The 65,050-nt window shown below is 39.1% G+C and overlaps 1 long non-coding RNA gene across 1 annotated transcript; it reads left to right on the top strand.

Annotated features, from left to right (window-relative positions):
• The first annotated feature begins 2,704 nt into the window (after positions 1–2,704).
• LOC137041392 (uncharacterized) lies at positions 2,705–48,755 on the top strand. The gene is made up of 3 exons (XR_010898084.1): positions 2,705–2,794; positions 3,413–3,595; positions 48,434–48,755. It is a non-coding gene; the product is annotated as an uncharacterized lncRNA (long non-coding RNA).
• Positions 48,756–65,050: the final 16,295 nt, after the last annotated feature.

Below are 65,050 nucleotides of genomic sequence, written 5' to 3' on the forward strand. Positions count from 1 at the left end.
GGTGGTGGGGCGTATATATGACACGCGCTTGGGTAGGTTTAGGGTGGTGGGGTGTATATATGACACGCGCTTGGGTAGGTTTAGGGTGGTGGGGCGTATATATGACACGCGCTTGGGTAGGTTTAGGGTGGTGGGGCGTATATATGACACTCGCTTGGGTAGGTTTAGGGTGGTGGGGTGGGGGGTTCGTATGTATAATACGCCATAAAATGCGTATCATATGCACGCGAAAAACCGCGTGCCATAGACACGCCAAAATGAGTTTTGGCGTATACATTCCACGACATTGCACACTCGTACTATTTATACGCATTTTTGTGAGAATACCCTGGTTATAAGTAAGTCTGTATATAATAAATAACCAATTCCTGTCTAAAAATGTTCAGTTCAATAAAGTTGCACCTTCTTCAGATAAGTTTATTAAAACATCCATTATCCATTCTCATTTCACTCCTAGGACTTTATTTTGTGTGATTTATTTTTCATAGATTACACAGAACAAAATGAAGCTTTAACAAAACACAAACAAACAAACACACAAACAAACAAACAAACAAACAAACACACAAACAAACACACAAAACAAACCCAAACAAACAAATAAAAACTAAGTCAACCACAAAAACAAAACAAAACCAAGAAAAGCACAGAAAAATAAAACAATACACAACAAAACCAACAAACAAAACAAAGCAAATAAATACAATACAAAACAAAACAGTTCATCATGACGCACGGCTCACCTGCCTTGAGTTCATTGTGTATGTTTAGTGTTAGGGATGCCTTTGTAACATTAAATTGAACAACACTGCATTCAATAGACAAAGTTTGTAATCAATCTTAAAATTTTTGAAAATTAGCTTTTTATACTTTTTGAAATGGGAATTTCAGGGAAAGCAGACTCTTTTGAAACCAGTGGGTTTATAACACTTTGAAGAGGCACCTCAGTGTGTGATGTTTAATGTGCGTGTCAATGTGTGTGTGTGTGTGTGAGTGCTGTATTTGTGGACAGAGGAAGGGGTGAGAATGTAAGGATCTGATGGCAGTGAAGCAGAAAGCAGAGAGGTGTAGAGGTGGTTTTGACCCTCAGTATGCCCTCTCTGTGGCCTGCAGGAGAATCTGGACTCTGCTGCCTTTGGCACATGATGTGACAGAGTGAATACTGCACTCACACACAGAGACAAACACCGAGCAGAGGACTGGCTTGTAATCTGCCATGCTGGGCAACACGTCCACAAGTGTTGACATGAAAGAGTGGTTCAGAGGTATCAGCAGTTATGGAACACCCCATGAGAATGCGACCAATAGGTCAAAGAGAAAGACAGAGGAAAGAGAGAGACGGATGAAGGAGTGGGATGTTTCCAGCGGCTATAGCAAAGGAATGTTAAATATCTCTCTGTTATTACAATGATTTCCTTGGGATATAAATCTCTAGATACGTGATGATTTTATGAATGATTTTGGATGACAGTAAATATCCCTATTACCTGACTAAATGAATGAATAAATGAGTGAAATTCAGTTAAACGGGGACCCAGGGTCAAAAGAGTCACTAAGCAATTGAATCTAAATTGAAATATACTGTAAATAAACTGTTATTACAATGGTTTACAAACTTGATTGCATACAAACATTTTAAAGGGAATATTAAAGAGAATTAATTGAATAAATGACAGATTAAATAAAGATTAAATGACTAAATAATTAAAGTAAAACAAAATCATAAACCACATAAACCACATAAACAGGCTCACACACACACACACACACACACACACACACACACACACACACACACACACACACACACACACACACACACACACACACACACACACACACACACACACACACACACACACACACACACACACACACACACACATATGTTGGTCTATGTGGTTTACAGGGACTCTCCATAGGCGTAATGGTTTTTATACCGTACAAACCGTATTTTCTATCCCCTTACACTGCCCCTACCCCTAAACCTACCCATCACAGGAAACTTTCTGCATTTTTACTTTCTCAAAAAAACATAATTTAGTATGTTTTTAAGGCCATTTGAACATTTGAATTATGAGGACATTTGATATGTCCTCATAAACCACATTTATAGTGTAATACCAGTGTAATACCCATGTAGTTATACAAATTTGTGTCCTCATAAACCACATAAACAGGCTCACACACACACACGCAGGCACGCAGGCACGCACGCACGCACGCACGCACGCACGCACGCACGCACGCACGCACGCACGCACGCACGCACACACACACACACACACACACACACACACACACACACACACACACACACACACACACACACACACACACACACACACACACATATAAATATAAGACAAACATACCACACCCCTAAATGCAATGAAGCAACTGGCAAACCCTTTTGCAATGGTTTTAATGGATTAGATACACCTGTTTAATAGCACACCATGTCTTAAATCTGTAAATAAAAACTGTTTTATTTATTTTTCTACCTTATTTTCTCTACCTGCAATTATTTCCAAAGTTCTGATGCTGTATGTGTGTAACATCATTCATCCTATAGATTAAATCCACTCTATTCCATTAGGATCACAGTAATGCAATAATTATTCAAATATTTATGTGAATTCTGGACAGACGATCCTTGTAAACTATGTTCTTCAGCTAATTTCCTGAACAGAAACCTGGTTCTGGAAGAGTTGCTTGGCATTCGGAATTTGGACCAAGATCAAGAGAAACAAACATCACAACTCAAAACGAAACCACTCAAAAACAGCATCTGGTAAGAATATTTAGCGTAGCTTTACTCTTTCTTTTTCTCTTTCGCTTTTATCTCTCTCTCTTCCTCCATAAATCTGGGTTCCTTCTGCTGTTAACACACATGCAAACAAATCCATCTCTCCATCTTAGCAAAAACAAACATTTCTTTGATCATTCTGGATAAAGATGAATAAATAACAAACACATTCGACTGATCCGGTGATTCGTTTTGCTTCGTTCATGGTTTATTTAGACAAATCTGCCTCTTGGAAAAGGTTGAAATGCAGCATTAATTAACAAATCTCATTTGTGCTTAAAGTAGCATCTTTTTCTCATCTGGATCTCATGGTACTATAAGCAACCGAAAATGACAAAGCGCAGCCTAATTTTATAGAAGATGCCAAACATATTTGGAATGTAAAGTCTTGTCCTTTTACAATCTCTAAGTACTGTACCACCCACAATTGTGTGACAGCAGGATCAGACACAGGATCTTTCCCAATCTTATCAAAAATCCCACCCTAGGAGTTCCTCCCTTTAAATAAACTCAGTTATTAATAATACAACAGAGTTTATATAACCAGAAAAACGTTGGACTGGTCAACTGACGTCAGCCTGTTGGTTTTATAACGTCTGACAGGACATCCTGCAGGTGTGGGTGGCTTACCTGGACTCCCGTCCTCTCCACAGGGGCCTTAGATTCGACACCCACCCCATCCGCTGCATGCCTCAGCCAGGTCAGACCGCTGCCAGCAGTGGGTGGTTCACCATAGACCTCCAGAGCTGGAAGTCTGGATCCAGTCTGGCAATTCAAAGACAACAGGTATAAGCTCAAACTCTTTGAGGTGCTTTTCAACTATTTTGTGTTCAGTAGAAGAAAGAAAATACAATGTGAGTGAATAATGACAGAATATTCATTTTCATGAGTTCAAGTTTTAAACCCACATCCCAGGTAAACAAACATGCTAGGTATCAAGAATGAGTCTGGATTGTCATTTGAGTCTCCAAGCGTCTGAAACAACATAGTTCATATTGCAGCTTACTGAAAAACTTGCTGCAGTATTTCATCCTCTTTAACTGTACCTCCCACCTAAGTTATGGCGCCATTGGGACAGGCTCTTCTTTACTACTCAAGCAGGATTTGAACTCATGCTGTTATGGAATGTGGCACAAGGCAGAACCAAAAACTGTGAGGTCTGTGTAAACTTGTATGCTGGTCACAACAGTCTAAAACAGAATTTACCAACATTACTGCTACTGTAGAAGTGCTATAGTGTCTGGATAAATAATGGTTCTCTCAGCTTTCCTTATTGATGTTACAATTAATTAAAGGGAAAGTTCACCCAAAAATAAAAATTCTGAAAATACTCTCTCATGTAATTCCAAGCCCTTACTGACTTACTTTCTTCTGTGAAACACAAAAGGAGAAATTTAGCAAATTGTACTGGGTGCTCTTTTCCATACATTGAATGAAAGTAGATGCTGTTTAACTCCAAAATAAATGATGAAAATCACCTTAAACCTGCCAAAAGTTGTCCAAACTAATTGTGTGAAATTCTTCGAAAGATTGCATGAAAATAAATAACCTTTATTTTATGAGTGTAAACATCACATTTAATATAATTTTACTGTAAAATACGGTCTAATTATTATTATTTTTTTGCAAATAAAAAATGTATTTAACTCTAGTTGCCTGATAGGGAATTGAGACGTTGGGCCCTATCTTGCACCCAGCGCAATTGACTTTGAAAAAAATATTTAAAAAAAATATTAACACATTGTGGTGTGCCACGAAGATGTGAAAAAATAGGCATACATATAGCTTACAAATTATTCAGGCTAATTGTAGTTATTAAGGATCAGACCTGTTTGCCCAATAGTGGCAAGACATATATGTATATAAGGACATCTGACAAATTGGTTTGTCCGTCAAGAACCAGGAAAAAAAATCGACTGAAAAACTAAAAAACTGTTTAACCGACGCTATTTCGGGTGGGTTTCTCCCATCCCCATACAACACAACTTCTCTGTCTTTCACTCCCTTACGAAAGGAAAATATATTTACCAATATATTACTTGAAATATGTTTTGATATATTGTAAATATATGGAATAATATATTGATGGTATTATAAAATATATGATATATTCATGTAATATATTGCAAAATATACAAATGATTGCCGCTTTCAATATATTGCAACATATTGAAAGATATAAATATTAATTCCCATATATGTGAATATATTGCCTAATGTATTGCATGAAATTTTCCAATATACAGCAATATATTTTTGTTTCGTAAGGGCTGCTCTTACAAGAACGTGCGCCTTGTAAATACGCCATAATAATAGCAATCCATAATGGAACTTGCGCACCTGCTTTTAAAGGGAATGTTGGATGCCGCTCTGATTGGTTTATTCACGTTACGCCCAAACCACACCTATGAATAATGAAGCTACTTCAGATCAACCCATTTTAGATTTGCGCCAGGCGCAAGAGCCATTTATCCCGCCGGGAAAATAGTAACAGCGCCGAGACCCGCCCACAAAGTTACTTGCGCTTCGCGCTTTGACACTTGCGTTTCAGATCGTTAAAATAGGGCCCATTATGTCAAAGACTGACAAATGGGTTCTTACTTGGGAGCCCCGATTACCTTTGAGTTCCAGAAAAATGGCCATTAGTATTGGCAAGTGGAATTTGCATGATAAACCACTTCCCTGTACAAACGTAAGAGGGCGGCACGCATCCACTCATTAGGTTTATGCTGAGCAGCCCAGACAGGGCCCTGGCCATTCAGCAGGGTCATTGAGGGTTGTGGCAGGAGGGACATAATGTCTTAGTTTCTTCCATCAAGGAACGAGGGTTACATCAATAACCAAGATCTGTTAGTCACTATGACATTATGTCGACTAACAAATATGGTCTATGGATAGAGCCACAACCACTGAACTGTGTTAAAAGTGTTGGAGATGCAGATGCTGGCAAGATGTAGCGTGCTCTTTTGGAAACTGCTCTATTTAATTCATAACCTACCCAGTGTCACAGAGTCAACAACGCCCTCAGCTCCAGACCTCACCACTCCACCCACTCGTTCTTGCTCTCCCAAATTCTAATTGCTAAAACCTGCAGCATTCATCAAAGGTCACATGCCTTAATGCTTTGTCTGGTCTCATTGATCTCTCAAGTCAACTATTTACATGGACTTGCAGCATTCATCAAAGGTCACATTCCTTAATGCTTTGTCTGGTCTCATTGATCTATGCAACTATTTACACGGACTCTTTACCTTTTTGTTACTATGTCGATACTGTCTTCAGTCTTCCGTCTTCAGCTTTCGATCTTCAGTAAGCCATTTTCCTTCTGCCCATCCTGGTTCTGCACCATTCAATTAATGGAAGTTAAGAAATCATTTACCTTTCTGCTAAAGTTGTTTCACTATTTTGTTGAATTTATGATACTCACCAGTGCTGTTCCAGTTCATCTCCGATTCCTTTCAATAAACATCCTCTACTGTCATTCATGTGTATTATCTTCTGTTTGCTGACAGAAGCTCAATCAGGAGCCTCCTATAATCCCACTCCTGACCCATTCACTGAGGTTTTGCAGACACTCCATCAGACACTCCAGCCAGAGTTTCTCCGATCCATTCCTCGCCAGAGTTTTACAGCCAGTCCCAAGTCCAAACCAGCACAGGTGCTCATAGACTCCGGATCGGCAGGCAACTTCATTCCCAGGGACCTCCTCCGCAAACTCCACCTCAGGAGGAACCCCAGCCTGCAGGTCCTAAAAATGCGCTGGGCCAATGTGTGATAACCATTGCTCACCTACCATCCCCCTCTGCTTTGGCTGCCTGCAAAAGAAGAAAGATTACATTAATGCTGCTGGAGGAGAAGGCCATGGAGGACTGCATCAAGGAAGCGTTCCATCAAGGGTTTATTCATCCATTTATTCAACTCCCTTTCCGCTTCCAGATTATTCTTTGTGGCCAAGAAGGATAGAGGCTTGCGGTCCTGCATAGATTACCATGTCCTCAATTCACTAACCATCAAGTACAGATATCCCCTTTCTCTGGTACCTGCCACCCTGGAACAGCTGCATGGGGCCTGCATCTTCACCAAACTGGACCTGTGTAGTGTGTATAATCTCATTCATAACACCATCAGGCCACTATGAATATCAGGTAATGGTGTATGGGCTGGCCAACTCATATCCCGTATTCCAGGGCTTCATGAATGAGGTGTTCCAGAAACAACCGGCATACCAATGGAGGGGCAGCGAGGAGAAGCATGAGGCCCAACCTAGAGCCCAAAACGTAATGTCCTGAAGTAGAGGCAGTGACACTTAACTGGCTCCAAGGATCATGTGATGGGCTGGCTAGAGATGCAATGCATCTTTGAACTGTGACATCTTGGCTTGTGGCAAATGTGGATGGGGTGAAAACCTGCAGCCTTTAGAGGAGACTAAAGCATGACTTTGGGCAGTGAAAGGTGCCTTCCATGACTTCTGAAACTCCATGTACACTTCCAGGGTGGGGAAGGTAAAGACAGAGCAAACTCTAGCCTTTAAAATGAAGGAGAGTCAAGGCCGAAGTGTTGCCATTATCATGTTCTCACAATAAGGACATTAACCATCCACGAATGTTGTCTCAGCATGCTTGTGACCCAGACATGGGAGACAGCCACCGTGATCATCAGATGAGGACAGTAAACAATCGTATCCAGAAACACACGTACAGAAAGGCATCTATAAAATGACACTTGCTGCCCAACATGGCCAAAATGTAAAAAAATAACAAATAGTTGGAGGTATGATGGAGTATTTCTGTGCCAAATGGCGGGCGGGTTGTGACATCCGGCGGGAGCGTAGACCACCTTGGTGGTTGATGTACGCTACTGTCGCAGTGTTGTCTGACCAGACCAGTACGTGCCTGTTCTTGAGCAGGGCTGAGAAGCGGTGCAGGGCAAGATGTACGGCCAGAAACTCGAGGCAATTGATATGCCACACACACTGGGGCTCTTTCCAGGCACCAGCGGCAGCATGACCATTAAACATGGCACCCCAGCCCATGGCAGAGGCATCCGTGGATACCACAACATGCCTGGAAACTCGTTCTAAGGGAATTCCCACCAGTAGAAACTGGAGGTTCCTCCACGGGGTGAAGGTTTGGCTGCAGGCCGAGGTCACTTGGGCTGCGTTGCCATGCCCACCTCGGGACTCGGTCGTGAAGCCAGTGCTGAAGCGGTCTCATATGAAGCAACCCAAGTGCCGTTACTGTGGCTGCGGATGACATTTGCCCCAGGAGCCCTTTGAAATAATTTCAGTGGGACCACATTCCTGCGTTCGATCTGGCGAAGGCAGGTCAGCAGTGACTGAGCGCGCTCGCTCATAAATTGCGTGGACATGGCGACCGAGTGGATCTCCTTACCGAGAAAAGAGATCCTCTGTACTGGGCAGAGTTTGCTCTTTTCACAGTTGACCCGAAGGCCCAGACAGGCAAGATGGTGGAGAACCAAGTCCCTGTGTTCGCAAACCTGCTGTCGTGAGTGGCTGAGGATCCGCCAGTCGTCAAGATAGTTCAGGATGCGAACCCTGAGTAAAGGGCCAGCCCGAATGGGAGAACGGCGTACTGGTATGCTCTCCCCTCAAGGGCAAACCGAAGAAATGGTCTGTGTCAAGATGGTTGGAGACATGAAAGTATGCATCCTTCAGGTCGATCGCTGCAAACCAATCGCGTGGACGAACGCATTCGAAAATGCATTTGGCTGTCAACATCTTGAATGGAAGCCTGTGTAGGGTTCGGTTCAAGATGCGCAGGTCCAGGATTGGTCATAACCCACCGCATTTCTTGGGTACAATGGCGGCCACTGAATGATCGCGGAAAGGCAACGGGGACTTCCACGACCTCGACACCTCTTCATGCACCTCCGGGAAAAAAGACACTGACCGCCGGTGGGTGCGCTCGGCGCGGGCAGCCCCCATATACCAATCATCCAGCTTCGAGCGCTCGAGACCTGGTGGAGTATTCCACTCGAGCCCGAGGCTCTCGGCCGCTTGGATTAGCATGGCTGTCAGCTCTAGATCAGACTTGGACAATGCCGACACTCTCGACAATGCCGAGGGAGGCGGCACAGCTGAATCCTCATCTCTGGAGGAATCCAGCTCGCCTTGTGATGCAGCGATTGATATGCCGTTGTCTGCCGGCGCCCCAAATGAAACGTGGGGCTCAGGACGGGAAACACCAGCGCTAACATATGGTAGAGCCACGGGTTGCAGTACCGAAGAGGGGGGTGTGGCCTGAGAAAAACTTGTCAGGTTGGCCCACACCGACACACTCAGATCACCCTAACCACCTCTGGATCTACTCTCGAGAAGACACTATATCGGGACTACTGATTGGGTCTAGATCAAGTAGACAGTAGATCGGTAGAGGGGACTCTCTCTCCAGAACGGAGATAATTGAGTCTTGATCGCAGCACTGCGATGGTCATGTTCCCGCAGTGAGAACATAACGCATCCATGAACACATGCCAAAAAGCGATCATGACCGTCAGATGGACTGACATATTGACCGCACCCAGGAACGGAGCACGGACGAAACATCTTTAAAAAGATGCGCAGCGTGCAGCTCTTTTAGAGAGGAGTTTTACTTAGGCAGTGCGCTGAGACGGACAGGAATGCGGGACTTGCTGGAATGCGCCGTATCACCAACACTCTGGGGAGACAATCTTCTTGAAGAGATACAACGCTTAGGAAGGCAAGTAGAACTCAGCTCCGAAGCAGAAACATAAATGCATGACTGGGTCGTTTTGATGTCATTGGGTCGTTTTGATTGAGATTGAAGGCAGCTGGCTTTCTAAGTGAAACCCCCATTTCATCCATTTTGTCAGTACTGATGTAACTCGTAGTGTAGTGACTGAAAGGGAACACGGCAAGTGACGCGATTGGTCACGAGACACACTAGAGCCAATGGCATTTTACAATCAAAGCTGACGTAATGACGCAATTGGTCACGAGACACATGACAGCCAATGCTGTCAAAGCTGTTTCTTACGGCGGCAATATTTGAAATGTATTATTAATCTTTGGCAGATGGACTCGACGTTCTGATCGCTTTTGGGGATTTTCTTCACACAAATCAATCGTTTGGCCTCGGAACACTTGGGATATTTGTATTTGTTGTGTGTGTGATGGGTAGGTTTAGGGGCTGTGTGTGTGTGATGGGTAGGTTTAGGGACTGTGTGTGTGTGTGATGGGTAGGTTTAGGGGCTGTGTGTGTGTGATGGGTAGGTTTAGGGGTAGGGGTAGTGTAGGGGGATAGAATGAAACGCTGTTGATAAACACGCTAAAAAGCGATTATGCGTCTTGATAGCATGCCAAAATGGCATACGAATTGGCGTGTCATACACCATTTCATAAGATCAGTCTGGGAATGGAGAAAAAATATTACCACTTAGTGCCTCCGGTGGACGTTTCACCCAAAAAGTGCAGGTAAACGTACCTGGAGGTACATAATTTGGGTGTTGCAAAAATGTAGGCAGAGTCACGTATTTCCAAAGAGCCTCGGTTGATTTTATGCGAAGAGACTGATATATTAGAATATAATAGAAATCTGGACAATGTATATGCATCTTTCATGTTCCAATGAAAATAGAAAGTCATACATGTTTTGAACAACACGAGGATAAGAAAATTCTGGAGGAGATAAAACATTATTGAATCGAACATCTTATTTTAGACTATAATTATTTATATGCCATTTTCACCAAATTGTTGGGAAATATTTAAATACATTTATGTATGCTTAGTTTTGATAACGCATCACAGGTAGCTGACATCTGTAGCTATTGCCTCTTATAAACATATTCACACATCCGGCAGAACAATTCTTCTCTCTGAACTCCCCATGTTCCCTGACAATCCAAATACAAAGCTTCTTTACAGGACCAGCCAACTCCTGTCTGATTCACATGACTCAAACTGCATGGATCCAATCAGATCTCAGAGGCTCCGGGAGGATGTTTTGATGATCACTACATCTGTCCCACTTATGCCCTGAATATCAACATTCAGTATCAACATATCAGCATTTATGCAAGAAAGAAAGAAAAACGCTACTATTACATTGTAACATAGTCATTATATAGTCATATTTATGACACCTCTGACAGCATGACAGAACATGACAGCACATGCTCCCAACAGAAGTGGCTAAATCTAAAGAATTACTCTCGTTCTTATCAACTTTTGGCCCTGTTGAGTTTTATCATGGCTCACATGCTCAAGCTCTTCATGCACACTGCTTTCTCCTCTGTAGCCAAGGACAATCTGTAAAAACTCTGAAGGCATAAGTTTTTAGTTGTCATCAATCAAATGGTTTATGTGTATTTTACTGAAACTATAAAAAACCGAATTGAAAATCTTAATTATTATTTATATAGTATACTAAAATAACATTTTATCAGATTTTGTGCAATGGTCTCTAAACACATGCATCTTTTTATGTTGATTTAGAAAAAAGTTTGAAAGTATACTTTCAAATTTTAATGCAGATTGGGTAACACTTTAGATTCTAGAATAATGGTCCATTATTAATAGATAACTATGCAGGAAGTAATGCAGGACTAATAAGTATAACTACATTAACACTTCAGCTACTACTATTAACTAACATAGAAACAAGCTGAACTAATCAGTAAGCAATATTGAATTCAGGACTAAGATAGTTCCTAATTAGGTAATTAATAGTTACTGAATGAGACTGGCATCACTAATGACTAATAGGTAACAAGGAAAAATTATAAAGAATTACTAATTAATTACTAATCACAACATTAACATGTCTGAGATGTGAGAAATTCATCTTTTTTTTACTCTCAATGTGGTCATAAAATGCATCACTAATTACTTAACTGTTATCTAGTCATTATGCAGGAACTTCTAGTGATCTGGACCATTATTTTAAAGTGGAAAACCCTGTTAGATCACTAGTAGTTCTTAAAAATTGTCCTTTGTTACTCTGAATAAAGTAATAAAATGCATAATTACTCAAGTACCCAATAACTCTTCAAGGACTACTGGTGATTCGGACCATTATTTTAAAGTGAAAAAACATATTTTCCACTTTAAAATAATGGTCCTTATCACTAGTAGCTGAAAAAATGACTAGGTAACACTTAAGTAATTAGTGATGCATTTTATGACTTTTATTCAGAGTAAAGAATATTATTAATTACATCTCAGACACAAAATAATGTGATAATTGGCCAGTTAGTTAATAGTTAGAGGCTAATCTCAGTCAGTATTTATTGATTACTTAATAATTAACTATCTCCTAAATTCAATATTACTTACTGATTAGTTCAGCTTGTTTCTAGTTAATAGTAGTAGCTGAAGTGTTAATGTAGTACTTATTAGTCCTGGATTACTTCATGCATAGTTATCTATTAATAACAGACCATTATTATAAAGTGTTACCGCATACTGCATACTGCATACTGCATATTGATTTCAGAAGTTCTGTGAAATTTAGCGCATAAACACTTTCCAAATTCCAAATTGCCCTTGCTTGTATGCAAAGACTGATTAAAAGATGAGTTGGCAGTGCTTTTTATTTGTCTGCAACGTATCGGTTTATATTACAAATGCAATGGTCACATGCATGACACTTCTGAATATGGTTCAAATAATCCAATCACAAAATGTTTTGCACTCAGTTTACACTTGTATTTATAAAATAACTAATACCAGGTGTAAACTGTGCCAATATCATGAAAGCATGCCATGAGGAAGGTTTGCACGCTTCACTCTTCTTCAGCTTCTTACCCAAAATCTTTCCACACCAAAACCCAGTGCTACACATCTGTTAGACCTCCTAAGAATCCCTCTTTGTGTATCTGTGTATTTGACTGCTCATGTGCTTGAAGAGTGTCTGTTTCTAGATAAATGTTTAAATGCGCGTACGTGTTTGTGTGCACGCTCAAACAGCCGTGTTTATGTGTGCGGACGGCTGAAAGATTCTCTGCCAGTCCACGTTACGATCTCAGCTCCCCTGGCCTGTTGATTGACGTGTTTGAGGGGGGTCTGTCCTCTCACACATGGTTTGGGTTAGTGGGGCAGTGAGGATGAACCCTCCCCTCGTATTTACAGGTTATATACCGTGTATGTAAACAGTACAGAACCGTTATCTGACCCTGGCGTTCCTCCCTATCCTCAGGCTGATGTTTGTATTGGTTATTAGCATGAATTGGAGAACGCATGAGGTCCGTTGTGGGGTCAGTGCATGCTGAGGGCACATGCTCAATAAGCAGTGAGCTCTTATGATTGATGTCCAACCATTAGTCATCTAATTACCACACTCGCTTTTATTCAGTGGTTATGCAATATTTTTGGGAGAAAATGAAATGATCTGACTATCATATGTTTGGCCAATAATTAAGTTCTTGACTTCAGTCACATCACATGAATATGTTACATTTTGATGCTTTTTTAAAGCATCAAGGCACAAGTTGTGAGCACTGTTACATAATCCCTTAAATAATATAAAATTAACCTAGCATAAAAAGCAATCTTTGGCCTGTCTTGGCCAGTTTCTGAGTTGACATATGTCGGAACAATTTACCCATTGAACTTTTTTCCTTTTCATTTCTTTCTTTATTTTGGATGAACCGTACCTTTAAGACTCAACAGTATTAGGGTAGTATTACTTTTCTAATTTGTGAAAATGGTGACTTCATGCACGTGCATATTAATTTAATTTTTGTGAATCTGTGTGAACAGGGATCATTTTGACATCTTTGTTGTCCTCACAAACAAATGCAAAGGAAAAACTTTATAGTTCAAGGTCCAGTTCCCTATTAACTAATTGCTTATTAGCATGCATATTACTACACTGTAAAAAGATATTTAGAAAAAAAGTTACCTGGTTTCATTTCATTGAAATTTCAATTTTGAGTTAATACAATGAACATTTGTTGAGATTCGACAACCGTTATTAAAATATTATTAAAAGATTTTGTAAGTATATTGGGTAATTGTGTATGTGTGTTTATTTCTGATGACGCAGTGAAACATGCCAAATAGTGCTATTTTCATGATTTATCACATTTTTTATGTGGTTCAGATACAATACATTTTTTGAGTTTCTATTTATTAAACAAATTTCCTTTTATTGTATCAACTCAAATTTTTTAATTTCAATAAACTCAAAATTTTAAGGCAACCGGGTTACTTACTTTTTTAAGTTAAACCAACAAAAACCAACACTTTTGTTTTACAGTGTAGGATATTGACTGTTTATTAGTACTTATAAAGCACATATTAAAGACTTATTCTGCATGACCTTTATCCTATCCATTACCTAAACGTAACAAATACTTTACTAACTAAGCAGTAATTAGGAATTTATTGAGGCAAAAGTCGGAGTTAATTGTTAGTTAATAGTGAGAATTGGACCCTAAACTAAAGTCTGAACAAAAACTTTTCCATTTTAAGTACACCTTTGTAGAGTAAACATAACCTAAGGCCATACTTTGTACTCTATTTGTGTATGTGCCTCACACACCTCTTATTTTTAATACTGATATCAGTCATACACAAAAACACCAACATTCACACGTACAGGGAATGATCCACGTCCATGCTAAGTGCCGTCAATTCCCTTGGAATAGCAAACAGAGGGTCTGCAGGGCCGTGCTGTGTATGATTTAGAGAGGGCAGTCAAACAGAAAGGCCCTCTAGGGGAAGCACAGCGCTGCCAAGCCATGCTTTAAACTGCTTTATACCCCAGAGCACAACACCGCCACAGCCCACGGCCAAGAACAAGACACACTGCACATGCAGATTTGCAAATGCAGGGAAATAAATTTCAACAAGATTCACTATGCCGCATTTATGAAAAGCAGCTATGATGGTCACTAAGCGTTCTCTTACCCAATGCATCAACGAAACTATCCAGACCTGCGCAGTATGTTGCTGAATAAAACCCACTGATGTAATCTGTGCACCTGTGGGTTACAAATTCTACTACCGGAGAAGTTAATACCACTATATATTTTGAGTGTAAAGATGCCACTGCAAATCCTCATGGTATACCTCTTGTCATAAAAAGGGTTTGCACCTGGGAAATGATAACTGCTCCTGCAGAAAGCGAGAGGGAGAGAGAGAGAGAGAGAGAGAGAGAGAGAGAGAGAGAGAGAGAGAGAGAGAGAGAGAGAGAGAGAGAGAGAGAGAGAGAGAGAGAGAGAGAGAGAGAGAATATTTGGCAGAAGGAATGTAAAGTAAAGTAGGGGAGACTGAGAGCCCTCAGTGCTTTTATAACCCACAGAGAGTCTTTTTCTGCTGGCTGGTTTCCTGGATGACTTGGTGGTCAGATGAAGCTGCCCAAATATCTAATGCTGGATTCAGGTACAAGAGTTTGCGTGTGATAAAAGGACATGCCAATTATATAAGTGTAGTGATGTGGGTCACGTGTTTTGAAACGTCACCTTATTAAATGCGTGTCCAATAAGGTACCGCCTCGTTTTTGTATATAAACCTGTTGTTTATGCCCCCTGGAATGCGTCTTGGTTGAAAGCCCGCCCCTTTTCTCTCACTGTGTTGGATTTTTGGAGGTACGTGTTTTTAGCTATGTAGCTCTGTTATTGTTTCGTATTCTGCAGTGACTGCATGCGTTCCTTATTTTAGTGTGACGTCGCTCCGTTAAGGCTGTGTGTGTGTGGTGTTCTGCTTACCCCCAGGTAAGTTTTAATGCCTTGTTGCGGTTTTGTATAAAGCATAGTTTGAATTGACTAAAGCTATGCATTTTAGTGCGGTGTTTACAGTGCCCACTCGTGCGTCATGGCAGCACAATAGCCAGGTCAGAACATCAGCTGTTAATCAACAGTTTAAAGGAGCTACTATATGACTGTTTGACGCATCCGTGTGTGTGCGCGCGAGTGTCACTTAGTCTAATCATAAGGTGAGTGACTTTTTGTTTTAGTAAATCAACGCATGTCCTAAATCGCAATAATAAATAAATGTATCTGTTTAGGGTTTATTGTTCACTGTGCAGCTCTCTCTCTCGCTCTCCAACCCTCGCTCTGGGCCGCGCTGCTGCTTTGGGCGTCATTCTTCTGGTCCACTGGTCAAATGGGCTTGATGTTTGTATTGTTTTGATTTGTTTCATTTCTGTCGAGTAGTTTTCGTTTGGATTGTATGCTCTTTTTGTTTTGTTCATTGATTTGTTATTGCTGTCACGAACCCTCAGTTTTGTTATCTGACTGTTGAATAACAGTCGCTCTTTATAAGTGTTAATTACCGCTATATGCGGTATTTGTGATCTCGGTCATTTGAAACCTTGAGCCTTGATCAGTACTGAGTTTATGCCATCTTTCTGTGACAGTATATGTTTTGTTATTTTGTTTTATTTTTAATGTATATTTGTTTGTAGAATTGATTATCCTTGTTTCATCTAGTACCTTGACTTTTTGATTTCATTTCTCTTTTTTTTTGCTTTATTTAAATGTTTGTTTTTCTAATGTGAGTTCTCTTTTTTGGTATTTTGCAGGAGCTGGTTGTTTCCGGGAAGTGGGCTGATTCTTGGTTGCACGGGCTTCACTTAGATATGGATTGTCATTATTGCGGTGTCACTATATTTGGTCATTATTTGCAGTGATCTTTTTGTGGATGTGATTCTGATTGGAGGGATTTTCTTCTTTTGTGCACTGTATGCACCATATCAGCCTGCTTCTCATTAAGGAAACATCAGCCCCCTACATTTATTTAATTTCCTCTTTTGATTTGACCAAGACCATTTAATATTGATGTTTCATATCAATTTTAAATTTTGTATTTCAATTTTAACCCCAATAAAATAATTGTTTATACGGAAACTCTCGCCTACAGCCTATTTTTGGTGGAACGTATTTGCGTGTTCTGTGTTTTTGGTTATTTCCCCGTTGTTCCGGGGTGGCGTAGTCGCTACAAATCAGCCACTTGCTACATGTGGCGCAGTCGGCAGGGTCCACAAAATATCTGGCAGAGGCGAGAGACCGTATATATATATTTTGTTTTTGTGTAAGTTGCTGTTTTTTTGTTTGTTGTTGTTTGTCTTTTTCTTTTTGTGTTTTTGTAGGAACAAAGCAGCAGCGTGTGCCCAGGAGATTGCAGTTTCTGATTCAACTATTGGGTGCTGTTTATTGTTGGTGTGAGTACTGCAAAATTTAGGTACGTGGTCTAATAATGGAAGGAGAATTACAAGAACTTAAGGAGCTTGTGGCTCAACTTAGAGCTGACAACGAGAGATTGCGTCAGGAAAGGGCGTCTGAATCCCCAGGGGTTAGTGTCGCAGGACCAAGTACTTCTGTCCCAGCCCCCATACTTCCATCACTGACTGGTACTAATACTCCAGTAACTGACAGGTATGTGTTTGTACCTAGAGATAGGAGGTGCCCAAAATTTAGTGGGAAGTCTGGGGTGGATATTAATGAATGGGTTGAAGAAGCTATGGCATGTATGAGAACCCGTTATTTGTCCCCTGCAGACCAGGCCTTCTTCCTTTTTGATCACTTAGAGGGGGAGGCGCGAGAAGAGATACGTTATCGTTCAGAGGAGGAGCGTGGGGATCCCGCTAAAGTTATCAGCGCGCTGCGTGAGTTGTATGGATGTTCACTGTCATATGTAGCTCTACAGGAAGCTTTCTTCTCCCGGAGACAGCAAGAGGGGGAAACACTCTTGGAGTTTTCCCTCGCCTTGATGAGTCTCTTGGAGAAGGTTAAGCAACAGTCTCCGAATGCTATGTTAAACACTGAAATCGTGTTACGTGATCAATTTGTTGAATATGTTAATAATAGCACTTTGAGACGGGAGCTTAAGCAGCTGGTGCGCCAACAGCCAAATTCCACTTTGTTAGACGTGCGGAGCGAAGCTCTTCGATGGGAGCAAGAAGGGATGCCCGGGGGTGCGAGGTCCCGAAGTTTATCTGTCCCATTGGCACACGGAATTCAGTATGGCGTTCATGGAAATGCGGGGGCTCGTAGTTCACCTCAAACATCTGAATTAGGGGAGTTAAGGGAAATGTTAAAAGTACAGCAAGAACAGTTAAATCGGCTTGCGCAAAATTTTGCCCGACTGCAAGGTTCAGAAATGCGTAACAGAGTCCCTCGTAATGGGCCCATAATTTGTAGGCGGTGCCAAAGGCCAGGCCACTTTGCTCGAGAGTGCGATGGGGAGCGGGTACCTCAGCGCACTTCACATTCCGGTGAACCTTTCACTGGGGGTAAGCAGCCTTCTCATGCGCATTCGGAAAACTAATGCCCACCGGGCTGCAGAGCCACAGCTCGGTTGGGGATTATATTGGTTCTGGTTTGTCGAAAGGTCATAGTTCAACGTCTCGTTTAATGTCGTCTTGTCCCCATCTTGTTGCTTCTGTAGGTGGAGTGCCAGTGCCCTGTTTGATTGACACAGGTTCTATGGTCTCCACTATTACAGAAAGCTGTTTTCTGCAACATTTTGAACCTTGGGGTCAGGAGCGACTCAGGTCCTGTCAATGGTTACAGCTCCGTGCCGCCAACGGTCTTTCCATTCCTTATCTTGGTTATATGGAATTGGATATTTCGCTCTGTGGCCAAATGATTTCAAATTGTGGGGTGCTTGTTGTCAAAGATCCTCCTGGTGGCTTGTGTGATAAGGTTCCGGGAGTTCTCGGAATGAATGTTCTTAAACGATGTTACCAGGAGCTCTTTGGACAGCATGGCCCTGCCCTTTTCAATTTACCGGATGTGTCAAAAGCACCGCACTTCGTATCTCAGGCATTACAACATTGCTCAGACGTTAACACTATGACTAGTGTAAGTCGCATTGGTAAGGTTAGAGTTCGGGGCCGTAGACCCTGTCGCATTCCAGGGGGCATGCTCAAGTTTGTCCCTGCAACGTGCTCCTCCGAATATTCCAGTGGTGTGGTACTTTTTGAGCCTCCTGAGTTTGGTTTGCCTGTTGGATTGTTGTCTTCACCGGCAGTAGTTCAGGTTAGCCAAGGAACAGCTTATATCCCAGTGGTTAATGTTGGTGTGACTGATGTCATGCTTTATCCTCGTTCTCTGCTTGGCACTTTAAGTAGTGTTTATGTGGTGAGTTTGCCCACAGGTGTGACCGAGGTTCAGCCAGTCATAGCTGTTGTTGGTTCTCAGAATGCAGAAGTGGGACTTGCTGTACAGGAGCAGGTCGAAGCAGTTGACTTGTCAAGTTTTTCTGAGGTAGAGCAGAAGCAGGTAAGGGCTTTGCTCTATAAGTTTCAGTCAGTGTTTTCTGCCCAGGAGGGAGACTTGGGTTGTACCAATTTAATTTCTCATGATATCCCTTTGGTAGATGAGACTCCCATACGACAGCGGTTTAGGCGGATACCCCCGTCCGAGTATGAGGTTGTAAAGTCTCACATAAATCAGTTACTTGAGGCAAAGATCATCCGGGAAAGCTGTAGTCCGTATGCCTCTCCCATTGTGCTGGTTAAAAAGAAAGATGGTAGTCTACGCATGTGCGTTGATTACCGTCAACTTAATGCCAGAACTAGGAAAGATGCGTTCCCTCTGCCTCGAATTGATGAGTCCCTGGATTCCCTGAGTGGTGCCTGTTGGTTTTCAACACTTGATCTAGCCAGTGGGTATAATCAGGTTCCAGTCACTGAGAAAGATCGGTTTAAGACTGCTTTCTGTACACCTTTCGGACTCTTTGAGTGGAACCGTATGCCCTTTGGCCTATGCAATGCCCCAGGCACCTTTCAGAGGTTAATGGAGCGGCTGTTTGGGGATCAACAGTGCCAATCCTTGCTTTTATACCTGGATGATGTGATAGTATATTCTGCCTCTGTAGGTCAACATTTGGAGCGCTTGGAAGTTGTCCTGAGCCGGTTAGAACAGGAAGGACTTAAAGTAAAGTTAAGCAAGTGTGCATTTTTCCAAAGAGAGGTAAAGTATTTGGGTCATGTCATATCAGCTCAGGGGGTATCGACTGACCCTGCAAAGATTGAAGCGGTGGCTAATTGGCGGCGTCCATCTAATGTGGCTGAGTTGCGTTCATTTCTGGGTTTCGCCAGTTATTATCGCCGCTTTGTGGAGGGGTTTGCCAAGTTGGCGGCACCCCTACATAAGCTGGTTGCAGTGTGTGCTGGTTCGGGACCCAGAAAACGAGCAGATGAGGTATTTTTGGATGCTTGGACAGAGCAGTGTCAGGTGAGCTTTGAGGGATTGAAGAATAGGCTCTCTTCCACCCCAGTGTTGGCATATGCAGACTTCTCCCGGCCCTTTATATTAGAGGTGGACGCTAGCCATAGTGGGTTGGGCGCAGTACTCTCACAGGACCAGGGAAATAAGGTGCGTCCTATTGCTTATGCTAGTCGTGGTCTTAGGCCCACTGAGCGCAACATGACCAACTATAGTTCCATGAAGTTGGAATTTGTTGCGCTCAAGTGGGCCATGACCGAGAAATTTAGAGAATACCTTTTGGGTCAGAAGTGCATTGTTTATACTGATAACAACCCCCTTAGCCACCTGACATCGGCTAAATTAGGAGCTACTGAACAACGCTGGGCAGCCCAATTGGCCTCCTTCGACTTTGAGGTTCGTTATCGCTCTGGGAGATGCAACCGGAACGCTGATGCCCTTTCTAGACAGAATCAGTTTTGTCAGGAAGTACGGGAGAGTTTCTTACCAGGTACTATCATTCCAGCAGTAGTAAGACAGGCAGTAGAGGTAGAACCAGCAGTACAAGTAAGCCAAGCAGTTGTCACAGCATTCCCCAGTTTCTCCTTGGAGGATTTGAGTTCTCTACAGGAGGCAGATCCTGATATTGGGAGGGTTTTGGCCTTTTGGGAGCAGGGGATATTTCCCAGTTTTGTGGAGCGGCAGCAGCTTCCCAAGCCTGTTCTCACATTGCTTCGGCAATGGGACCGTCTGTTGAAAAAGGATGGTGTCCTTTATCGCCGCGTGTCACGCTCTGATGGAGGTGAGGAAGTGTTACAGTTGATTTTGCCCGTGTCTTTAAAGCATGACGTGGTGACTCAGCTGCACCAACACCATGGACACCAGGGTGTTGAGCGCACTACTGAATTGATACGTCAGCGTTGTTATTGGCCAGGGATGTCCGCAGAGGTGGCACAATGGGTTAGGGAATGTGAGAGATGTCAACTGGCTAAAGACACCCAACCGTTGGCCCGGGGCTTTATGGGTCATGTCCTGGCTTCCAAACCAAATGAGATACTAGCTGTTGATTTTACGATGCTTGAGCCGTCTAGTTCTGGACATGAGACTGTTTTAGTTTTGACAGATGTGTTCACTAAATATACTCTAGCTGTTCCAACTCGAGACCAGCGGGCTGAGACAGTAGTACAGGTCTTGGTTACGGAGTGGTTCTTTAGGTTTGGGGTCCCAGGTCGTATCCACTCTGACCAGGGTCGGAATTTCGAGTCAGCCCTTATGAAGCAACTCTGTAGATTTTATGGGATTGAAAAATCTCGTACAACACCTTATCACCCAGCTGGCAACGGCCAGTGCGAGCGGTTTAATCGAACCCTTCATAACCTTCTGCGCACATTGCCAGTTTCCAGAAAAAGGGATTGGGCCACTTGCCTTCCACAGATCTTGTTCTGTTATAACACCACTCCTCACCAGGCAACAGGTGAGTCCCCGTATTTCCTGATGTTTGGCCAGGAACCCAGACTTCCTGTTGATTTCTTGTTAGGTAGGGTCCAGGAACCTGGTGAGGGTGGGGTTCATGAGTGGATTGCAGAGCATCAAGCTAGGATGCACGTTGCCTTTGAGGGGGCACGGGAACGTTTGAAGGCAGCTGCTGAACGCCGTAAGAAACAGCATGATCAGCAGGTCCGTGATCCACCACTGAGGGAGGGTCAGCTGGTTTATCTCCGGGATCATAGCGTGAGAGGCCGTCATAAAATCCAGGACCTGTGGAGCTCGGTGGTGTTTCAGGTTATGCGTGCACCAAAAGATGGCGGTTCGGTGTACGCTGTTGCACCTGTGGATGATTTGGGTAAGATTCGGCATGTACACCGCTCTCTGATGAAGACCCGAATACAACAAGTCTCATCAAGTGTTGTTTATCCTGAGAGCCCCCTAGCTAGATCGCCATCTTCACCAGGAGATCAAGAAGAGCTAGATCTTTGGGTTGCCATCCCAGATAGTTCTCAGCTCAGGTTAGGTCAAACTAGGGCATTACAGCCTGTGGTTTCAGCTGAGTATCGGTCACCAGAGTCTTTTGTGATGCGCGAAGAATTGATCCCTCCTTTGGAGGTGGCAGGACCTTCTTCTGTGGTACCCATGCCTTCTGTAAATGGCGAGTTGGTGTGTGATGTTGACCAGGGCCTTATGGGTGAGTCTGTTTTTCTTCCCCCTGCTCAGCCGAGGGATGATGTGGGTGTTGTGCGACGAACGAGGCGAGCCACAGCAGGGCAACATTCTAATGTCCACCATCTTCCACGAGCAGTGGACAATGTAAGGGATGTTGTATGCGTTCCAGGGTCTATATCTAGCATTACGTCTGGGCTGTTTAGACCATGGGACTAAGACCAGGGGTTTGTATAGTTTATCGTCGGGGCGACGACGCAAAAATGGGGGGTAAAATGTAGTGATGTGGGTCACGTGTTTTGAAACGTCACCTTATTAAATGCGTGTCCAATAAGGTACCGCCTCGTTTTTGTATATAAACCTGTTGTTTATGCCCCCTGGAATGCGTCTTGGTTGAAAGCCCGCCCCTTTTCTCTCACTGTGTTGGATTTTTGGAGGTACGTGTTTTTAGCTATGTAGCTCTGTTATTGTTTCGTATTCTGCAGTGACTGCATGCGTTCCTTATTTTAGTGTGACGTCGCTCCGTTAAGGCTGTGTGTGTGTGGTGTTCTGCTTACCCCCAGGTAAGTTTTAATGCCTTGTTGCGGTTTTGTATAAAGCATAGTTTGAATTGACTAAAGCTATGCATTTTAGTGCGGTGTTTACAGTGCCCACTCGTGCGTCATGGCAGCACAATAGCCAGGTCAGAACATCAGCTGTTAATCAACAGTTTAAAGGAGCTACTATATGACTGTTTGACGCATCCGTGTGTGTGCGCGCGAGTGTCACTTAGTCTAATCATAAGGTGAGTGACTTTTTGTTTTAGTAAATCAACGCATGTCCTAAATCGCAATAATAAATAAATGTATCTGTTTAGGGTTTATTGTTCACTGTGCAGCTCTCTCTCTCGCTCTCCAACCCTCGCTCTGGGCCGCGCTGCTGCTTTGGGCGTCATTCTTCTGGTCCACTGGTCAAATGGGCTTGATGTTTGTATTGTTTTGATTTGTTTCATTTCTGTCGAGTAGTTTTCGTTTGGATTGTATGCTCTTTTTGTTTTGTTCATTGATTTGTTATTGCTGTCACGAACCCTCAGTTTTGTTATCTGACTGTTGAATAACAGTCGCTCTTTATAAGTGTTAATTACCGCTATATGCGGTATTTGTGATCTCGGTCATTTGAAACCTTGAGCCTTGATCAGTACTGAGTTTATGCCATCTTTCTGTGACAGTATATGTTTTGTTATTTTGTTTTATTTTTAATGTATATTTGTTTGTAGAATTGATTATCCTTGTTTCATCTAGTACCTTGACTTTTTGATTTCATTTCTCTTTTTTTTTGCTTTATTTAAATGTTTGTTTTTCTAATGTGAGTTCTCTTTTTTGGTATTTTGCAGGAGCTGGTTGTTTCCGGGAAGTGGGCTGATTCTTGGTTGCACGGGCTTCACTTAGATATGGATTGTCATTATTGCGGTGTCACTATATTTGGTCATTATTTGCAGTGATCTTTTTGTGGATGTGATTCTGATTGGAGGGATTTTCTTCTTTTGTGCACTGTATGCACCATATCAGCCTGCTTCTCATTAAGGAAACATCAGCCCCCTACATTTATTTAATTTCCTCTTTTGATTTGACCAAGACCATTTAATATTGATGTTTCATATCAATTTTAAATTTTGTATTTCAATTTTAACCCCAATAAAATAATTGTTTATACGGAAACTCTCGCCTACAGCCTATTTTTGGTGGAACGTATTTGCGTGTTCTGTGTTTTTGGTTATTTCCCCGTTGTTCCGGGGTGGCGTAGTCGCTACAAATCAGCCACTTGCTACATAAGCATAAAAAACACACCACATTCTTTGTGCTGACACAATGATGATGATTATGATGATAAAAAGGTGTTGATGAGAGGGTGATGTACAAAGTGAACTGGTAAGGGTCAGAATCTTCCCATCATGGAAAGGATGGGTGTAACATCACAGCAATCCAATGAAAGATCCCCCACAGATGACCCTCACACACAAAAAAGTTGGGTTTTCATGTTTTATGAGGACTTTCCATAGATATAATGATTTTTACATTGTGAAAACTGTATATTTTATCCCCTAAACCTAAACCTCACCCTAACCCTCACAGAAAACATTCTGTATTTGTACATTTTCACAAAATATATATATATATTATGATTTATAAGCTGTTTTCCTCATAGGGACCAAAAATGTCCCCAGAAGGACAGGCATTTCAGGTTTTATTATTCTAATTGGGACATTTGGTTCCCACAATGTAGGGAATACCCATGCCACACAACACACACATACATTTTTTTTTGTTTTTTATTACTGCATTTAACCAAGCAAGTAATCGATAAACTTTCACAATTTTTGTTTTTAAAGAGATAGAAAAAAACAGTCATATTTACTTACCCTCATGTCAAGATCTGTATGACTTAAGATACATAAAACTTATATGTATATATGTCTTAAATGCCTTTTTTGTACATAAAATTTAAGTCAATAGAGTGCTGCAGTTATTATATATATTTTTGTATGCCACATATGTATCTGACGTTAGTATCACACTGGTTCCCTCAACAAAAACCCAAAAGGGATTTTTCCATACTTTTTGGATTATTGCAAAAATAATCTAACCAACAAAAGTTCATAATTCTTGTTTTGTTGAGAATGATAATATTCACAAATTAATAACTTCTATGAAGTTTTTTTTTAAGACTAAATTCGGCTGAAGAAAAAAGCTAAACAAAGGCTATAGACGAACCACATGGTCGCATGATTTCCACGTTATCCCCAAGCTTTCACAAACACTTTCAGGCTTTATAAAACAAACAAACAAACAAACAAACAAACAAATAATAATAATAAAAAAATCCCTGAAGTTGGAGTTAAACTAGTTTCAAGAGTGTAAATTCTAAACATATCAAGACTGTGAATGCGGACTGATGAGTATGTGGGGATGTCCCGAGCTGATCGGTATTGGTGGCAGATTAAAGGGTTAGTTCACCCGAAAATATGAAAAATATATCCTTAATTACTCACCCTCATGTCGTTCGACATCCGTAAGAACTTTGTTCATCTTCGGAACACTAATGAAGATATTCAGTTGAAAGCTGATGGCTAAGAAAGGCTTCAGATAGGCCTCCATTGACATTCAGTAAATTTACACTCACAAGACTCATAAAAGGCACTAAAGACGGCGTTACAAAGTCTATCTCACTGCAGTGGCGCTACAGTAATTTTACGAAGTAAAAGTGACGAGAACATTTTTGGTGCGCAAAATAAATCAAAATAACGGCTTTATCCACCAAGTTATTGTCTTCCGAGTATGCCTTGGACGTGAACTCACGAATCACCATGACGCATGCGCGAGAATATGACGCAGATCCGCCGTTCGGACACATGACCCAGAAGCAAGGAACTTTGCTTACAAGCAGAGGAAGGGAAGATGCGCCATATCTAAGCTGTTGAATTCTACACTGATCCTGCTTTAGAAAAAAAATATTTTAAACAAAGTTCCTCTCTTCTGGGTCATGTGTCCGAATCTGCGTCATATTCTCGCGCATACGTCGTGGTGCTTTGTGCAAGTGGGTTTTCCAACTGCCATTTAAAAGAAGAGAAGCACAAACATGATGCCATAAAATAATTTATATTACAAACACAGGTCAGAACGTTGTATATATATATATATATAATTATTATTTTTTGTTTTGTTTGTTTTTTTTGTTAAATTGTTCACATTTCAGTTTTGATGTGTCGGACTACATTGATAATCTTAATAAATACACCATAAAGGTTTAAGCTAACCCACATGCCCAAACAAATTTCTGAAATGTAAAACTAGTCTGATATTGCACCTCAATGCCTAGTTGATCACCTGAAAGGCCATACAACTGCTTAAACACTTGAACAATAAAACCCTTATTATCTGGTTGCAGGCTTCATGCAAATTTAAAATGTTGTCCTAACCATATCCCTACCCCTAACCTTTACCCCATATAAGTGATCCCTAAAATCAGGAAAATGATAGGTGAATAACACAGATGTAGATGCCCTTTTTGGAAACCTAAACTTGACATTTATCCCTCAAATCTGATAGGTTGATTGGAATCTGGTTCAAGGATCAGCAGAAATGATGATACAGGACAGCCGGATCTCACGAAAATGCGTATAAATAGTAAGAGTGTGCAATGTCGTGGAATGTATACACCAAAACTCATTTTGGCGTGTCTATGCCACGCTGTTTTTCGCGTGCATATGATACGCACTTTATGGCGTATTATACATACAAACCCCCCACCCCACCACCTACCCGAGAACGTGTCATATACACACGATAAAGTGTGTATCATATGCACGCGAAAAACAGCGTATCATATGCACGCCAACATTTTTTGGCGTATACATTCCACGACATTGCACAGTCGTACTATTTATACGCATTTACATGTGATCGGGTTGTACAGGAACATGTTGCACTTGGTGAAATCGGGTTCTGCCAGGTTTCATTAAAGGATCAAAAATCTTTAAGAATGCAGATCTGCTTGAGCGCCTCACACTTTTAAAAAAAGAAAGTCGGTAAAAATAGGACAAAATGTATTGTGTAAATATGAAGTAATTTTCCGTATTGTGTTTTTTTTTTTTTTACAGGTGTTTTACCTGTATTTTGATTAATACATTGCATTACTTTGGGGTTTAAGGGTCAACAGAAAATTACCTAAAATTACTGGATAATATACTGGCATAAAATTATCAGTACATTTTTATTTTTTACAGTGCATATTATGTGGCTCCAAAAGGTTCTTAATAGTGAAAAAGGTTTTCTTCAGATTATTAAAATCTTCTTTACACTAAGAAAAAACTGCATTGAAATGTTCTTTGGGGAACACAAAATAGTTCTTCCATGACATTGCTGCAAAAAATAAAAACACTTATAAAACCTTTATTTTAAGAATTGCACCAAGTATATTTTTAAGGGTTAGTTCAAGTAAAAATAACTTCCACTCATGCTCAGTTTACAGTATAGCAGCATATGTATAACCTTCAAATGAATTATGAGACAAGCCGTTGCTATGTCATGATGTCACCGTTCAGCAGTCCACCTCCATCAGGCCACAGCAAAAGCTGCTCTAGTGCCACTGTCCAGTTTTAATCAATGGATCCCCAGAACTTTACTGCATATTCAACCACACACTCATATTCAACAGCTGTTGTTAAGTGCTGAGAAGCATAACGTTTCACACAAGGTCAAAGGTTGTCCTCATGCAACAAATATGAGATTCACAAATCCAGATCCAGTTAAGTGAACCCATGTGTGTTTGTGTTGATGATGACACAACCACTGAATTCAGTTTATTGTGGTTATCCGATGTGAAGGCAGGCGTCTATAAAGTGTGTGGTGATCTGTCAGTCAAACGTCGTGGAGCATGAAGGCTTTCATCGTATAAATCAATCAGAGATCAACGAATGCTTACTCACTCATCTCCTTCCTTGGGAAAGAGTCCCTCGAAATATTAGCTCATAAACATGCCTTCAAAAGCCACAGAAAATCCAGCTTGGAGTCTCCTCAAAGCCTCAGATTAGTTTTTATTTCATTAGATATCTATTTTCCTGTCAGTTGCTAAGCCTTAAAGTGTCTTTTAAGAGATGTTTGAGCTTATCACCACAGTGAGTTGGATCTCTGCGTCCAGTCTTATCAAACATATCTACTCTGGGAATGGACATTCAGTGGATACTCTCCTGGATGGAGGTAAAGGGTCAAAAGGTCAGTAAAAAAAGAACTGTGTGAAAGTTGGATACTATAGTCATAACTGGACAAGAAGATAACCACTTAACACTGAGAGATAAAATAACATAGAGGGCCCTATTTTAACGATCTGAAACGCAAGTGTCAAAGCCCGAAGCGCAAGTAACTTTGTGGGCGGGTCTCGGCGCTGTTGCTATTTTCCCGGCGGGATAAATGGCTCTTGCGCCTGGCGCAAATCTAAAATGGGTTGGTCTGAAGTAGCTTCATTATTCATAGGTGTGGTTTGGGCGTAACGTGAATAAACCAATCAGAGCGGCATCCAACATTCCCTTTAAAAGCAGGTGCGCAAGTTCCATTATGGATTGCTATTATTATGGCGTATTTACCAGGCGCACGCCAGGAGCGGTTCACAGCCGACGTGACTGATGTTCTTGTAAGAGCAGCCCTTACGAAACAAAAATATATTGCAGTATATTGGAAAATTTCATGCAATACATTAGGCAATATATTTACATATATGGGAATATATATTTATATTTTTCAATATATTGCAATATATTGAAAGCGGCAATCATTTGTATATTTTGCAATATATTACATGAATATATCATATATTTTATAATACCATCAATATATTATTTCATATATTTACAATATATTAAAATATATTTCAATTAATATATTGGTAAATATATTTTCCTTTCGTAAGGGAGTGAAAGACAGAGAAGTCGTGTTGTATGAGGATGGGAGAAACCCACCCAAAATAGCGTCGGTTAAACATTTTTTTTAGTTTTTCAGTCGATTTTTAATTTTTTTTTCCTGGTTCTTGACGGACAAACCAATTTGTCAGATGTCCTTATATACATATATGTCTTGCCACTATTGGGCAAACAGGTCTGATCCTTAATAACTACAATTAGCCTGAATAATTTGTAAGCTAGTTTTATTCCTATTTTTTCACATCTTCGTGGCACACCACAATGTGTTAATATTTTTTTTAGTGTAACAATTTATGGTTTGCAAAAATAACTGTTGCCCCTTATGAAAGGAAAATATATTTACCAATATATTAGTTCAAAATATATTATAATATATTGTAAATACATGGAATAATATATTGATGGTATTATACATATGATATATTCCTGTAATATATTGCAAAATATACAAATGATTGCCGCTTTCATATATTGCAATATATTGGTGAATATAAATATTAAATCCCATATATATGTGAATATATTGCCTAATATATTACATGATATTTTCCAATATACTGCAATATATTTTTGTTTCGTTATGGGGCATCTGTGTAGATTTCATGAGCATAGTGTATGCGCGTTGTGCACGCTATACATTATGGTCAAGCATGCGCCCTTAAAATAGCATAATGAACAACGCGCAACGCGCCACTGACTTTAGACCAGGTTTTTTCTGGTCAGTGGCGCAACTGTTTAATGGAACAGCAAAATAGCACCAGGGATTGTTTGCGCCGGAACACGCCTCCTTTTTTGCGCTGAACCGCCCAGGGAGCGCAAGTTCATTCACTAGTTTAGCGACGTGTTTCTGTGGAGGGAAAAGCACGCTTTGCACCGGTGCAAAATAGGAATGACACATGCGCCGGTGTACAAAGTCAATTGCGCTGGGTGCAAGATAGGGCCCAGAGTGTGTATTTGTAACTCTTTTTATTGGTGTTTTTGTTGTTGTTTAAGGTTTATGAATGTCCAGTCAGGCAATTAAAGGGATAGTCCTTACTAAAACGACACTATTAAAATTAAAGGTTCCAGGAGGGCTTTTGCATCGATTGAACATGAACCTTTTTTTTTTTTGGTTCATCACACGCAGTGAACAGGTCTTTTAATAATAAAAACATTTCATTTTTTGTTTTTGTTTCAAATAACTCATTGGACAAACTCAATTTAATTGAGGGCATTTCCATCCAATGAATATGTGTAGCCCCAACTCTTAAAAAACAAATTCATGCAATTCAATGCAATTAAGTTGGACTACCTCAATTTGGGCCAATGTAATTGAGTTGGTCCAACTCAATTTAATCAAATACAGTTTAATTTATAAAATTACTTTTTAATGCTTAAATTAAAATTGTAATTTGAAAATCAATCACAAGCAGTTTCATTCTTCATTTTACACAATGTGTAAAAATGAACAAATAAGAAAAGACTGGTGTCACGCCTGACATTAGCATAGATCACTGAGTGCCCACAGCCTAAAAGGTGCCAATTTTCAGTTTAATGGTAACCCTTAAATTCAAAAACATTACAGTAACTCATCTAATTGTCCAACATAACTGAACATTAAACATCAACATTAACTAACAGCATCTTTCCCTTTACTGAAAAACACACAAAATAACACTTTAAGCCCCAAAGCATGCATGGAACGATGGATCCACTGCCCAGTTAGTCATGTCATTTTTTTAAATAATAATAAGTTTATTATTTTTATTATATGACTGTGCCAATAAAGGCACATATGTGTTTAGGTAAATTAAACTGGCCTATATTCTGTGACAATCTTCTTTGTAATCAAGTTTGCCAATCTGAAATTGACTTTCTTTGCCAACGTTAATCATTTATTCTAGTAACGTAAACAATGTTTGAAATTTTGAATGAAAGGAAGTGAACAATTGCATAATTTGATGGAGTACTGGACATGGGTTATATGAAGTCATTCCCTAAACATTAATCTCTGCCGAATTCTTCATGTTACAAAAAACAGCTGTTTAAAACAGGAAATTGAGAGTTGGAGAGAAAGAAAAGTATGACCGATGAGATTTTGGCACAGCTTTGTTCAATACTGACTAAGATAGAAAATCTTGGAGGATTTATGACTGATGCAAAGCCCATTTTATGAACAGAAAATCAGCAGGAAGACTGTAGACTAGTTCTGATTTCCTCATCTGATTTGATTATCATAAATATTAAACATTTACCGTAAAGAGCATTGCATTTTTTATTGCTGATTTTAGACAATGCGTTTAGGATTTCTTAAAGGGTTAGTTCACCCCAAAATTGATGTCATTAAGATATTTTATATTTAGTCTGAGAGCATATCTAAGTGTATGCACACTATACTCTCCATGTCCAGAAAGGGAATAAAAACATCATCAGAGTAGTCCATATGTGACATCAGTTAGTTCATTAGAATCTCTTGAAGCATCAAAAACACGTGTTGGTCCAAAAATAGCAAAAACTACAACTTTATTCAGCATTGTCTTCTCTTCCGCGTTTGTTGTCAAATCTCAAATAAAGATTCAAACGGTCATGAATCAGCAGATTGATTCATGATTCGCGTGTCAAACTGGATCACCTTCAAAGACGTTGGTGATCCGAATCATGAATCAATCTGCTGATTCATGACCATTTGAATCTTTATTTGAGGTTTGAAAACAAAAGCAGAAGAGAAGACAAAGCTGAATAAAGTCGTAGTTTTTGCTATTTTTGGACCAACACGTGTTTTTGATGCTTCAAGGGATTCTAATGAACTAACTGATGTCACGGATGGACTACTGTGATGATGTTTTTATTCCCTTTCTGGACATGGACAGTATAGTGTGCATACACTTAGATACGCTGTTGGACTAAATATAAAATATCTTAAACTGTGTGAAGATGAACGGAGGTCTTACGGGTGTGAAACAACATTAGGGTAAGTCTAATGACATAAATTTCATTTTTGGGTGAACTAACCCTTTAATACTTTTGAAACATACTACAAAAACAATAATGTTTCGTCTTCAATCCAGTTAACATGTTTGCAGTAAATGTCTAATTATTTTCCCTTGGATATACAAAACTGTCATCACAGCTCATTAATATAGACTTCTGAGCGTACAATTAGTTGTCTGTTACTAAAAAAAAACATTGTACCAGTGTATCTTTTCACATAGGCCACATTTTTGGGCTTTAAGAAGTTCTAGCGTTCAAAATTTAAAAGGTGAAATGTTGTTTAACAAGAGGTTAAAAGTATTAACTACTTAAAAAGACTGTAACCCTAGGTTAAATGCAGTGTGAAAAGCCTGTTAGTATGAATACTGATTCATAAACCCTCAAAACCTGCAAACACATGTGGCATCTTTACTCTTTAGTGTTATAAAGGGAGGCATTCTACGTGAGACCCTGTTTTCTGAGCTCCAGGGTATTTGAAAGGCATGACCCCACAATCAGCCTGGGGACTTAACGGAATGATTATGTAAAGCTGCTGACTATGCTGTTTTTAGGGGCCTGTCTCAAAGCCTCAGGACAACTGCATTAGGCTCTGGATCATATCCCCTGCCGACACATGCAACATATCATGAAGGAAAAATGGTCCCCTTTGGCTAGTTTAAGTAAAATATCTCTTTTTCCACTGCTACAGCTAAAGGTTTTAAATATGGCATTTCTTGAAAATATGTTTATGCTTTACCCTCTGTCTGTATTCACCCTCGGACAAATTACTGTAAATTAATTAGACTGAAATGTAGACAGTTAAACTACAGCTTTTTCAAATACATTTAGGTGAATGATAAAGTCAGTTAAGTCACATTTAATGTAAGTGGCTTATTTGGGACTATTTTTATAGCAACAATTATACAGCTAATTAGATAGGAGCATCTTTTTATATTATATGCTATTTTGCCAAAAGTTTTGGGGCACCCCTCACAAACAATTCAGGTGTTTCAGTCACTTTCATGGCCACAGGTAAATCAACCACTTAGACATTCAGACTGCTTCTACAAACATTTGTGAAAGAATGGGTCACTCTCAGGAGCTCAGTGAATTCAAGCGTGGTATAGGTTGCCACCTGTGGAATAAGTCCATTTGTGAAATTTCCTTACTGTTAAATATTCAACGGTCAACTGTTAAGGGGGGGGGGGGGGGTGAAACACTCAGTTTCAGTCAATCTCATGTCAATCTTGAGTACCTATAGAGTAGTATTGCAACCTTCATATCTCCGAAAAGTCTTTAGTTTTATTATATTTATAAATTATATTTTATTATATTTATAAAAGAAATATAGGCTGTACCGAGTCTTTCCGGAAAAAAACGAGCGCCAGACAAAATTTCTTTGTCTGGCAATCTGATGGACGAATCTGGGTTTGGCGATTGCCAGGAGAACAGTTTGCCTGACTGCATGTGCCAAGTGTAAAGTTTGATGGAGGGGAGAGTTGTTTCTCAGGGGTTGGGACTGGCCCCTTAGTTCCAGTGAATGGAACTCTTAATGCTTCAGCATACCAAGACATTTTGGACAATTTCATGATCCCAACTTTGTGGGAACCTTTTTGTGGATGGCCTCTTACTGTTCCAACATGACTGCGCACAAAGCTTGGTCCATAAAGACATGGATGAGCGAGTGTGGTGTAGAGGAACGGCCTGCACAGAGTCCTGACTTTAACCTGATAGAACACCTTTGGGATAAATTAGAGCGGAGACTGCAAGCCAGGCCTTATCCTTGTGGAATGCCTTCCCAGAAGAGTTGAAGCCGTTAACTCCATATTAAACCCTATGGATTAAGAATAGGATGTTATTAAAGTCCCAAAACTTAAAATTGGCAATATAGTGTATAACTCTTGGGTTCAGTAAGACTTTTGGTAATACTTTATTTTGAAGGTGACATAGTTACATTTTACTACATGTACTGACCATAGTGATTATAAATTATGTACTTTTACTAATAATTAACCCTATACAAACCACTATACCCTAACAGTAACTCTATTAAGTATAAATTTTCTATTTTAATATATTTTAAAATGTAATTTATTCCTGTCATGGCAAAGCTGAATATTCAGTAGCATTACTCCAGTCTGTAGGCTCATATTATTAATGTCTTTTTCAATTATTATCAATATTGTAAACCGTTTTTATATTTGATATTTCTGGTCACATTAGGGTCCAATTTTCACTACTAACTAACTATCAGCTATGATGTTTGCCTAAATAAACTTATAATTACTGCTTTTTAATAGTAAAGTAGTTGTTAAGTTTAGTTATTGGGTAGGATTAATGATGAATATGGCCATGCAGAATAAGGCATTAATATGTGCTTTATAAGTATAAACAGCCAATATAATAATATGCATGTTACCACGCAACTAGTTAATATTAAATTTGGGGAAAACATGGCACTTTCCCCCTCAGGATTCATTGTTAAATAGAAAGTCCAAAAGAACAGCATTTTTTTTTTTTTTTAAATATAAATCTTTCGTAACATTATAAATGTATTTACTGTCACTTTGGTCAATTTAACACATCCAGGCTGATTAAAAGTAATTAAAAAATCTCTCTGACCCTGCAATTTTATTACAGATTTCTAAATTCTCCTAAACTCAGAGGATCAGGAAAGGCTCTTCTAATGGTCAACCAAAAAACGTAGACACAAATGTAACCCTAGATCTTTCTATGCCATGTATACTCTATAAGGCTATGTTTGGAAATTCCTCACTAATTAGCACCCAATCTTTCAGGAGCGTACACACACACACACACACACACACACACACACACACACACACACACACACACACACACACACACACACACACACACACACACACACACACACACACACACACACACACACACACACACACACACACACACACACACAGTTTATTACCATTAGAAATTCTTCCTCTTATTAAACCCAAACTGACTCCACCCTGTAGTTTATTAGTTTTAGACCAAGTGCATTAGACATCGTTTATTGGGAAGGGTCGTGTTTGAAGGAAGACCTGGTTGAGATTCATGTGGGTCTGTTGCTCTCTAGGGTGCTGTCGGACCACCTTTTATGCCCTGGAGTTGTTTTAACTCCCCTGAGCAGCACTTGTGAAACACAAGAGCCTCACATTTCCGAAAGTATTCATTAAAGAGAGCGTGTGTGTTTGTATACGTGTCTGATGTCCACATTCTCTTTTGTTTGTTGGTCACCTCATTGGTCTTCATTGTGCTTCTATGTCGCTTCATCAATACATAGCATTATTTGAGAAAAGTAAATAAATGGGGTTAGTCCATCTCAAGTGATCCCAAAATTGGAAAGTTGGTTCCTTGACCATTTTTAATTTTACAAGTAAAAAAGTGATGGTAGAATAAAATACTGCAGAGCTAGTGCATTATACAGTAGAAAAGAGTTCAGTAATTTAAAACTGAGAGGAAATAAGTCAACAGGCTGACTGGTAAATACGGTGGCCCAGTAGTGCAGCAGTAGTGCAGTTGTGTTGTGGTTTAAATTAAACCACAACACAACGAAATTGCAACAACACAACGGAAACAAGGCACAAAACAACAAAATCACCACAACACAACGAAATCACCACAACACAACGAAATCACCACAACACAACGGAATAGCCACAACACAACGGAAACAAGGCACAACACAACGAAATCACCACAACACAACGGAATCACCACAACACAACGAATTCACCACAACGCAACTAAATCACCACAACACAACTAAATCACCACAACACAACTAAATAGCCACAACACAACGGAATCACCACAACACAACGGAAACAAGCCACAACACAACGGAATCACCACAACACAGCGGAAACAAGCCACAACACAACGGAAACGAGCCACAACACAACGGAAACAAGGCACAACACAACGGAATCACCACAACACAAACGCAACGGAAACAAGCCACAACACAACGGAATCACCACAACACAAACGCAACGGAAACAAGCCACAACACAACGGAATCACCACAACACAAACACAACGGAAACAAGCCACAACACAACGGAATCAACACAACACAAACACAACGGAAACAAGGCACAACACAACGGAATCAACACAACACAAACACAACGGAAACAAGGCACAACACAACGGAATCACCACAACACAACGGAATCACCACAACACAACGGAATCACCACAACACAACGGAATCACCACAACACAACGGAATCACCACAAAACAGCGGAATCACCACAACACAAGGGAATCACCACAAAACAGCGGAATCACCACAACACAACGGAATCACCACAAAACAGCGGAATCACCACAACACAAGGGAATCACCACAAAACAGCGGAATCACCACAACACAACGGAATCACCACAAAACAGCGGAATCACCACAACACAACGGAATCACCACAACACAACGGAATCACCACAACACAACAGAATCACCACAACACAACGGAATCACCACAACACAACGGAATCACCACAAAACAGCGGAATCACCACAACACAACAGAATCACCACAACACAACGGAATCACCACAAAACAGCGGAATCACCACAACACAACAGAATCACCACAAAACAGCGGAATCACCACAACACAACGGAATCACCACAACACAACAGAATCACCACAACACAACGGAATCACCACAACACAACGGAATCACCACAACACAACGGAATCACCACAACACAACGGAATCACCACAACACAACAGAATCACCACAACACAACGGAATCACCACAACACAACGGAATCACCACAACACAACAGAATCACCACAACACAACAGAATCACCACAACACAACGGAATCACCACAAAACAGCGGAATCACCACAACACAACGGAATCACCACAACACAACGGAATCACCACAACACAACGGAATCACCACAACACAACAGAATCACCACAACACAACGGAATCACCACAACACAACGGAATCACCACAACACAACGGAATCACCACAACACAACAGAATCACCACAACACAACGGAATCACCACAACACAACGGAAACAAGGCACAAAACAACAGAATCACCACAAAACAGCGGAATAGAGCCCCAACAAAACGGAAATGAGCCACAACACAACGGAATCACCACAACACAACGGAAATGCTCCCGACCACAAGGGGCTCTCGGAGTGCAATAAAGTTAGTTTCCCTTGCCATTGCTCTATAGATTGGTCAGTCTTACAAAGATTTAAACACTTCAATCACTTTTAAGTGTGTAACCATTGTATATCGACTTGAAATATCAATTCAAAATCACCTACAGGCATTATCCCCCCCCCCCCCCTCATTTCAAGAAATATTTGCGTACACACAAGATCACTGAAACCGACTCAAAACGATGTAGTATACATGCTAGGCCAGTGTGTGGTGCTGTAATTCTGCCACACAAATACACTTAAAACGGAGAAGAGTTGTGGCTAGAAGGAGTATAGCAGTGGTAGGAACTAAGGCAAAATCTCATAAAATGACGACGGACAAAGACAGAGTGAGAACAGAGGAACTAAATACACAGACTGATGAGAACATAACGAGTGGGACAGGTGATACAGATGATGATCAATTTACATAACAGGGCTAAACTCAACTAATGAGGGATGACGGTGGCAACAGACAGATAGACATGTGACAATAATATACAAGTTTCACTTTTTGAATGGAATTAGTGAAATAAAAATTTAAATAACTTTTTGATATTCTAATTATATGACCAGCACCTGTATGCACAAAGCAACCTAATATAATTTTGCAGAAGTGTCACCATAGGTATGTTTTTTTATAAATAATAAATTTATCAGAAGTGCAACAAATTCAATGAAAATGCGAGTTTAAATCACTTCAACTCACTGCACTTCACTGTCACTGCACTGAGACGTGAAGAGACCATTGAGTCAAGTTATCTTAAATAACTCAATATGTTTTTAAACATACTGCTGGCCTCCAAAAAGTGTAACATCAGTTTCTGAGCCTGACTCACTGGACTGCTAAATCCAATATCTTTTTTTTTATTTTATTTGGGTTTTGTTTATTTTGTTAGGCTGAGGGAACAGGGAACATGACCTTATTATGACTTAACAGGAATAAATCTCTCTTAATTCTTGTTGTTTTTTAACAGGGTTGGCATTACGTCATCCAGTGACCTATCAGATGGTTTGGTCCTGTGAGAGCCACTGACCTACACCTCCCCTCACTCTGGCCCTCAGTCAATGAGAATTAACACTAGCAGCAAGGGACTCTTCAAACCACTAACATTTATATTTCACACACAATCCCTCTTACACACACATACCTGCCTGCTTTGTGGGGGCTTCCCATTCATATATTGTTGAAATACAGTGACTCCAAAATGTATTTGGACATACTTAAGTGTAGTATTGGATTTTATTGCATTTTATTTGTTGCTAGACTTTTTTTTTTTTTTTTTTTTTTACTTTTCTGAGCCTATTTTCATTGACTCTTAATTAGCGTGGTAGTGATTTGTATGAAGTCAGTTCTTCTCAAGTTCACATAGGTGTCCTAACCACAGGTGAAGACCATTCCCACTATCATTTGACATGAAATGTCAAAAAAATTATAATATTGTTGTTCATTCAAAGAGTATATCTATTGATTAAGAATTGAAACCACCACTTTTTTAAATTAATTTCTTTATTTGAATAGCAGTTTTTAAACATGGATTTAATACTTAGTCTCCTTTGTCCTCATGGAAAGTCAGGTTTTACTATTCTTCTGGGAAAGATTTATCTCCACAAGGATAGCAAAAGCTGAAACACCCAAAAGACACACATGAAATAGGAATTCAAGCTCTTATCTGGAGGTAAAAATAAACATGTATTTGCCAAGTTAAATATCAACTGTCAGCACTTTTATCTGGCCATCAATCCTACATATTTAAAGGGTTTTTGGAAAGCATGGGAAATAAAGACATACAGAGAGACATACAAGGTTATAAAAGTTGGACATTTTGGCAAAAATAATCGGAAGAGCTTTACGCCGATAAAATTGCAGATTCATTGTGTCTGTTTTTGGAACAGTCCAGGTAACAGCAAAAAAAAAACAAAAAAAAAAACTGCATTATAATTGCGAAATCATTGAAAGAGAAATGTCATTAAAATTGTGGATTTCTCTACACTGTAAAACCAAAATACACTCACCTAAAGGATTATTATGAACACCATACTAATATTGTGTTTGACCCCCTTTCACCTTCAGAAATGCCTTAATTCTATGTGGCATTGATTCAACAAGGTGCTGAAAGCATTCTTTAGAAATGTTGGCCCATATTGATAGGATAGCATCTTACATTTGATGGAGATTTGTGGGATGCACATCCAGGGCACGAAGCTACCGTTCCGCCACATCCCAAAGATGCTCTATTGGGTTGAGATCCGGTGACTGTGGGGGCCATTTTAATTCAGTGAACTAATTTTCATGTTAAAAAAAAAAAAAAAAAAAAAAACTATTTTAAATGATTCGAGCTTTGTGACATGGTGCATTATCCTGCTGGAAGTAGCCATCAGAGGATGGGTACATGGTGGTCATAAAGTGATGGACATGGTCCGAAACAATGCTCAGGTAGGTTGTGGCATTTAAACAATGCCCAATTGGCACTAAGGGGCCTAAAGTGTGCCAAGAAAACATCCCCCACACCATTACACCACCACCACCAGCCTGCACATTGGTAACAAGGCATGATGGATCCATGTTCTCATTCTGTTTACGCCAAATTCTGACTCTACCATCTGATTGTCTCAACAGAAATCGAGACTCATCAGACCAGGCAACATTTTTACAGTCTTCAACTGTCCAATTTTGGTGAGCTTGTGCAAATTGTACCCACTTTTTTTCTATTTGTAGTGGAGATGAGTGGTACCCGGTGGGGTCTTCTGTTGTTGTAGCCCATCCGCCTCAAGATTGTGCGTGTTTTGGCTTCACAAATGCTTTGCTGCATACCTCTGTTGTAACGAGTGGTTATTTCAGTCAAAGTTGCTCTTCTATCAGCTTCAATCAGTCAGACCATTCTCCTCTGACTTCTAGAATCAACAAGGCATTTTTGCCCACAGGACTGCCGCATACTGGATGTTTTTCCCTTTTCACACCATTCTTTCTACAATGAAATGTAGAAATGGTTGTGTGTGAAAATCCCAGTAACTGAGCAGTTTGTGAAATTCTCAGGCCGGCCTGTCTGGTACCAACAACCATGCCACGCTCAAAATTGCTTAAATCACCTTTCTTTCCCATTCTGACATTCAGTTTGGAGTTCAGGAGATTGTCTTGACCAGGACCACACCCCTAAATGCATTGAAGCAACTGTCATGTGATTGGTTAGATACTGATATATTGATTAGATATTGATTAGATAACTCTATCAATGAGAAATTGAACAGGTGTTTCTAATATTCCTTTAGGTGAGTGTAATTAATTGGTTTGAGTAGGGTAAAAAATAAATGAAGAGAATGTTTACTTTTAATACATAGTAATACTCAGTAATAGTAATATTTAGTCATTTATATATATATATATATTTTATAATAAAATAGTAATAGCTTCTTTTCCCCAAAAATGGACACATTTAATGTCATCTGAATTGTTTCATTGTTTTGAGCTTTAATAACCTGTTTCTTTTAATATAGACCAACTTAAATTGAACTAGTGGTTACATTTCTGAGCATTACATTTTTTTCATATCATATCATCTTTGCCATGATATTCAAAAGGGAGAGTAAATGATAAAATTAAACTGAAATGTTTTTTTCCATAGATGTAGATGTAGATGTATGTCAGAAACATTTTGGATAATGAAAGTCAACAAAATATATAACTGTTCTTGTGGTTTTTGGATGTTTTAATGAAAAAATAGTAAAATAATGTTTTAGAAGACCTGAAATATTGCACAAGAGTCATGTATAGACTACTTGTTAATACTGTATGATTCTTCAAAAGTGTTTTTGCATGTTTAAAAGATCTATTCACCCTTTCCTTTTAACTTTATGGAAGAAAAAAAAAGTATATTATTCAAAATTTCAAAGTGTATTCAAATGTGAGGTTGTGTAAATGATGACAGAATTTTATTATTAGCTTAAGTAATCCTATAAAGCACAGATCTACATGTTAGCATAACCGAAAATTTAAAAATATACAATATTGCTTATACAGAGCATGTCCATATTAACAAAGCTGGGTGAGGAAACACACCCATATCTAAGAGAGCCAGCTGCATTATGTCAACTAGCCCAGTCAAACTAACCCAAACACCTGTGCCTCAATCGATGGCTGGTCAGGATTAACATGAATAATACTAATGTATGAAACGAGCAGGGTGGGTTTCACATAATTAAGCAGAGAGCAAGAACACGCACGCACGCCCGCACGCCCGCACGCCCGCACGCCCGCACGCACGCACACCCGCCCGCCCGCACGCACGCACGCACGCACGCACGCACGCACGCACGCACGCACGCACGCACACACACACACACACACACACACACACACACACACACACACACACACACACACACACACACACACACACAGGACAGACACTTTGGCCCTCACCAGAATAGCAGATGGAGCCAGGGTTGAATAGCTATTAAAGAATTCAGCGTGTTTGGTGTCTTGGCCGAGATTCAGAGTTTTTGTGCCCAGTTAGTCACCACAGCTAGTCATGTGTTTGTTCTTGTAGTGTTTCAAGATGCAGGACAGTCATTAACCCCGCTTAGCAGAAGCACTCAGCCATTAATGTATTCACACCGTCAAAAATATGAATCTGTACTTGCCAATTTCCCAATGCAAAACAGTTTGGCTTTAGCCGTTTCTGAGAAGATATTGGAGTAACAAGGAAGCGTTATTCAACAGTTCAATAAAAAGTTAATGCTAAGCTTATATTTTATTGCCAGTTATTGTGTCTGTTTTTGTTCCATCAACAAAAATGTTCCAAACAAAGCCAAAGCAGAATCATTACAACACACAGTGGTGATTTTCTGAATGAGTCAGCAGTTTTGGAAAGATCAATTGAATGATTGATTCAGTGACTCATAAATAAAGAGTCAAGTCACTTGTATCATTTCTGAATATCAGCATTTTTAAACAATTTAGTCAAATGAATGAATCAATGACTCTTTCATAAATACAGTAACTTGTACTGTTCCTCATTGAATCAGCAGTCTTGAATTAATAATTCAAGGATTCATTCATAAAGACAGCTGCTCATTTAACTTCTGAAAGAATCCATGTTTTAAAAAAAATACTTGCATACTTACCAACTATAGATTAGATGAAAAACAGTATGTGAATATCTGAATTCACAGTATTCATAAAACAGCATACAAAATGTACATGGATACTTTCGACAAGATTATCCAATGGACACTTTGCTATTTCATGAGGCCACGGAAGAAAATTTGTGAATGGCAGTATAGTGATGCAACGGATGCTGGTAAGCCATTTGATAATGACAACATGACAAATGTAGAATGTCCAGATTACACTCATACAACACACATTTATATAGAACATACTTTTTAAATGGTACTTAATAGCATAAAAAAAGGGATTAAGCCAGGGACTTTTACTGTTCCTAAATGAATAGGCGTTTTGGAATGAATCAAGTATATGAATTATTTAATGAATGATTCACAAAGACAGTCACTTGTTTCGACAAAGACAGTCACTTGAAATGCACAACCATTTCAAGGGTTTACAAAGAATGGTGTGAAAATGGAAAATACAAAAAACATCCAGTATGCTGCAGTCCTGTGGGCAAAAATGCCTTGTTGAAGCTAGAAGTCAGAGGAAAATGGTCCAACTGATTCAAGCTGATAGAAGAGCAACTTTGACTGAAATAACCACTCGTTACACCCAAGGTATGCAGTAAAGCATTTGTGAAGCCACAACACACACAGCCTTGAGGCGGATGGGCTACAACAGCAGAAGACCCCACCGGGTGCCACCGTCTCCACTACAAATAGGTAAAATAGGCTACAATTTGCACAAGCTCACCAAAATTGGACAGTTGAAGACTGGAAAAATGTTGCCTGGTCTGATGAGTCTCAATTTCTGTTGAAACATTCAGATGGTAGAGTCAGAATTTGGCGTAAACAGAATGAGAACATGGATCCATCATGCCTTGTTACCACTGTGCAGGCTGGTGGTGGTGGTGTAATGGTGTGGGGGATGTTTTCTTGGCACACTTTAGGCCCCTTAGTGCCAATTGGGGATTGTTTAAATTCCACAGCTTACCTGAGCATTGTTTCGGACCATGTCCATCCCTTTATGACCACCATACCCATCTTCTGATGGCTACTTCCAGCAGGATAATGCACCATGTCACAATGCTCGAATAATTACAAATTGGTTTCTTGAACATGACAATGAGTTCACTGTACTAAAATGGCCCCCGCAGTCACCAGATTTCAACCCAATAGAGCATCGTTGGGATGTGTTGGAACGAGATCTTCGTGCCCTGGATGTGCATCCCACAAATCTCCATCAACGACAAGATGCTATCCTATCAATATGGGCTAACATTTCTAAAGAATGCTTTTAGCACCTTGTTGAATCAATGCCAATTGAATCAATTAAGGCAGTTCTGAAGGTGAAAGGGGGTCAAACACAGTTTTAGTATGGTGTTCCTAATAATCCTTTAGGTGAGTGTATATCAGCGACACAAACTGTATATCAGCTGCTCGACCAGCTATATTTGGGGAGCAGAAGTACAATTACTATTTGATAAAGTTACATAAAGTTTAAACACCCAATAAGCTCAAATATGAGCTTGAAACTTTCTATAAACCAAAAAAAAATAAAACACTGAAGTCAACCCAGTGGGCTGCTATAGACCTGTGAAGGACCAGTGTTTTTATAAGAAGATATATGTATAAGGCAGTAGCAGGGCGGTCCCTTATGTACCAGTCCTGAAGACTTCTCCAGGCCAGAACAGAGGCATACGGGGGGAGGGGGAAACTGGCCTTTACTACAAAAGAATTTCCACAGAGACACTTTCCTGTATGATTTCTCCACCATACATCTTTGAGACACAGATCAACCATTTCTGGTTCTGCTGATTAAAGAATAAATTCAACAGATAAATAACTAGATACTCTTTGAAGATTTATATAAATGATGATTTGGAGTGCAGGCATAGAAGCTTATGCAGGAGAGCAGAGCTGAACAGTTAAGAGATGAAAACGTCAGTGCAGAATCATAGTTTTTCCTTAGGTGTTTCTTTTTTTTTTTACTTCAGGGATTGGCTTCAGACTTGCTTGAATTTTCCAGAATGCCAGCTCACACAGACAAACAGTTGCCCAATGCAGGCCCACTCTTTTTAAAGACCTCCATGAAATTTATTTCACGGAAGTCTTTAAAAATAATCACAAATGCATTTTCTTCCATGTGTGTTTATATATTTTCTATTGGCAAAGCAAAGAGATTGATTTGAAGAGACAATCCCTCTATTTTAAGGAACAAACAGGCTTTAATTTATGTCACATTAATTATAATTAGAGCTGCTATAGTCAAAAGAGCCCTTTTGTTGGATTTGTGTAGTGCAGCTTCAGAGATAACACATGGACTAAAAGCTACAAAGTTTGATTTCATGGGGTATTCAAAAGCTCTTTCTGCTCATGGCATATAGAAGTGCTGACAGACATGTCACTTTTTTTTCTTTTCTTTCAGCTGAAATACTCCATGAAGAAAGAAATGCTTTGGTCGAAATGGTGCTTTCAGACACTTCAAACTGGACTTGGTGACTCTCCAGTGTGCCGTGTCAGTTTGACCAGATTAATGTTTAAAACAGAGGCAATTCACATTGTGCTCCTTGCACACACACACACACACACACACACACACACACACACACACACACACACACACACACACACACACACACACACACACACACACACACACACACACACACACACACACACACACACACACACACACACACACACACACACACACACACACACACACACAAACGAAACAAACTGCTCAAAACTCAATGGCCCAATGTTTTATTTTCTAGTATCCAGTGAAGCAGATTAAGACAAGTCCCCCTGAATAATTAGAAATTTCCAAATTGCTCCTCCCCCCTCACGGTCTAACAGCGCACATCACTGTCAGAATAAGTGAGATGGCCAATCCGATCAAAGAAGGCGGGGCTTACCGATAGTGTGAATTCCATAACGCAACACTTACAGCAGTGTAATATAAGTGTAAGTAGCTAAAGATTTCCTATTTTACTATATTTAACCGTTTTACGATAGAAATGTTCAGACCAATAATAATACTGAGTGATGCAAACTCCTTGAAATTTTTTATGAAATGTCACCGTTTTGATTTGAAAATATTTATTAAATCATAACTGAATATGCAACATGTCCTCCAACCCATACGGCTATATATGTCGTTTGTCACTTCCTTGAAATACGACCCATAGGACCGTTTACTTATGTTGCGCCCCTATCGACAGTATTTTAATTAACGAAATATGACCCATAGGACTTGGGTCTTCTAAAGTTGTGCTCTTATTGACAACAGGGCACTTTCATTTTTTCCCTTTTATCTGCGTAATATTTCAGGTTTTGCATAGCTCAATTGGTAAAGCATTACAATATACAACAACATGTGATCAGGCAATCGTGAGTTCGATCCCAGGGAACACATTCGCTCATGTAGTGTGTATGCACTATAATCACTGGGTATGTTTAGCGATGGGGTGGGTGTCATTGTAAATAAAATAAAAATATTTTTGCTTAATGGAAATATGACAAATTGTGGTAAAAAGTCCACACATTGCATTAAAATGATTTACGTATTTTGATTGGTAACGACAGTCATATGTCATTTCATGACATCACGTAACACGACACTGTCATTATTTTTATGCAAGCTAGAGAGCGCATGACTTTAAAAAGTAAATAAAACTAAAGACTTTTCAGAGATATGAAGGATGCAATACTACTCTATAGGTACTCAAGATTGACATGAGATTGACTGAAACTGAGTGTTTCACCCCTCCTTTAAAAAACGACCTACAGAGTCGTTTTTTTTTTTTTGGAGGACAGTTTGGAATATGACAAGAAACGTTTAGCAACTTTAAAAAGGCATATGAAAATAAGAGTGAATATATATATATATATATATATATATATATATATATATATATATATATACATATATTTGCACTCTTATTTTCATATGCCTATTTAAAACTACTATAGAACTGAAACTTTTACCGTTTTTATTTATTTTTATTTATTTATTCCATAAAATTCTCTTTAATCCTTTAATAATTTAATTTCTTAAAAAAACTAACAAACAATAAGACCAATACAAAGCAAGCTGCATTTTTTAAAACTATGCTGGAAAGAAGTTATGAAAAGATTTGTGATACTTCAGATTAAAACAGGAGGTTTATTTTCCAGAATACATTATTTAATACTCCATATGTTATAATTATGAGGAAATGCTTCTTTCTGAGCGCTTTGTCATACATTTTGTTGATGAAGTAGTTCTGTGGGACTATATTTTTGGCCGGTTCACATGTGAAGAGTGAACATATCTGCACTTGTTTTTTGATTGTTCTGGAAACATCAGTACAATGAGGGTTATGAGACGCCAGTGTGTTTATTTAGCAGTGTTGAGGATATACTGTTAACAGTAATTATATGATCAGTTTGGCTTGAAGATGGAGAAACTATCAACACATGCCGATACAATCACATCACTATTGTCCTTCACATCTCTGATTAAATTTCAACACTTCGCACAAAAACATCCCAAATCCCAACTCTATTTTGTCAAGAAAATTCTTGACAAAACACACACACACACACACACACACCATCTAAACAAATCTCTCACACACCCATGCCATGCAGATATGTTTGGGTATGCTATTCCTTTAAAGTAAATTACAGTTCTCTCAGAACTAAACAGTGCTTGAGTTTCACAATAAACACCAATTACTCTGGTAATGGATGGTACTGCACCTCAGGGCAGGTCTGAAAAAATATTTTCACACAAAATGTATTCACGTAAATCTATGCTGACACACGTGCACAAAAGCTACTGGCTACAGAGTGAAGACTATCTTGGGACAAGTTAGCGTTTGTGAACACGCTCACACACTTGGCTATAGTACCGCTGGTGTCAAGGGACGGTCTTTAAGTTGTGCGCAGCTGTGCGAAGTTTGCAAGGGTCTGCTGCTTAGGGATGGAGATGTCAACTGCAATAAAATGAATCATCGAACTTGGGGAGGAAAATAAATCTAGACGGGTCAATCCCAATGACCATATAATACGTGCCGTTCCATCTTATATTACAAATTTTCATTGAATTGGAAATGTTGACATACATAGAGTCACGCACACTTGCATCATATGAATGTTACTATTTATATGTGCATGAGGTGTAGTTTTCATGCATGACTTTGAATGTGATTCATCCAATTATTATTATTGACTACATATATCTAAATAAAGGCAATTCTTTTTTGCACCCAGTGTTTATTGGATACGATTGTCTGTGAATGAAAGGTCTTCTTAGTCTTAAAGAAGGGATTTAATACTGTTAACCAATTCTCGTGTGTTACGCAGCATATTTGAGCTTCCACAAGAACCGATTAATTTCATTCTCGTGTGTTACGCAGGACATTTGAGCTGCCACAAGAACCATTATGATTCATTCTCTTGCGTTACGCAATGCATTTGAGCTTCCGCAAGAACCAGTGAGGTTCATTCTTACGTGTTACACAGCACGATTAAGTTTCCGCAAGAAACAAAGAGATTCGTTCTTATGTTACACAGCACATTTGAGCTTCTGGAAGAGGTTTGTTTTTTCATATTAAGCAGATTTGGTTGAGCTTCTTTTTAGGTTCGCTGATCAATATTTATATGTGAATAAAAGCCCTAATTCAATCTGTGATTGAGTCTCTAGTCCAAAATTTGGTGTAAATCGCTCAATTAATATGGATTCGATTTACGATCTCTTTATAAACTTTTTGACGCATCAAAGTGGTAGTCTTGCGATTTTGGAATGGCATGAGGGTGAGTAAATAATGACATAATTTTTATTCTTTCATAGACTGGGTAAACCCAGCCTGATCTGATTTGAGCTGGCGATTTGATTTCGCCCTGCAACTCAGTCTGAAAACCTGTACATTCATTTCTACTGCTTCTGTTACACTTGTGCAGAAACCAATCACAGACTGGCTTATCCACCTGGCGCGCTATTGCCGAGTTTAACACAATAACGGATAGAGGGTCTGATTGGTTGAATGATTATCCAATTGCATACAGATTCATTTGAATTATGCTCGTTTGTCATGCCTTTTGTGCAGTAGAAAATACATAGCATACTCCCAAGACCAATGTTCAATTTTAAATTGAGCTTGGTCTGGTGATAGTCAGACACAATCTTTCAACAAGACTTGATAGAAAAAAAGATGTCTTACATGGGGTTGCCTTTAAATGCATATTAAATATTAAATATCCATTTTAAACAGAGGGCTGAAGGTAGCATTGGTACTTGAGGGGACTGTGAAGAGCCATATTGGCACACAACATGTGGTCAAACAGTACTGTCTGTTAAGGGAAATGAAAATTGAAATAACCTACCATTTGCAATAAGAAAGCTCCACATATCATACTTATAATTAGGCATGTTTTAACTTCTCTGTTGCCGTTATGTATTTCTATATTGTTATTAGCAATAGGGAATACGGATGTAAATCAGCAATGTTGTATTATTTCGGCATGTTATATATGTATGAACGAGAGCGAAGCAAGCAAACACAGATTTTCATATTGACAAACCTAAACAAAACTAACTTTTTTTTCTCATACCTTACAGCTGTGTGCAGAAGTTGATTGATGCAGAACTGGCTGGTGTACCTCGAAGTTAGAAAACACCACCACTGCCATGCACCGGAGAGATAAGAAAACCAGATGGCCAACTCTGAAAACAGAGGAAGATGACAACATCATATCTACAGAAAACAGAACAGAGCAGCTGCTGACATAGACACCTTGTTTTCAAAGCTGGACAGGCCAAATTCTACCAAGTACATAAAAGGGTCAAATCAAGACAAATAAAAAAATTGAGCCACATTAACACATAAATATTTATGTTACACACGTTTGGTGTATATTGTTATTTGGACTTTTAAGTTGTATTCTGCCTGATTATTTTCTTGTTTCCAGTGCCATTTTGTAGACAGTTGTTTTTTTTTCTTCTGTTTATTAGCCCATCATTGTTTCTGGTGTTCACTTCCTGTGTTTAGTTACTGTTTGTCTTTGTTTCCATAGCTACCTTGTTGTTTCCATAGTTATTCTTGTTAGTCTCCTTTATTGATTACTCTAACCTGTTCCTTGTTAGCGCTTGTTATCCTGTGTATTTTTCCTATCATTGCTAGGCCTTGTCATCTGTTGCTTTATGTTGGTTTCACAGTGCAGTATCCTTGTGTTTTGTTATCCAGTTTGTGAGTTAAGTTGTATTTTGATATTACTTTCATAAATACTTCTGTATTTTGAGCCATCTCTCCCTTGTCTCTGAGTTCATCAAGTTAAAATTTATAACCACAGCCCTAGTATAATCCTATATATTATCCAATCCTATACCTCAAAGTCGATGTGTTTAAAGCAGGAAAAATGGGCAAGTGTAAGGATTTTAGTGAGTTTGACAAGGGGCAAATCAAGGGCCAAATCGTGTCAGAGCATTTCCAAAACTGCAGCTCTTGTTCCTGGTCTTCAGTGGTCAGTATCTATCAAAAGTGGTTCAAGGAAGGAACAGTGGAGAACCGGTGACAGGGTCATGGCTCATTGATGCATGTGGGGAACGAAGGTGGCCTTTGAACAGGTCTGCTTACAGTAGGTCTGTCTTTAACAATTTATAGGTTTTTGTTTAAAAAAATCCATATGGAGAAAATAAAATTATATGAAAATAGTTCCAGTTATGACTATATCAACAGGCACAACCAATTTCAATACGCTGGGAAATGATTTATGTATTTGAACTGATGAAATAACTTGAGTGCATTTGGAAAATTTTCTGTCAATGTAATTTAAAGTTCTGAAATACATTTTTCTGTATGGGCCCACTTTAAAGTCTTGGCTACACTAAAGCTATATTGAACATTTCAACCATCACAGGAATATATTACACATTTTAAAGTATATTTAAATATAAAATAACAGTGAATACCTGCCAGACATGTGCTCAGACTTAATGAAAGTTAAGAGAAAGTTTAGAGATAGATTAGGAAGATTTAACATCAGATTGCAAATGTAAATACAAACAAACAGTTGGCATCCACTAGTGGCCACATTTGGATATGTATTTTATGACCAAGGAAAAGTGAGAGGAGCTTATTAGATCGCCCTGTGCTCTTATACCTATTACCTCAACCATAAATGGTGTCAACAGTATCCCAGAGAACCAGTGAGTGTCTAATTTAATTCATTCCCTTATCCTCTTCCACTCATTCACCCTTCCTCTCACCTCTTGACCTGACGACAGGAAATTCTTTACCTACCAGCTGATGAGCCATAAGAGGGAGATTTTATGATGAATTGGGGTAAGAAATATCAATCTTCAAAGGGTGTAAAGGGGAAATGAATGGGAAAGGAGTGAGCGAAAGCATGTTAGATGTGGAAAATCCTGTCTTAAAGAGCTCTACATACTGTTTGTTGCTCTTGGCATCTTCAAGGGAAAACTATTCAGAGGGAGAAGGTGTAGATGAAGTGAGAGTGAGATTTTTGAGCACATGGTTTGAAAAAAAAAGACTCCCTTCCTGGATTCCCCTTATGTTACCTGCTGCATATATTAGAAGAGCCTACTATGGGTGAATTAACTCAGTAAAACCTTTCATCTGTTTTCCCCTTCTAGATCAGAGTACTTAAATATTATGACATTTTTACATGCACCATTACTGTAAGAGGGTAGTTCACCCCAAAAAATACTTAACCATAAATGCCCTACAGGTGGTGCACTATATTGTAAATTCTTTCCAAAGCTTTTTGAGAGATATAATTTCTTCAAATAAGATATTTTAATCGATTAATCTTTAGGCATATTGTGGCTTTTGATATAATAATAATTTAACTATAATTATATATAGTGAATACTTATAATTTATAATTTGTTACATTTATATAGCGTTTTACATATAAAAGGCGGGAATCTCCAACCACCACTAATAATATATGCTATACATATTATTTATAATATTTTTTTCGCCTTAAATCACCTTTTATGAGACCCATACAACCTGATCTCATGGCAATGTATTTTACAAAGTGGCTAATTCGTACAAATTTGTACGACCTCACTCTTTGCTAAATCATACCCATTTCATACAAGTGAGGTAATATAAATGTAAACAAATTAACCACCTCGTACAAATACGGATGAATTGGTCGTCAAATAGAAATGGACCTATTACCATATTAGCATTAGCCACTGCTGGTAGATGGTGTCACTACTCTGGACTCAAAATTCATCCATTAATGACCATTAAAAAGTGTCCAAGTACTCTGACCATAGATATTTTTTTCAAACATCGTATACATGATGTTTTTTACCCACAGAGAGTTTTTGAGGACTTTTACAAGTGTGTCTGTTTCTTTTTACATTGCAGCTCAGTATGAACAGGTAACAGTAATGTATTTGGACTGTATACATTATTGTCAATACAATCAGCAATGAAATTACATTTTATTTCTGCAGAGTTATTATTCACATGCCACTTACAGAACTGGGCATCAGTGAACATCAAGTTTACAATCAGTTTACATTTTCACGACATGATCCCTTTAAATTCCACCCTGGTACCAGTACAATTCAATGTCTGGAATGTGAAATAGGCCTGCAATAAACCACCACAAGCTGATTCATACATTCATCTGTTGCAAAGCTGACCCAACAGCAGCCTTTCTTACCAAGGAAGTCAAAATCTGTCAAAAAGATTATCACTGGGTGGTAAAACCCTCGAACCACATTAAATTAAAACAGAGGCAGTGACCGCCAATGTATCACTGCTCTCTTTCAAAGACAAACTCTGTTTTATGGAAGTGTTTCATTGTTATTTTCAAAGCCAGAAAACAAAAACTACAATACAAAAGCCTCTTGTGAAACATCACAACTTCTGATCATTATGAACCAACAAGGGAAGGTTCCCACTGGTTCAAAAGAGACTCGCATTTTTTATTGCCCTGTATAACGAATTCCTTCGTTTTCTGGACAAATCATAAAAATTGTAGAACAATAGGAAATCTCTTTGCAATGGAGGGGAAAAGTGCACAGCTCAGCAATTTGAAGGAATCTCTGCTCAGCTGGGGGTGAACCGCGAGAACCCTTGAGAAACCAAATCCACCAGATGAACTGTGAGTGAATAGAGAAAGGTGAGAGAGGAGGAGGAGGATGACAAGTAGGATAAATCTCTGTGTTATATTATCTATCTTCCACACTTCCAACACATGTTCCTATATCATTCGGACACCTCCCTCTGCATACAGCACCGCTAGAGTAATAAACCAGGACTTGGAGGACAGATATGGGGTGGGCAGTGAACACACTGCTCATTACAATACATTAATGTGGTTTCTGCTTTATTTACTGGTTGAAACCTCATAGAATAAGATAATAAATAGAAAAAAATAGAAATAAATACTAGAAAAATAACCACAACCATTTTAAAGTAGCCTAATTGTTTTATTTATTTGATATGAAGTTGGACCCATGTGGCTGACATGTTGAGATCAAATAACCCTGTGAATACTTCTAATTTTATCTCTGTAATCCTTATTTCTTCTAAACCTGCATACACAAAAATTGCGTAAACACATACTTACTTACAGTGGCATTGTTAACCTAGAAACCTAAGCTGCGTCCCAATTTGCCTACATATACTAGGTCCTTAAAGGTCCCATGGCATGAAATATTTATTTTATGAGGTTTTTCAACGTTAATGAGTTCCCCTAGTCTGAATTTTGATCAGTATAAAACGAGTTCTGGCTGTCTTTCTCTGCCTTTGAGAAAATGAGAGCCCAGACGAGCTGATCTTGAATTCTCCTGTTATGACGTCATACCAGGAAAGGTTTTCGCCCCTTCCCCTGCTTCCCATAACATTGCAAAGTTCACTCGTGTTTATTCAGAGCTCTCAGATACAAACAAAATAAACTTGCGCTCTCAAAAACTCGGTACAATAACACTTCCTCAGCAATCTTTCCCCAGCTCCGTTTCTCTCTGTCTCTCTTTCTCGACTGGCAGCGCTGCAGCTACTCAAGCTCGCGCCTGACTAAACCCCGCCCCCTCCGCACGTAATCTCATTTCAAAAGTAAAGATGTCAGCCAATCACAACAGTGGGTGTTTTCACTGAAGACTCACAGCAGACACGCCTCTTGAAACATTCCTCTAGAGCATTCTAAACAGAGGGCTAATATCAGTATATAAAAAAAAGCTTTTTATTTCTAAATTATGACATTTTTTGATGTAAAAAACCATACTAACAATATAAGTACACCCCAAGACACATTTTAAAACAATAAAACAACCCATGCCATGGGACCTTTAAAAAATGTACTCTTTTTGTGAAGTAATAGTACATACTTTTGAGTTTGTAGCAGAAAATTATGCAAGCTTTGGGACACACTATGCCATCTTTAACAGACTCTGTCTCTTAGTTACATGCATCTCATCACCGTTTAAACAGCCCTGTCAATCATCTTCAGATTTGAGTTAAAATCCTCCACATTCAGTTTCATTTCCTAACGTATCGAAGAGAAATGTAGTAGCACTCTGATTTGCCATGTGTGAGTCTTTAATGCAGAGACTCCCCTCATTTGTTTGCATTTTAAATATAATGATGCATACTTTTTGCATTATTAACTTAATGGCCAAACGTGTCATTACAAAAGTTCACAATGCTGCTGCAGGTGAAATATAAGTAGATAGCACTGAATAAATGTATTTTCATTAGGTTAAATAATAAAAATAGATCACTTAAACCTTTATCTAAACCTCTCTAATAACCGTCAGACTCGCACATCCGTTATGTTTGTAGTTTTTTTTAACACTTTTTATCCGCATTTGTAGTTCTAATCGAATCCTCGTCCAATTCGCAATGGGTTTTGGGCAATATCTGCCGTTAAGAGTGTGTGTCGCTCACAAAATAGTAGACCAGTATCTTTGGAATACTCTTTTCAGCAATCTATGGTTTGGGACATACTAATTCTATTTTCGAATACTATTTAGTATGGCTAGTATGCGAACTGGGACGCAGGCCTATTGTTTTTTAAACAATGTTTCAGCCATAAAACAGTATAACTCTAAGGTGACATAGCAGCTATGTTCAAAATCACCCCCATACCTTTAAATAGAGGTCTATTTGAAGGGACAGCCAGATGTTATTGAGTACACTTATTTAATCCATAGACTGTAAAAAGATATGGACGACGCAACATCATCCGTTTCCGCTTAGCAGTTTGAAGCTTTCAGGCAGCCTGCACGGCGCTGACATCTTGGGACCGATCGGGGCGCGGAAACTTCAGTTTCTGAGAGGAGTGCTGCAGGCTTGATTTAATCTCACAATGCACAGTAATAACGAGTTTACAACCAATGTAAGCTCAATGGCAAGAGAATAGTCCATTTTAGAATAGGCAATAGGCCATTAATTACACTATAGTTTAGGATCCAATTCTGACTATAAATAACTATTAACGGAATCATTTGCCTCAATAAAATCCTAATTACTGCTTATTAGGGGTGTGAAAAGATACTTAGCTCACAGGACGAGATAAGACGAGACAAGACTGGGTTCATGAAAATGAGATTTTTGCATAGCATTATTAAGAAATCCTCAATGACAAAATTAATGACTGGAAAAATTGTCTACAGGTGCATTTTTTTAAAATGCTTCAACTAATCATCTTGTAATCAATGTCATCTTAGTTCTATTTCTGAGAATTCATTATCATTTGCATTGAAAGACAACAATATTCAATCACTGTAAAAAACGAACACAGACTGACTGGCTTCTCAGAACCTCTGACTGAGGCTGTGTGTGAGAGTGCAGCCTTCTGGTTTAGTTTATTTATTTATTTATTTATTTTTATTTTATTTTTTTTAATTATTTTATTGATTTTTAATTTATTTTATAAAACACATTTAATAACAACAGAAGTCAAAACCAGAATGCTATACAGGTAGTATAAAACAGATTTAAGAACTAGACATTTAATGATACAAAAACCTAGTGGACATGGAAATTTTACAACCTCAAAAAATGTAAACATAAATGATAAAAGTGGGTTGTCAAAGAGGATTTAAAGAAGGGGAAGATCTAATATGAAGGAGAAGTATTTTAGAGCCTGGGAGAATCCATTTAGAAATACTGGTCACATTTAGCTTTAAAATGTGAACGAGGGACTAAAAGGAGTAATTGACTGAATTACAGTAGTATAACCTTGATATTATAATGCATGCATAGCCATCACAGATCAAAGCTCTGATCTAACGGAAAGATCTGATATTCCATAATGTACTTCATACTTAAGAAAACAATCAAACACACAAAAATGTATCATTCAAATATACTACGGGATTTCTACTGATACAAAGATTAATGCTAAATCGCTAAAGTAACCCTTTAGGAAAATGCTAAATGTAGTTTCAATAACGTTGTTTGTTCATCCCAAATTATTTAAAGTGCTTAGATACTTTACTTCCCAAATGATTTAATGCTCTTTTAATCTCTGGCATCCCATGACAGATGGCTTTGTTTAAAGTAAAGTACTTTCTAAAGTAAGCCTTGAATTTTTTTTGGGATGGTATCAAGTTTGCTGTGCTATCCTTTGTGTTATGGTAAAATCCATCCAGTAAACTGGAACGTTCGCTCCCTAAAAATCCCCCTTCGCGGAATTTACATCAAATTGCTGAAAGGCAAAACGCAAGTGGCACGTCAACTCAATAAATGTCAACATAACGATATCGCGAGACAGGTAGGGAACATAATACAATTAGATGTCATTTGCAGAGACATGCATGCAACAGAACAATCATTTGTTTTCACGAACAGAGCCAGTCGATACATGCACACTGGGGAGTTTCATCCTTGTCCGGTGTCTGTGCTCTTTCTTTCTGTAAGTTATGAGCAATAAAAATGCCTCTTACGCTGAACTATTTCAAATAAGAGCTCAACAAAGTGGGCATCAATTGTTGCATCTTCAGTAATTTACAACTCCTATAGATTAGAAAAATCAGGCTATGCATATACTGTGATGATGAAAAATGTATATATGCCTAGCAAACCCAAATATACTTTGGAATTTACAACACGAGTACACAGCCAGTCCCAATGTGTAGTGAGCCACAACCTTTTGTCAGATCCTGAAATTGTACAGACAGGCCTACTTGCTATGTCATAAACATCTCTGTCTTTAACAGCTAAGCAAATGGCAAATACTCTTAAACATTTATCTTAAGAAAGAACAGATATGATATCATTGAAGCTAAAGCTATTCAAACACAGAGTTTGCAGCAATGTGAGTTTTGAATAACCATCTGAAACACTGAAAAGTTAATCGTGTCACGTAATGATGTTAATGGCTAAAGCTAATGTCTATAGAAAAAAACTGACCGGATTGGTGCTTGCAACACAGAGTTATTACAGTTAATGCCCAGAGCCCCCACTCAGCTAAAACGGCATCTTTGGGGGCATCAACATAAAGGGTGTCTTTGTGCCTCTTAACAGACACAAAATGCAATTAAAATGTCTGTTCAACATGAACAGGGCCCTTACATGACAACGAGATGCGCTTAGCCGCTTAGCCATTGTTTAAATTCACCTGTTTTAGCCGGCTATAGTCTCCTGCTGAAGTCCCGGGGGAACTCTGTTGTAGCCGGAAAAATAGTCCAGTTGGGAAGAGCGTCGTTTGTATGAAGAGGCTCTGCTCATCGGCTCGTCGATTCTCAGTATTGAATGTGTCCGAGAGAAACGGTTTACAACGGTTTAGATACAACATATAATTCAAGACATTAGTTTATTTCTATTCTGAGGGACTGTCACTCAGAAAGTGAGCAACTAAAGTAACGTGTGTGATCAGCGCTGATTTGAGACGCGAACCGTTTAGAACGATTCAGTCCGATTTGATGAACTGGTTCACCCGGTTCACTAAAATGAACCGGTTAAAAAGAACGATTAGTTCGTGAACCGGACGTCACTAGAGTGAAGATCCGATCGGGCTCACAAGTGAAGTAGAAATGGTTCGCGTTTGTGCCTTTCTGAATTGTGGCAACAGAAAGCGGAAATTTGCAGCGAACACTTGACTAACTTACAAAGTCACAACACAGCAGGGCCGGTTGAAGAAAAATACCATTCCGTGGTCGAAGACGGGTGCAACCACTGTGGAGGTAATGTAAACTTTATATATCCTTCCATTTGGGCACACACGGTTTGAGGAAAGATGTGCAGTAATAAAATAATTGTGCTTTACACACACGATACTCCTCCCAACTGGACTGCCTTTTTTTCCGGCTACCGCTGAGTTCCCACGGGACTTCAGTACGAGATACAGCTAGCCGTCTAACACACGGTTTAGATGAATTTAAACAATGGCTAAGTGGCTAAACGCATCTCGTAGTCAACATCTCCCTGTTCATGTTAAACAGACATTTTAATTGTATTTTGTGTCTGTTAAGAGGCACAAACACACCCTTTACATTATGCCCCCATAGCTGCCGTTTTAGCTGAGTGGGGGCTCTGGGCATTAACTGTAATAGCTCCGTGTTGCAAGCACCAATCCAGTTCGTTTTTTTTTTCTTTCTATAGACTGTACTCACAAAGATATAACGATCAAGATAAACTTAAAAATTTGCTAGAGATAGAGTTGTCCTGATCAATGAATGTCACCTAATCATTGTCTTTGTGTAGATACCTTTTGTATGACAAGCTGAGTCTAATGTCAAGTCAAGGAAATTAGTATTGTATTGAACATACGCCTCTGTCATCTGTGTTTTCCCCACCGCCAGCTGCCAATCAAATGAACACATTGTGTGCAGCGAGAGTTTATCTGAGGACACCATGTGTGCTCTTAGGTTCTGATTTGATTTGAGGTTAGCAAAATACTTGGATCTTCAGCTGGATGTATTATTGCTTTGAGAGTTATCTATGGTGCTCTTGAATTCAAGCCAGTACATACACATCTTTGTTGTTATATGTTCTGGTATAGTTTCATCAAACATCTGGATTGTTCTGACCACATTTGGCCTTCATCTCTTAGCACTAACCCAATGAACGAAGGCACTTTGAGGTGTGATAAGCCTCTTAAAGTCGGTTTTCACATTCTCTGTGCGTCACTTTTGAAGCGTTACAGCAACTCTTCAAAGTGGGTTGCGGGAGAAAGGAGCTCTTAATGAGGAACAGGTCCTTGTTCGCTCAAGACCATCCCGGAATGTTTATTTAGAAGGATGAGCCAAGAGTGGCCAGCTGCTTTCTTTTGGGAACAATACGAGAATTCAGCACATCTGCTTTTCATTACAAGATCCTTCTCTCGTTCTCTCTTTTACTCCAACCTTTTACTCCAACCTCCAACCATCATTCAGATCTTATCCTCCTCCCGCTCTATCATGCACACTCAGACAGTCAAACACGCACATATGCACCAGCTACATTTATGGGTATGTTTATCCAAGCATATAGCGCTATTATATATCATGCCTCCGCTTTGATTTAAAGGATATTAATCCTAAATTTATTTGCACACCTAATTTTTTCCAAACCTATACCAAGCTGCAAAACAAACAAAAAAATGACTCAACATTGGTTTGTGTAATTGCGACTCTCATTTATTACAATTGTGAGAAATGTTAACGCATCTCTCTATGTGACTTTTTATCTCACAGCTGCCACTTTCTCACAAATATGACATTTATTCTCTCAATTAAGAAATTGTAACATTATAATTGAATTTAGTTCAATTCATAATTAATTGTATATCGCTTTTCACAAATGTCATTTTATATCTCACAACTGCCACTTTCCCACAAATGTGACTTAATTTTCAATGACGAACATTCTTTACATATTAAAATGTGACTTTTTTAAAAACATTTTTTACTCTGAGGTGGAACTAGTGACTGTACTGTTCCTTTTGAAAAAAAAAAAAAAAAACGAATCATATTCCAATCTGCACTGTTTGTTCCATTTTCCCTGTTTACTCCTAGTATTAAAGGGATAGTTCACCAGAAAAAACATAATAATAATAATTTACTCACCCTCAAGTTGTTCCAAACCTGTAAGAATTTCTTTGTTCTGCTGAACACAAAAGAAGATATTATGAAGAATATTTCTAACAAATAGGGTTGGGTATCGTTTGGGTTTTTTACGATTCCGGTGCCAAACTGGAACTTTTAAACGGTATATGGTGCCTAAACGGTGCCTAAAACGATACTTTAAAAAAAAGAAAAGAAAAAAAAGAGCCACAAAACAATGGTGGATGACATTAAACAATGTTTTTTTATTTTATATTTTTATTCTTTGAATTGAACAATTTATTAAAAGTTTTTGGTATACTTATATATATATATATATAAATAGATACAAAACACACAATTTACTTAAATTCACAGTAAAAGCTAAGCCACCTAACCCAACTACAACATACCTAATTTAACACTAAATAACTGCACTAATACTAGTGATATTACAGCACTAATAACAGTAGTCTGTAGTCTTGGTCTGCTACAAACCAGCTTCAGTTCAGCATTATTTTGCATTAATATGACCATATTCTCTGGCTAAATATTTCAGAACGCATCACCTTATTGTTTCCATGGCAACGCGTCATGCTTCTCACATGGCACACAGCAGCCACACAAGCACTGTATGACAGCTCAGCTGCATTGGTTTATTATTATTATTTTATTATTATTCAAAATATTCACAAATTAAGTCATGAGTTTGATCTTCTATCTGATATTCTGATTTTCAAATATGTGTCAGATAATGTTAGTTGATCTATAATGCGCAATGGGCGCCCTAGTTTGCGCCTCAGAGAATCGGATCTGTCGGATTTACATCACGTAAATTCATCCTCGTCTCACGAAATACATGAAAGTAAGTAATCTCGGAGAAGAATAGAGTAAACTATAGTAACTTATATAATGTGTGTCTGATAGGAATAAAAAACAGTCAAATTATAACTGTTAGAAAGGATTGTTATTGCCTCTTCCATATACATCAGTGTGTTTTTGCTGCTAACGTTACTTGCATATACTTGTGCATTTAAATGTCTGAAAGCTAAAATAAACATGTGGTTGAAAACCCTGAATAGTTTTGATATGTGACGAGCACTGTGTGTGTGTGTGTGTGTGTGTGTGTGTGTGTGTGTGTGTGTGTGTGTGTGTGTGTGTGTGTGTGTGTGTGTGGCTCAGTGCCAAAGCGTGAAAGCACGTTTGATGGCATTAAAATGAGAAACCAAAATCTGCGTATAGGTACCGGTGCTATATTGGCACCGGGTTTCGGTACCCAACCCTAGTAACAAAACAGATAGCGTGGTTTAGCGGATATCAGAGCAGAAACTAAATGTTTCTTCACATGTTTTTAGTCATGCCCGGTCACATTCAAATGCAAATTGCGTGATTTTATGTTGTCCATTGGATCGATAGAGCTGAAAAAGCCCACATTTACCCACCTACAGACTCTTCCCTCAAAGAAATCAGGGCAAAAAGTGTTGAAAGTGTTCAAAAGGGACCAGTCCACTTGTGATCTGATCGACCAACACGCATCTTAATACCAGCTGTAAACAGGGCTGTAGTTTCCAAATGTTGAGGAATAGTGACTTTATATTTTAAAATGAGAGATTACATTTTTTTGCTTGATGAAATCTGCTATAGTTTAAAAGGGCCTAATGATACAGTACCACACAAGGAAACACAGCAGAAGCACATCTCATCTTTCATTAGCAATTTGCACTCGTTCTCCCCTCCCGGGGCAAGTGTCACTACCCCAGCAAAGACCTCCCAACCTCTGTAAATTGCGCAAACGAAAAAGGTAATAGATGAATCATAGGCAAAACAAAGAGGAGAGGGATTCCTGGCATTTTCTAAAGCAAATAGAAAAATACTCTGCAAGCGGGTGATCTGTTGCTTTCTCGCTCATCTCACACTGGGATCAGGAGGGAGGTGTGCTTGTTCAGTCACTGGGGGAGTGTGATACTTGGGTCGCTAAAGCCTGCGGTCAAGTTATAATTTCAGATTCAATAAGATTTCACTTCTTTCACGTTGAATAACAGGTTCTTTAGTTCAGACAGGTTGAACCTTTTGTTTTTGTAAGTGACGCAGTGGGCTAGAACCCTGTAGAAAACAGGTCACCAATTAACAGATCACGGCCCTGACCCCAACCCAGGATTGTTTCCATTTGGACTGCACTAAGTCTTTCATTATAAATTAATATCATACAAAAAAGGATTAGATATTTATTAGAGAATTTTGTACAGTCTTTATACTAAAATTAGTTCAGTGTGTTAGTTACCATTTCTCAGCCTGGTCTCAGTGAGATGTTAGTATTTTTTACACATTCATAGTAAGACGAGTTTAGTGTTTTTCAACATTTCAGTGTGGGCAAGAAACTTCTGGAAAATGCTTGAAAACTCTAGCGTGGACAAAGAGTGTGTTCTGTCCAACATTTATCCAGCGGTGGGTTGCCAAATATTGCAGAAATGGTTGTTTTTAACCCAGCATGTAGGGGTTGAGACAATTAAGGCAACGTTGTAATGATCTATTGTATGGATGGTAACTGTCCTTTAGTTGACTGAAATCTTATTAATAATTAGTTACACTATAGTAACTGCAGAAAGTACTACTATTACTGTAACATGTTACTACAGTGTAAACATTTTTGGTTGGTTTTGTTGGTTTAACGTAACAAAGTAAGTAAGTTACCTTAAAATTGTGAGTTTATTGAAATTAAAAATTAGAGTTGATACAATGAAGGAAATTAGTTTAAAGCTACACTGTGTGATATTTTCCCCCATCTAGCGGTGTAAAGGTATATGACAATCCAGTGAATATTAGTTTCTGTTCCTCTCAATTCCGATTTCGTTTTAACTCCTACGGTGGCCGATTTAGTCCAAGATTAACATGGCTTCCAGTTCGACCTCGTCAATGAGTGCCATCGAGTGTTAAAACGCGAAAAGCCCAGCTTGAATTTATGGGTATGTCCCTCTTTGGCTAATGTACTTTCAAGATGGAGGGGCAACATGGCGACCGCATTCGAACCCCTCACCCGTATATATTTTCAATGGCATATTATAAACTTACGTGAATACTTTATTACTTGAAAGAAGTAAATATACATTAATGAACACATATATTTTTGAAAGAACTAAGTGTTTTTAGGTAAGAATAAACTAAAAAAGTTACACAATGTAGCTTTGATAAATAGAAACTCAAAATATTATTGTATCTGAACCAAATAAAAAATGTGATAAATCATGAAAATAGCACTATTTGGCATGTTTTACTGCGTCATCAGAAATAAAACACACAGTTACCCAAAATGCTTACAAAATCTTTTAATAATATTTTAATAAAGGTTGTCGAATTTCAAAAAATGTTCATTGTATTAACTCAAATTTTTGATTTCAATGAACTCAAAATTTTAAGTCAACCAGGTAAAAAAAATTCTAAATATTTTTTTTTACAGTGAAGTAATGCATTACTGCTCAGCACTGCTTGCTAAATTAGATCAGATTGCAGTCGGACATGCACAAATATTGGATTTGCACTGACAGCCTGAACAAGACTGGATCTGATACAGATTAGCTGTGCGGCCTGCACAGATTAGAGAAGTTTGAGTTTGCTCAAAGAGTAATAGGTGTGTGAGATCATCATTAAGACGGATCATCGGATGTGGCATCAGTCTTTAGTCACTTCTTCCCGCAAATCCCTTCATATGTTAAGAGGAAACCCACAATGTTTCACCAAAGAGTTTAAACACATTGAATGGATTTTTTTCCAAATCATTAAGCTTGTGCCCTGCCTCGCATATTGGGAAAATATTTGTAAATGTGCAGCCAGCTCATAACCGTGTTTGCATAATTTTGAAACCCTCCTTCTCATTCTGGTCTCTTGGGTGCCTTGAGGTGGGGAAATAATCTGGCATTAATAACCAGTGTGTAATATTAGACCCTGTACCTCTGCCATTCTGAGTCTGGATGCACTTCAAAGAGCACAGATGAGGAGAACTAACAAGCAACAGGGCACAGCAGAGACGGCTTGACACTGGCAGAATGGAGTATGTTAAAGGAAAGTCAGTTGGAAAAGTGACACAATTTACAGACTGTCTACTATATAGAACATGATCACAAGTGGTGAAAATTAAATGAGTGGTACAATATGGCTCTCTTTTCCCTTGTGGTTTTTAAACCCTGCTTATGCATGACCATACGTTTCATTCTGAGAGGCAATGCGTTTTGTCACTGTGGTCGTGTAATCTGAGGCGGCTGGTTTGATGTATGAGGCCACTTTTCGACATGTAGAGCATGATACAATGTTGGACTTGGCAGCAGGCACAGAAGTTAGGCCGAGGTGATGATAGGGTCCTTTCCAGATGTCTCGCTCCCACTTTAAGCCAAATAGAAAGGAGAAGGACATTTTCTTTTTTGGACTTTTCTTTTCTTGCCTGGTACTGCAAAAGCTGTGTGTGATTTCAATCAAGATGCAGCACAGCCTCCAACCTCTTTTTCTGTTTTACGATGATGAGACAACACTAAGAACAAACGTCTGTCTTTTCAAACACATCTCCCACCATTTCATTTCTGTAACTTTCAACACTTCACAGATTTTACTCAGTCCACATTGTAGCAATAAATGCGAAAAGAGCTTCATTTCTAACTTTCTCGATGTCTCTTAAAAGCATCCCTCATCACTCTGTCATTCAAACTGAAGAGTTTTCAGTGAGAGCCTGTTAACGGTGAGGACGATGGATTCTGGATAATGTCTTTGCACAGTGCTCAGAAGTGTTTCCCTTGGGTGCGCATCTCAGCAGCCAAAGAATCCATCTTTGGCTAATGTACTTTCAAGATGGACTGGCAACATGGCGACCAGCATTCAAACCCCTCACCCGTATGTATTTTCAATGGCATATTATAAACTTACGAGAATACTTTATTACTTGAAAGAAGTAAATATACATTAATGAGCACATATATATTTTTTGAAAGAACTAAGTGTTTTTAGGTAAGAATAAACTAAAAAAGTTACACAGTATAGCTTTAATAAATAGAAACTTAAAATATTATTGTATCTGAACCACATAAAAAAAAATGTGATAAATCATGAAAATAGCACTATTTGGCATGTTTCACTGCGTATCACAAACAACAGAATATATCTTCACCAGTAACACTTTATTTTAGGGTTAAACTCTCGCTATTAACTAGTTGCTTATTAACATGGATATTACTACGATATTAGCTATTTATTAGTACACAGTAAAAAAGGCAGTGTCAAATTAACACTTAAAGTGTTCATTTTAACTAGGGTTGACCCTTAATAGTCAAAGATTCGATGCATTGATATGCAGGACCGGATTCGACCACATGATCTCATGGTCGAATCTTCGCGGGTGTTATGAAACGAGGATCATACCATTTTGGCAATATGGGTGTGCTCAATATTAGTGTTATAAAGACGTGTCGCGGCGCTGGGCGATCGCCCCTTTAAGGGCACTGAGCTTTGCACCGGACGCGCCGTGTCGCGCCTTTAAAATTCAAACACATATACACCGACGGCGGCATTTGACACCTGTCCACGGCGATTAATGTATATTTCCCTCAAATCGTGAATGTACTGATTTCCCCCTGTGCAACAAGATACACTCACCGTGCAGCTCTTCTGTCAGAAGTCGATTCAAAATTGAGCTTGCGCGTATATAATGTTCACGTCTGCCTGGTGTGAGATGGGGCCTACCTGAGACACGGCGCTGAGCTTCAGTCCGGTATGAGACCCCCATTAGGTACAATCGGCTTAAGAACGTGCATCTAAACGCACTCAAAGTGTTCTTTTCCTCTCTAGACAGGTATTTCTTTAGGTTTATTTATCAAAATGTTCTTTTATATATTTGTGTGATGTTCTGTGTTTCGATCGCGGCTTTTAAATGTTATGAGAGAACGGTTAATTTACTAAGTGTAGCCTAGTTTTGATCACTTTATTAAAAGTGGTGGCTGTGTGCCGTGTTTAAAGTAAAATAAAAATAGTCTTAGCCTCCTGCTGACTAGTGTCCTGCCCTTCCCAACCCGTTTATACCGTTTATTTTTTACGGTCTATGGTTTACAGATGATTCGACTATCGGTCGACCATAGAGAAATTTGAAAATTCTGATTCGAATGTGTAAATCCTTAGTCGGGGACACCCCTAATTTTAACACTCCTCCAGATCATATATGGTCCCAATCTATATAGTGTAAAAAGT

Source organism: Pseudorasbora parva, chromosome 15 (genome assembly GCF_024679245.1).
Source record: "Pseudorasbora parva isolate DD20220531a chromosome 15, ASM2467924v1, whole genome shotgun sequence".
Taxonomy (NCBI): Eukaryota; Metazoa; Chordata; class Actinopteri; order Cypriniformes; family Gobionidae; genus Pseudorasbora; species Pseudorasbora parva.